The 69,777-nt window shown below is 45.7% G+C and overlaps 3 protein-coding genes and 3 non-coding genes across 6 annotated transcripts; 3 read left to right on the forward strand and 3 right to left on the reverse strand.

Moving 5' to 3' along the window:
* Positions 1-3,713: 3,713 nt before the first annotated feature.
* Positions 3,714-3,815, reverse strand: LOC130682055 (U6 spliceosomal RNA). The gene has a single exon (XR_008995377.1). It is a non-coding gene; the product is annotated as a U6 spliceosomal RNA (small nuclear RNA).
* Positions 3,816-9,597: 5,782 nt separating this feature from the next.
* LOC130681822 (zinc finger protein 449-like) lies at positions 9,598-17,412 on the forward strand. The gene is made up of 4 exons (XM_057495394.1): positions 9,598-10,120; positions 11,769-11,973; positions 16,426-16,542; positions 16,820-17,412. The coding sequence occupies exons 1-4, from the start codon at positions 9,770-9,772 to the stop codon at positions 17,410-17,412; spliced, it is 1,266 nt and encodes a 421-aa protein (XP_057351377.1). The 5' UTR covers positions 9,598-9,769.
* A 7,922-nt stretch (positions 17,413-25,334) lies between these two features.
* Positions 25,335-25,436, reverse strand: LOC130682063 (U6 spliceosomal RNA). Its single transcript, XR_008995385.1, has one exon. It is a non-coding gene; the product is annotated as a U6 spliceosomal RNA (small nuclear RNA).
* Positions 25,437-31,198: 5,762 nt separating this feature from the next.
* On the forward strand, positions 31,199-39,033 carry LOC130681823 (zinc finger protein 449-like). Its single transcript, XM_057495395.1, has 4 exons — positions 31,199-31,721; positions 33,370-33,574; positions 38,047-38,225; positions 38,383-39,033. Exons 1-4 carry the CDS (start codon positions 31,371-31,373, stop codon positions 39,031-39,033), a joined length of 1,386 nt encoding a protein of 461 aa, XP_057351378.1. The 5' UTR covers positions 31,199-31,370.
* Positions 39,034-46,899: 7,866 nt separating this feature from the next.
* Positions 46,900-47,001, reverse strand: LOC130682054 (U6 spliceosomal RNA). The gene has a single exon (XR_008995376.1). It is a non-coding gene; the product is annotated as a U6 spliceosomal RNA (small nuclear RNA).
* Positions 47,002-52,763: 5,762 nt separating this feature from the next.
* On the forward strand, positions 52,764-60,604 carry LOC130681824 (zinc finger protein 449-like). Its single transcript, XM_057495396.1, has 4 exons — positions 52,764-53,286; positions 54,935-55,139; positions 59,618-59,734; positions 60,012-60,604. The coding sequence occupies exons 1-4, from the start codon at positions 52,936-52,938 to the stop codon at positions 60,602-60,604; spliced, it is 1,266 nt and encodes a 421-aa protein (XP_057351379.1). The 5' UTR covers positions 52,764-52,935.
* Positions 60,605-69,777: the final 9,173 nt, after the last annotated feature.

A 69,777-nucleotide genomic window follows, 5' to 3' on the forward strand; every position in this document is an offset into this window, starting at 1 on the left:
CGCACACACTCACCTTTCCCTTTTTTTGCAAGTCTCATCAGGGAGGGGACAAAGCTGTGAAACTTCTGTTTGATGCCTGTTTCTTCACAACGTATAAAATAGGAAGAAAAACAAAAAAAACATTTTCTTTTGCAAGGGCTGCAGTTTAGGAGGTATGATGGTAAATTTTATGTGACAACTTGTCTGGATGATCAGGCGCCCAGACATTTGGACAAATATTCTTTTGGGTGTGTCTATGAGGACATTTTCGGATGATATTAACATTTAAATTGGTAGACTGACTAAAGCAGATTACTCTGCCCAATGTGGTTCGGCCTCATCTGATCAGTTGAAGACTTGAATAGAGCAAAAACAGTGAGCAAGAAGGCACTTGGACCTGACTCCTTAAGCTGGGACATCAGACTTCTCTTGCCTGTGGACTGGTACTTAACACCATCAGCTCTCTTGGGTCTCCAGCTTGCTTAGTACAGATCTTAGTACTTCTCAGCCTTCATAATCATGTGAGCTATTTCAGAAAGAAGGAAAAGAAGGAAGGAAGGAAGGAAGGAGGGAGGGAGGGAGGGAGGAAGGGAGGGAGAAAGAAAGGAAAGAAACAGAGAGAAAGAAAGAAAAAGAAAGAAAGAAAGAAAAGAAAAGAAAGAAAGAAAGAAGAAAGGAAACTAGGAAGGGAAGAAGGGAGGGAGGGAGGGAGAAAGAGAAAGAAAGAGAGAGAGAGGGAGAATGAATTAAGTAGATATATATATATTTTTATCTTATGTATATATCTTCTATTGATTCTGTTTTTGTAGACAACCCTAATACAAGACGCAAGTCACATCCTATGTAAACACCATATATAATACTGTATTCCAGTAGACACTGAAACAGCATTCCTATTTAAAAAGGAAAATTAAAAGAAAACATGTGAAAGCGGTTGAGATTGGAAGAAGCAAAACAGATCTGCAAGTGCCCACAGCCAGGAATTCCAGTGTGTGTATTTGTGGCTGTCTTATTGATGCCGGGGTTCTTGTTCACGAAGCCGAAGAATGAGCTTCACAAACAGTCAAGGTAGGAGAGCACGGTATAGGCTTTTATTTAGAGATACAGTGAAAGAACAGAGCTCCCGGCTTATGCCAGGAGGGGACAAGAGAGTCCGGGGTGGTGCGTTGTCTAGGGGATTTACAGGCAGTTGAGAGACTAAGAGCTAGGGATGTGGATCCACCAGTTGGTCTCTAAGTGTTTATTTTTAAAGAGACACTAAGTTTCTTATCGGTTTTTCAGACTATTTTGTGGAGTTAACATAATGAATTTACTGCTTTGATCCTTTCTCAGAATAGCAGTTTCTTGGTTTGGGAGCACATCAGTCAAGGCTGCTTGTCTTGCTTTCAAGGTGAGCTGAGTTACTGACTTGATTAGGGCTGGAGGAGGAAAAGCAGCATCTGGGTAAAGTTAAAGGTAAGCTGGGCCTCTCGGCAGGCTAAAGTAAATTTTACAATAGCCTCATTTAATTGACACAAACAAGACATGGGCTTGCTGAGGTATTTTTTTTTATCTAGGGGATGTTCAAACATTCCAGGCCAGGTTATTCCTGGCTTTTTAGTTTTACCTAATCTTCACTGAAGAATGCTTATATTCCTAGTTTGATATTTTACTTTAGAGAATTAATGTGACTCTGTCTTTGTTTAAATGTTTAATATGGAGTTTTGGTAGGGGTCTTTTTCCAGAGGCCCTCACCCTACTCTGACTACACCCACGGTCCCTGTCTCACTATGAGGGAAGGTAATGCAGGTCCTATAGTTCAATCACATTCTGACACAACTTGGAGTTAGTGTCAGATCCCCAAGTTAAGGGCTCAATCCTACAAGACTGCCCCCATTTCAGATACCAGTCCCTTATAAGTCCCAGGTTATAACCTCCATCTCTGACCAACTGGTTCTACATTGGGGTTCCCATGACCCCCTCTTGGGTTGAAGAATTTGCTAGAATGGCTTACGAAACTCATGGAAACCCTTATGTTTATGTGTTTATTATAAAGGATATAATAAAGGGTACAGATGAAGAGCCAAATGAAGAACTCCATAGTGTAAGGCTGGGGGCACTGATGGGAGGAGTAAGCACATCGGACACTGATGACGTGCTAAAGTCTCCGGCTGCTGCCCCCTCTCACATCGGACACTGATGACGTGCCAAAGTCCCTGGCTGTTGCCCCCTCTTAACTTGAAAAATGTGCTTTGGGCTAGCCGATCTTCGTGCCGCTGTAAATCTAAGCTCTGCCTCCCCCTACTTTCTTTAAAAACTCGTTGCGTGTCTACTTAAGTATGAATTCCCCAGCCTCCATTTCTATAGACTGGGGAAATCTCGCCCAGGTATTTGCATTCAAATAAACTACCTGGCTCTTTGCTGCCTCTCTTCTCCTGCTTATTTCGGTTAGAATTTATCTTACACATAGGGCGAGGTCTGGAGTAAGGGGACTGGAGCTTCCATGCCCTCTCTTGGCGCAACACTTCCCAGCACTTCCATGTGCTCACCAACCTGGAAGCTCTGTGAACCCCATACACCTTTGGGATTTTTATGGAGGCTTCATTACATAGGCATGACTGATCATTCACTCAATTTCCAGCACCCCTCTGCTCCCTGGAGGATGGAGGTGTGAAGTGGATTCAAGCAAGATTCTAATCATCACTTGGACTTCCTGGTGAAAAGCCCCCAACTCAAAGCTATTCAGGAGCCCACCAAAAGTGGCCTCATTAGAACAAAAGGCACTGCTACCACCCAGGAAATGCCAAGTAATTTATGAGCTCTGTGTCAGGATCCAGGGTCAAGGACCAAATATTACAACAAGATGCTCCTGGTGCTCTTATCACTTAGGATATTATAAGGGTTTCAGGAGCTCTGTGTCAGGAACTGGGGGCAGACATACATATATATATACATAAAAATTATATTTTACATTTGCTCTCTGCTTTAAATGTTTCACAGTAATGACAAGACAAAATTCAAATGACTTCAAAATTCAGCATTTATTCCCACTAAAAACAGGGTTACATACAGTTGAAATGATGACAGCTGACTATTTATATCCTTGAAACTCCTCTACCAATCCAACCTTTATTATCAGATCCAAGCTTTGGTAAAGAATTCTGATTCTGCTTTTGAAACAGACAAAACCTAAAGAGATTATAAATTGAATGTTACAAACCTGGCCAATTGTTTTTACATGTAATAGTGCAAACCAAATATCAACAAATTGTATGGTTCTATACCACACTTCCTCTAAAATATCATGAATCATATTATAGATCTGACTTTGAATGTTACATGAGGGGAGAAAAGGTCAATGCATATCGAGATGGCAATTTTTCAGAGGGGGAAAAATATCCTCCATCCCCACCAAAGTCCACGGCAATGACAGAGGAGTTAGATTTTGTAAAGAAGTAAAGGTATATCCGCACCTAAAAGTGAGGTAACTATCTCCATGGACCGATTGGGGATCCCGACTACAGAGGGAAAAAGGATTGGAAGCTACACACAGCCTCTTAAGCTTCAGAAACAAAAAAGTTAGTTGCTGAGGCCAGAAAGGCTTGGGCAGGGTCAGAAGGTAGGTTCACTCCCTGGGAGGAGCTCAGAGGCAGAAGCAGTAACAGTGTTTCTGTTATTTCCGCAGCTGCAGGCAGTCATGGGGGCAGTTGTTTTCCTGAGGCGTGGTTACCCCAGGTTCCGTACATTTTATTTTTTTTATTGTGGAGTGCTTCACAAATTTGTCAGTCATCCTTACCCAGGGGCCATGCTAATCTTCTATCATTCAATTTTAGTGTATGTGGTGCCGAGGCGATCACCCAGGTTCAGTACTAAGCCTCTTGTTTGTGGTTAAGCTTTTGTGAAATAGTGTAACATTTTGACTCCTGGCAGAGGATTCTTTTTTTTTCTTTCCCTCCCTCCTTTCCTCCACCCTGTTCCCTCCCTTGGCCCCCTCTTTCTCTTTTTTTTCCCCATAGCTTTATTGAGATATAATGGCCATCTGACATCGTGTAGGTTTACGATGTAAAACTTCATGATTTGATATGTGTATGTATTGCAAGATGATTATCACAACCCTGTTAGTTGACACCTCAGTCACCTCATATTACATTTTTCTTTATGGTGACATTTAAAATGTACTCTCTTTGCAGCTTCCAAGAATATAATACAGCACTGTTAACTATAGTCACCCTGCTGTATGTCAGACCCTCAGAAGTTATTCATCTTATAAGTGGAAGTTTGTACACTTAGATGAACATCTCCTCATTTCCTGGAACTCCAGCCCCAGGCGCACCTTTGTATTGTTTCTATGAGTTCGGCTTTTTTGGGTTCCAAATAAAAGTGAGATCATACAGTATTCTGTCGTGGCCATTACGTCTCTGAAGTGTGAGGTCTCCTGTCTCACAAGGTGCAAACGCCAAGTCAAAAACGGGAATTTCAGAGCAACAGTGGACCAGGCAGAATCCCCAGGAACTCTTATTAAAATGCCCTCATTGGCGCCCAAACTAAGAGCCAACGCCTCGGGACGTCGGGGTGCGGCCCAGAAATCTAAATTTCTCTCCCAAGAAATTCACCCCCACTGAGGGTATTGGATGTTGATAGCTTTTAGGATTTAACCCAAGTTCCCCACGTGCACCTGCGCCCTCGCGGCCGGAAGGGTCCGCCCGGCCGTAGCGGAGACGGTGAGGAGCTGGGGGCGCGGCCAGATCGGCTGTGGATCAGGCAGAAGCCGGGCGCGTCGGAAGCGCAGCCAGCCAGCCGCGGTCTCCGCGCGGGGAAGCTTCGAGCCCAGCGCGCGGAGGCGGTGAGTTCCCGAGCTTCGGACGCGCGGACCCCCACAGGGCTGGGAGCCAGGCTCCCCTAGGGGGCTGGGGCGGCGAGTTTTGGATACCCCGTGCCCAGGCAGAGCTTTCCAGGGAGTTTTCACGCCCAGGCCACCCCTTCGAGGCGGGGGGCGGCGGGCGCGAGGTGGAGCGGGGGCTGTGGCGTCCCCGTCCGGCACGGGTCCCCGCCATCGCTGCCTGCGACCCGGCCACGCCTTTCCGGTTATTGCGGGCTGGGAGCGCCCCTCCGGGAGGACATGTTCACCGGGGATCGCTCCGGGCCGCGCCCGCACCCGTGGCCTCGGATTTTAACCCTCCTCAGTCATTTCAGGCGCGCCTCCCCGTGGCCTTGGCCCAAGTGCGCTCTTTTCACTCCCCTAGATGTCCCGGGACCCTGGGAGCCCGCGACCGTTTGGGAGGCTTTGGGGAGTCGCCCCCAGCTCCAAGTTCAGGGACGTGCCCGCCCCTTCCCCGCGTCTAGGCCGGGAGAGGCGCACCGGGACGGTCAGTGCCCCGGAAGACAGACGTGCTGGGAGGTTGGGGGGAGTCAGCCCTGCGGGTCCCCAGCCCAAACCGGCCCAGGTACTGGCTGCCCTCCAGCGACGGGTAGGTGGGTGCCTGGGCTGGGGACAGAGAAGCTCCGTAGGGATGAGACCTCAGGAGCAATAGCCTTTCTCGAGCGCTTCTTCTGTGCCGGCACGCTGCTGTTCGCTTGCCTTTTTTTTTTTTTTTTTGGTGTCATTAATATACAATCTTACGAGCAACATTACGGTTACTAGATTCCCCCATTCTCGAGTCTCCCCACCACATACCCCCATTACAGTCACTGTCCATCAGCGTAGTAAGATGCTGTAGAGTCACTACTGGTCTTCTCTATGCTATGGTGCCTTGCCTGAGACCCCCACCCCCTACATATGCGTGCTAATCGTAATTCCCCCTTTTCCCCCTTATCTCTCCCTTCCCACCCACCCTCCGCAGTCCCTTTCCCTTTGGTAACTGTTACTCCATTCTTGGGTTCTGTGAGTCTGCTGTTGTTTGGTTCCTTCAGTTTTTTCTTTGTTCTTATACTCCACATATGAGTGAAATCATTTGATAATCATCTTTCTCCACCTGGCTTATTTCAACGAGCATAATACTCTCTAGCTGCATCCATGTTGTTGTAAATGGTAGGATTTGTTTCCTTCTTATGGCTGAATAATATTCCATTGTGTATATGTACCACTTCTTCTTTATCCATTCATCTACTGATGAACACTTAGGTTGCGTCCATTTCTTGGCTATTGTGAATAGTGCTGCCATAAACATAGGAGTGCATACGTTTTTTACAAACAGGGCAGCTGCATTCTTAGGGTAAATTCCTAGGAGTGGAATTCCTGGGTCAAATGTTATTTCTATTTTTAGTTTCTTGAGGAACCTCTATACTGCATTCTACAATGTTTGAACTAGTTTACATTCCCACTAGCAGTGTAGGAGGGTCCCCAATTCTCCATATCTGCACCCACATTTGTTGTTTGTCTTTTGAATGTTGGCCATCCTAACTGGTGTGAGGTGATATCTCATTGTGGTTTTAATTTGCATTTCTCTGATTAGAGATGTGGAGAATATTTTCATGTGCCTGTTTGCCATCTGAATTTCTTCTTTGGAGAAGTGTCTGTTCAGCTCCTCTGCCCATTTTTTAATTAGGTTATTTGCTTTTTGTTTATTGAGGTACGTGAGCTCTTTATATAATTTGGATGTCAACCCCTTATCAGATATGTCATTTATGAATATATTCTCCCATATTGTAGGATGTCTTTTTGTTCTACTGATGGTATCCTTTGCTCTACAGAAGCTTTTCAGTTTGATATAGTCCCACTTGTGCATTTTTGCTTTTGTTTCCCTTGCCAGGGGAGATATGTTCATGAAGAAGTTGCTCATGTTTATGTCCAAGAGATTTTTGCCTATATTTTTTTATAAGAGTTTTATGGTTTCATGACTTACATTCAGGTCTTTGATCCATTTTGAGTTTACTTTTGTGTATGGGGCTAGACAATAGTCCAGTTTCGTTCTCTTGCATGTAGCTGTCCAGTTTTGGCAACACCAATTGTTGAAGAGGCTGTCATTTCCCCATTGCATATCCATGGCTCCTTTATCATGTATTAATTGACCGTATATGGTTTGGTTTATATCTGGGCTCTCTAGTCTGTTCCACTGGTCTGTGGTTCTGTTCTTGTGCCAGTTCCAAATTATCTTGATTACTTTGGCTTTGTAGTAGAGCTTGAACTTGGGGAGCATTATCTTCCCTGCTTCATTCTTCCTTCTCAGGATTTCTTTGGCTATTTGGGGTCTTTTGTGATTCCATATGAATTTTAGAACTATTTGCTCTATTTCATTGAAGAATGCTGTAGGTATTTTGATAGGGATTGCCTTGAATCTGTTTATTACTTCAGACTGTGTGGCAATTTGGACAATATTAATCCATTCATTGGTATCTTTAATTTCTCTCATGAGTGTCATGTAGTTTTCAGGGTATAGGTCTTTCACTGTCTTGGTTAGGTTGATTCGTAGGGATTTTATTCTTTTTGATGCAATTGTGCATGGAATTATATTTCTGAATTCTCTTTCTACTAGTTCATCATTAGTGTATAGGAATGCAACATATTTCCGTGTATTAATTTTGTATCCTGCAACTTTTCTGAATTCAGACATTAGATCTAGTAGTTTTGGAGTGGTTCCTTACGGTTTTTTATGTACAATATCATGTCATCTGCCACAGGGACCGTTTAACTTCTTCCTTGCCAATCTGTATGCCTTTTATTTCTTTGTGTTGTCTGATTGCCGTGACTAGGACCTCCAGAAGTATGTTGAATAAAAGTGGACAGAGTGGTCATCCTTGTCTTGTTCCCGATCTTAAAGGAAAAGCTTTCAGCTTCTCGCTGTTAAGTATGATGTTGGCTGTGGGTTTGTCATATATGCCCTTTATTATGTTGAGGTGCTGGCCCTCTGTACCCATTTGTTAGAAGTTTTTCTCATGAATGAATGTTGAATTTTGTCCAATGCTTTTTCAGTATCCATGTAGATGATCATGTGGTTTTTGTCCTTCTTTTTGTTGATGTGGTGATTGGTGGATTTTAGAATGTTGTACCATCCTTGCATCCCTGGAATAAATCCTACTTGATCATGATGGATGATCTTTTTGATGTATTTTTGAATTTGGTTTGCTAATGTTTTGTTGAGTGTTTTTGCATCTGTGTTCATCAGGGATATTGGTCTGTAATTTTCTTTTCTTGTGGTGTCTTTGCCTGGTTTTCTTATTGGAGTGATGCTGGCCTCGTAGAATGAGTTTGGGAGTATTCCCTCCTCTTCTACCTTTTGGAAAACTTTAAGGAGGATGGGCATTAGGTCTCCTGCTGTTCGCTTTCTGGAGCCTGGATCCACAGCAGGAAATTTTATCTAGTAGATGCTATGGCTGTTCTCATGCTACAGGAGTACTGGGTGTCAGCGTCGCACAGCTGGCAGGTCAGCACACCTACATCTGCCTGGCACAAAAGTTCAGGCTACCCGACAGATGAAGGGTGGCATGGGGGAGTGTCCCAGTGGGATGACTGGGTGTGAAGAGTCCTGAGAATTTTTCCCTTGTCCCACTCCAGGCAAGAGAAGAGGTGCAGGAGGCATCTGGCAAATGCAGAGAGAGAGGACCCTGAGCACAAAGGCAGGTATGGCCTCCAGACCTATGGAGACTTGTAGGTGACCAGTTCTGTGACCACAGAGGTTGCGGTACGAACATTAGGATGTTCTCAGAAATGAGCATCGGAGGAGTCTATTGAGTCTAACCTCATCACCATTTATTTCCCTCTGGCATTTACTGTGTGACCTGGGACAAGTCATTCAGTCCTCCTAAGCCTCAAACCTCGGTGCCCTCGTGTGTACTCAGGGCATGATACTAGTACCACCGCCTGACTTTGGGTGAGGCCTAAATGGACTAAGGCAGGTACTAGCCTTTGGACAGCACCTGGCACACAGTGTGGTGAACGTGGTGAATGTCCTTCACCTCTAAACGCAGACGGGATTCCTGGTGGCTGTCCTGCTGCAGTGCATTTTCTCACTCGGCATGCTATCGGAGGGTGAGGGTCACAGGGATGTGGGCTCAACTGCACACCTCGAGTGGAGAAGAATGAGGGACTGAGGATTTGCTGCCTTTGCAAGGCGTGGCTCTGGCTAAGATGCCCATGGTTGCAGGTGACTTAGGGTGACTCAAAGCTGGATGGACTTGCACGGCTATTCATGGGGTGGGTTGTGAGTGTCGCTCCTCTGTTCTCTTCTGGCCCACCTATATTCAGAAAGGCAAGAAAATAGAAATTAGACTGGGAATGGGCTTAAAGGCCACAGATCTATGGAGGTTCATTTAGGGGAAGGGGTTCTTAACCTTGGGTCAGTGGAATTCTAGGGCAGTGGTGTCCAGCAGAACTCTCTGCACTGATGGCACTTGAAGTGTGGTAGGAGCTGAATTTTTAACTAATTTATACTTAAACTGCCCCGTGGATCTAATGACTGCTGTGCTGGACCACACGCTTCTAGAGGGTCTGTGGGTGGAGTTGGAATTGTTATTAAGCTTCTGAAAAGTGGGTGCAGAATTGGATGTGTGTGTGTGTGTGTTTGTGTGTGTGTGTGTGTGTGTGTGTGTGTGTGTGTGTGTGTGTGTGTGTGCATTTTTCAAGGAACTGAGACCATGGCTTTCATCAGATTCTCCAAGCCAAGCAAGAAGATGACCATCTGCTACCTTAGGGCTTTGGTGAGATGGACGCAGTTAAGGGAGCTTAGTAAGCCCTCGGGTAACCACTGTGGTTTCTCCTTTCTCACTTTGTCCCGTCCTCAGCTGTAGGTGCCTCCTTCCCCTGACGGCTACACAGAGAAACAAATTGGAATTGAGACTTCAGGCCCCAGCTAAATCGTCCGCCGTTGGAAGAGACATGGCTGTGCCCCTGGGTAGTGCGATGCAGACCTTGAATCAGGGCTCCGTGTTGGAAGAGTATGACACTGACCGTGAAGTCTTCCGCCAGCGCTTCAGACAGTTCCAGTATGAAGAAGCAGCTGGGCCACGTGATGCTTTCAAGAAACTCTCGGAACTTTGCCGTCAGTGGCTGAAGCCAAATTTAGGTTGTCTGGAAGAAATCTTGGAAGTGCTAGTGTTGGAGCAACTCATGCAGATTCTGCCCATAGAGATACAGAACTGCACCAGGCAGTTTAGCATGAAAAATAGAGAAGCTCTTTTTTCACTGATAGAATTCTTACAGACAAAAACTGACGTATCAGAGCAGCAGGTAAGAAAAGAGTTTGGCATCTTGGTAATTAGACCCAAAGAAGTAGCAGAGGCAGCTGGGACTGGATTAGACATTTTTTTCTGTCTTTTCTCAATCCCAAGATTTCACTGCCGTCATTTTAATTTTTCTTTTCTGCTGGAATCAGCATGTGGGTCAGTGGTTCTCAACCCATCGTACCCACTCCCCCACCTATAACAAATATTTTGTAATGACCTCTTAAATATTCTTAAATTCATAGATAGAATGACCTACCTACCTTCATCCATCAAAAATATCAATATTGTGCTAGAGTCTGAGGCCTCGTCCTGCCATTGCCTCTTTTGTATGCCCTTTTACCTAATGGCGTTTTTTCCCTTTTTACAAGATAAAGGGTTATTTTAAAAAAGAGGATAGATAATGAGTGGCAGGTCGGAAATGACCCAAAATACCTTAAATGTTTCCTGTCTGGCTCTGTACAAAAAGTTTGCCAGCCTGAGTCAGGTGGAGTCAGGAAGGAATACAGCGGAACAGTAAGGTAGTTCATTATAAACTATCAGCATGGCCACCTGCCCGCGTTTGGGCTTGAGTGCATCAGAAGCCCTCATGAAGCTGTCAGACGCTTACATCCGTGCATCGATTCCCTGTGAGGGCGACAGCCCCATGTTCAGAGTGATACCCCCCAAACACTGAGCAGGGTTGCTGCTGCTCATGGGGTTTCCAAAGTGGCAAACAAGTCCTGGTAAATCCAAACAGTCAGTCGTATAGAATTCCTTTGATTTTCACAGGACTGCAGTTCCTACAATTTCAAGTTATCTAAAACTATTCAAAACCAACCAGTTGTACTTATATTACCAACAGGATGAAGTTCTTAACAGGCTCTTTTCACCTACATGAATGCTTGAAGGGGACATTCCACAGTTGTTTGGGAGGTGGAGTAATTGTGCACTATGAGTTCTGTGTAACTCATCTCTGGCCTGTGCAGTTCCAATAGCCACCAGCAGCCATCATATCCATGGGGACACCCCATGGGGATGGTGGGCTGCCCCTGTCAAAACGACCAGGTAAAACCTGTCTGGGTTGTGCCATAGCTGAGCACAGGGCAGAATCTGTGAGAAGGGAGAAAGTGCTTCCAGCTGGGCAGCTGGGGCCCTCCAGTCTTGTGTGTCGCCGGGCTCAGCAGAAGCCTGCCTGCACAGGAGCCTTCCTAAGATTCCTGCCCTCCTAGGATGGATTGAGTGTATCGTCCTTCCTCTCTGTGTCCTTGGTTCGGCTCACCATGCAAGAGTCTCTCTCCTGTGGTCTTGTCGTGCACTGCCAGTGTGGTGGCCCCCAGCCACGTGTGCCTCTAGAGCACCTGGAACGGGGCTAGTCCAAACTGAGATGTGCTGTAAGTGTAAAATGCGCAGCACATCCAGAGGGCTAACTATGAAATATAGCAGGTGAACTGTCTGGTTAATACTTGTTTATAGCGATTACATGTTGAAATCCTGATAGCTGCGGTGTGTTGGATTAAAGAAGACATATGATTAAGAATGACCTGTCCTCTTTCTTTCCACTCATTTTCACCTGCCGCTGGAGAATGTAAAATGACATGGGTGGCTCACATTATGTTGCTGCTGGGCAGGGCTCGTCTAGACCTTACAATGACAGGTTGTGGCGTTTTCCCCAGGTGGATAGGCAGGAAGTGCTCTTGGAAGCACTGGCACCGGTGGGAACGGCGCACATACCACCAGACATCCACCTGGAGTCACCCCCAGTCCAAGTGATGGGACCTGCCCCGGAGGCCCCAGTGGCAGAGGCGTGCATCCCACAGGGAGGGCCGCAGGAGCTGAGCTATGGTGCTGCTGGGGAATGCCAGCCCTTTCTGGACCCAGGTAAGGCAAGGGCTTTATTTCCTTTCCTTGGTTTGTGTTTGAGAGCTCCAGAGCTCTGCAAGGTTGGTCTGGTTAAGGAACACCACCTATGTGATGGAAATGGACCCACTCTGTTAAAGAGAAGGAGGGGATGTCTGTCCTGGAATAGCTGGGCAAAATGCATAAAGAAGGTTAGATAAAATGGGATTAAAAACCCCTTAAACTAATCATCCTCTGCAGGAGGCTCTTGACCAAGAAATTTACCCAGGAAGACTGGGATTTGGGATTCTCTGGATAAGGACCGAATCCCTGCAAATGTCATCACTAGGACCTGTAATGTGGCTCCAAGGGCCTCCGTGCTTTTACGGAAAAGAGCCTTATTCTCACTTGATACTTTCTTAATATACTCAAGGGCTTCAGGTCCCCTATGAGGATTTAATCCTCCACCACAGTATAAACCAAATACCTATGTCATTTGAACAAAATCTACATGTTTTTTTCTGGTGTAGAAAGCAGACTATCCCTAGCAGGCTCACCCGGAGTGCATTTTTGTTAATTCAAGTATCATTTTTAATCAGGTTATTTTTTGTGTGTTGAGGCATGTGAGCTCTTTATATATTTTGGATGTTAACGCCTTATCAGACAAGTCATTTACATCATATTCTCCCATATTGTAGGACGCCTTTTTTTTCTGCTGATGGTGTCCTCTGCTGTACAGAAGCTTTTTAGTTTGATGTAGACCCACTTGTTCATTTTGCTTTTGTTTCCCTTGCCCGAGGAGACGTGTTCAGGAAAAAGTTACTCATGTTTATATTCAAGAGTTTTTTGCGTATGTTTTCTCGCATTCAGGTCTTTGATCCATTCTGAGTAAGGTTTTGTGTATGAGGTTAGACTATAATCCAGTTTCATTCTCTTGCCTGTAGCTGTCCAGTTTTGCCAACGCCAGTTGTTGAAAGAGGCTGTCATTTCTGCATTGTATATCCATGGCTCCTTTGTCATATATTGGCCATATATGTGTGGGTTTATATCTGGGCTCTCTATTCTGTTCCATAGATCCATAGGTCTTCTCTTGTGCCCGTAACAAATTGTTTTGATTTCTGTGGCTTTGTAGTAGAGCTTGAAGTTGGGGAGCATAATCCCCTCAGATTTGTTTTTTCTTGTCAGGATTTCTTTGGCTATTTGGCGTCTTTTGTGGTTCCATATCAATTTTAGAGCTATTTGTTCTAGTTCATTGAAGAATGCCATTGGTATTTTGATAGGGAGTGCACTGAATCTGTAGATTGCCTAAGTCTGGATGGCCATTTTAACAATATGAATTCTTCCTATCCATGAGCACAGGATATAGTTTCATTTATTGTGTCTTCTTTGATTTCTCCCATGAATGTCTTGAGGCACCTCCTTGGTTAAGTTTACTCCTAGGTATTTTGTTCTTTTTGATGTGCTTGTAAATGAAGTTGCTTTCCTGATTTCTCTTTCTGATAATTTGTTGTTGGTATACAGGAATGCAACAGATTTCTGTGTATTAATTTTGTATCCTGCAACTCAGCTGGATTCACTTATTCTGATCATTTTTTGGTGGAGTCTGTAGGGTTTTCTTTGTATGACATCACGTCGCTTGCAAACAGTAACAGTTTTAACTTCTTCCTTACCAATTTGGATTTTATTTCTTTTATTTCCTTGTATTGTCTGATTGCTGTGGCTAGGTCGTCCACTACCATGTTGAGTAAAAGTGGTGAGAATGGGCATCCTTGTTGTACCCAATCTTAGAGGAAAAGCTTTCAGCTTTTTGCTATGAAGTATTAATGTTGGCTGTGGGTATGTGTATGGCTTTTATGATGTTGAGATCCTTGCCCTCTATGCCCATTTTGTTGAGAGATTTTATCATGAATGCAGGTTGAATTTTGTCAAATGCCTTTTCAGTGTCTATTGAGGTGATCATGTGATTTGTCCTTCTTTTTGTAGATGTGGTGTATGATAGCGATTGATTTTTGAATATTGTTCCATCCTTGCATCCCTACAATAAAGCCCACTTGGTCATGATGGATGACTTTTTTGATGTATGTTTTGAATTTGGTTTGCTAATATTTTGCTGAGGATTTTTGCGTCTATGTTCATCACGTACATTGGTCTGTAATTTTCTTTTCTTGTGGTGTCTTTGCCTGGTTTTGGTATTAGAGTGGTGTTGGCCTCATAGAATGAGTTTAGAAGTACTCGCTCCTCTTCTGCTTTTTGGAAAACTTTAAGGAGGATGGGTATTAGCTCCTCTTTAAATGTTTGATGAAATTCGTCCTTGAAGCCATCTGGCCCAGAAGTTTTTGTTCTTAGTTTGTTTTTTGACTACCAGTTTGATTTCTGTGCTGGTACTTGGTCTGTTCAGATTTTCTGTTTCTTCCTGGGTCAGTCTTGAAAGGTTGAATTTTTCTAGAAAGTTGTCCATTTCTTGTAATCTGTCCAATTTGTTGGCATATAATTTTTCATAGTATTCTCTAAAGATTCTTTGTATTTCCATCGTGTCCACTGTGACTTTTCCTTTTTCATTTCTGATTCTGTTTGTGTGTGTATGCTTTCTTTTTTTCTTGATAGGTCTGGCTCAGGGTTTATCTATTTTGTTTATTTTCTCAAAGAACCAGCTCCTGGTTTCATCGATTCATTCTACTGTCTTACTCTTCTCAATTATTTTTATTGCTGCTCTGATCTTTATCATGTCCCTCCTTCTAGTGACTTTGAGCCTTATTTGTTCTTCATTTTCTAGTTTCATTAGTTGTGAGTTTAGACTATTCATTTGGGATTGTTGTATCCTGAGGTAAGGCTGTATTGGTAAATACTTTCCTCTTAGAATTGTCTTTGGTGCATCCCACAAGCTTTTGGCTGTAGAGTATTGTTGTTTTCATTTGTCTGCATATACTGCTTGATCTCTGTTTTAACTTGGTCATTGATCCATTGATTATTTAGAAGCATGTGGTGAAGCCTGCATGTGTTTGTTGGCTTTTTTGTTTCCTTTGCATAATTTATTTCTAGTTTCATACCTTTGTGGTCTGAGAAGCTGGTTGGCACAATTTCAATCTTTTTTAATTTATCGAGGCTCGTTTTATGGCCTAGTATGTGACCTATTCTGGAAAATGTTCCATGTGCACTTAAGAAGAATGTGTGTCCTCCTGCTTTTGGGTGGAGTGTTCTTCAGATGTCTGTTAGGGCCATCTGTTGTATTGTGTTGGTCAATGCCTCTGTCTCCTTATTTCCTGTCTGGTTGATTTTTCTTTTGGTGTGAGTATTGTGTTGAAGTCTCCTAAAATGAATGCATTGCAGCAAGTGGCAGAACCATTTCAGTCATGTTTAGTTATGAATCTCTATGTGTGTGCATTTCCAGTCCCCATGCTAATTCGCCCCTCTTAGCAACAGTGGCAGGTCCAAGGCTCACGTATTGTGTCGGGGAGCAATACTGCTCTTGACTGTAATACTTTAGTCTCTAAAGCACAAGACAGTCCCGTGTCCTGAACCAGACAGAGAGAATGAATTAAAGAAGAAACATACAGCAATGAGGAGGAAAGGAAACTACCCCTTTCTCATTACTGTTTTAAATGATATTATATACTTTGTCCTACTGACTGGGATGTCCCCCCCGTATCTCCCTCCTGGTCACCCAAATCCCATCTCCTCACCAGGTGTCCAGGGTCTGAGGATCTGGGACTGAGCAAGGAAGAGTCATGCCCAGCAGGGGGCAGTAGCGCACACAGCTTGTTTGGCATCTGTGAGGTTTGCCTGTGGGGGAGTCAGAAGTCAGAAGGCGAGGAGGACAAGGGAAGTTCCCAGGGACTGAGGGCTCACTGAAGGGAATTACTAGTCTGGTTGATGTCACACATAGCCCAGCAGCATCCCAGGGAGTCTATGGGTCAGAGAATTCTGAAGGGCAGCAGTGGCCTGGGAGTCCTCCCGTAAGCACAAGGATCCCTCTTTTTGACAGCTAGCAGATTTGGGGGTGTGGTTTTCTGGGATATGCAAAGCAGGCAGGCTCTAAATGGAGAAAAGTCTGCTTCTGGGGGCTAATTTTTAAATTGGATGTGTGAGAATTCGAGTTTGGTGCCAGCTGCCTCATGAGCTAAGGAGTCTCAGGCTGCAATGGAGAAATGAACCGGTGAGGGGCCAATGCAAAGAGGGCTCGTTTACACCCTTAGGCCCACTTCTAGAACAGCTTCTCTGGTGGTTACTGTGGGAACACCGGCTGGCTGGTATCATGGGTACAGAGAAGAGCCCTGCCAACAGAAGTAGGCATAGAGGCATGACTCTGATGGCATTCACTGTTCACCAAAATACCCTGGAACCATAATACCCTATAAAACACAGCAGGCAGCCTTGCATGGGCATGTGTCAAATTTGGACAAATTTCTCGAATAAGATGTCCAGGAAAGCAGCTCAGACGATGGAGAAACCCGTGGTGACTCAACCTACCCTTCCTCCCCATCCCTCCTCTGGCAGGATGCTCATGGCCAATCCGGGACCTGAGGCTCCCCAAAGGGCATCAAGAAGAGCCGTGGGAGAAGGAATTCCACGACCCCAAGGAAGGGATGGCAGGACTCCACGGCTCTGTGATAGGTAGGTGCAGGCTCACTGAAGCTTGGGAGGAAGGAAAAGGGCAACTGAGCCCCCGTCCCAGGGTAACGACATTCGGGATGCCACTTGGGACTTTGTGTCTTCCCACTAGCCATTGAGGATGACTCCTCTTGGTCCCCATCTCTCCATCCTCCTTGGAGCACAGTGGCTCCTGCAATGTCTATTCCTTCTCGCAAGCCTTGATATGGGGAGAGAAAATAGAGAAATATGTCCAGGCAGAAAAAACTGGAAACTGTGTATCCATTTTCTGTTTCTTTAGATGGAAATGGGCCCAATTCACCCAAACACTCAGAAGAGCTGAAAAGTCCGTTGGGAACTCCCGCAGAGCAGCTGCCGTGGGATGGCCCAGTGCCTGTCCATGACGAGAGCCCGTCTCTAGGAGAGGCAGCTGAGAGCTCCAGCAGGGAAGGGCCCCTCAGCCCCAGACCCCAGAAGCAGGAAAGTCCCGGAGACCTCATAAGGCATCATCCGGGTCACACAGAGGAGATGCCTTTTGAATGCGCTGTGTGTAAGAGGCGATTCAGGCAACGGTCATCCCTTGTATTGCACCTTAAAACTTATTCTGGACAAGAAACATACCAATGTCATGAGTGTAGCATGATTTTCTGTAGTAGAGTAAGTTTTATAAGACACCTGAGAATCCACACAGATGGAAAACCCCATATATGTCAAAGTTGTGGGAAATGTTTTCGTCGACGCCGAGATCTTACTGTACACCAGGTAACGCACACTGATGAGAGACCATTCCTGTGCGAGTATTGTGGGAAAATGTATAGGCAGAAATCAAGCCTTAGTTTTCATTTGAAAAAACCACACAGGGTAGAAGCCATAGAAGTGTATCCATGGCTGTAGAAGCTTCATAAGGAAAGCAGGTTTTATGTGCACCAACTTTCAAGAAGAATCCTCTGAGCATTTGTTGAGGGAAGCATCTCCTACACAAACGAACACTAATTCACAAAAGTCTTAGCCGACACTAGGTTGTCTTGGCAGAACAGTTTTGTTTGAGCTTATTCATAAGGATAGTTTTGTGTTTTCTTATGTTTAAAACCCACCTTCCAAAGCATATAAATTCTAGAGTATTCACCAACTCTTGCCACTGTCCTAGTTTTGATATTTTTGTCTTGGAAAAAAATGATTTGTTTGATGGCTGTGATGAAATTGTCATCCTAAGCCAACCACAGCATAGGAGTTAAGTAAGGAGCATAGGAGTGTCAGAATCCCATGAGATCCGGGGTCGGTATCCCAGTAAAAGAGATGTGCCCAAGCCATCTGTGTCTGTGGACCATTTTCCTCATGTGGAAATGTACGTGCCCCTCCTGTTTCGTTCCCACTAACTAGTTCTTGGAGCAACGTGCATATGCTTCCCTAAGGTGGCAACGAACAGCTCCCCTGACTCCTGCTTACACCCTGTGTCAGAACCACTTGCTCCTGTGCAGCCACACTGGTGTGTTTACATATGGTTTGAGACTTTAACACAGCCCACTTTTGAAATGTCGAGCATTTCATAAGGATAGGTTCAAGGGAAAATGTCCAACTGAGAAAGGGCCGTGAAAGGCAGGTAACGGTACCACCCAATTACGAGGAAGAGCCAATGGGATATGTTAATGGGGAGGCCCTACCCAGAGCGAACTTCCAATAAATACTGTATTTTCTTTCTTTGTTCTTTAAAATGGTGAAAGAATGGATGGCTGTGAATTTTAAGTCTGGATTTGGTCACAGTCCACAAGTGTTATCCAATGTTCTTGCCTCTGACTTTGCAGTTGTTTGTTATTGCCATTTTCATGGTATTTCCTCTCTGTGCCAAGAGTTGGACACTGTTGATAACCTTCTGTTGATTTTTGGTTATAATGCCCATTCATTAATAAAGGAGGTTCATTCTGTTTTCGCTTTGATTTCATTTCGATTTTCTTGGAGACTCATGTCCTATGACCATAGAAAATAAAGGTTCCATTTGTATGACGCACCCTGGGAGTTAATGGTTGGGTCACAGTGTTTATTTACATCTCTTCACCTTCTCTCAATACTGCTAAAATGTAGTACAAATACCTTCTCCCGTCCCTGGCCAGTGGTCTTACTCACTCACTGGTGTCTTTTGATGGTATAATGGTTTCCCATTATAACATAGTCCAGTTACCATTTTTCCGGGGTAGACAGGCCTGTCCCCGGGGGGCCTGGGGCTGTGTGAGGTCAGTGCCGGAGCAGGAGGTACAGGCGGGTGAGTGGGGGCTCAGGACTCTCGCAGGAGTCTGGCAGCAGCAGGGCAGCGCCCGGGGATTGGCTGCATACAGGCCAAGGAGTATAGCGAGAGCCAGGTTTCTCACTGCTGGAGAAGGGAGGCGCAGGGATGGCCAGGGTAAGGCGAGAGAGGACTCTGGAGTCTCGCACTGGAACTGGACGTGGTGGCTTGACTATTTCGGGGGTTGTATTCGTTTTCAAGCCCTGCTGTAAGGCAAGGTCACAAACTGGGTGGCTTCCACCAACAGAAATTTATCCTCTTACATGTCTGGAGGCCAGAAGTCGGAAATCAAGGTGTCAGCAGGGTCATGCTCCCTCTGCTTGCTCTAGGGAAGAATCCTTCCTTGACTCTTCCTAGCTTCTCAGTGGCACTTGGGAGTCCTACGCATTCCTTAGCTTATAGCTGCATAAGGCCAGTCTCTGCCTCTGTCCTCACATGGCTTCTTTCCCTGCTCTCTCCTCTTCTTATAATGACACCAGTTATTGGACTTACAGCCCATACCGTGCTAACCTGGTATGATCTCATCTCAATCCTTAACTACTCACAAACTCAAAGGCTGCTTCCAAATAAAGTCACATTCTGCGGTTCTCAGTGGGCATGAGCTTTGGGGGGATACTATTTCATCATACATACACACAGATAGGTAAATATCATCGACATAGAGATATATATATATATATATATATGTGCAAGAAGTCTGTATGTATGTGTGAGCACACACATTTAGACTTACACATATCCTAGCACTGCCCACCGAGAAAAACTGCGGTAATTTCCGTGCCATCATGCCTTGGGAGAGCAACTTGCCTTCCTTTCCTGGGGCGCAGGTTTGGCCCCATCATTCATGTCTGGAGTTGGGCTGCATCTCGCCAACAAAGTAGTTCTCTAACCTCTTTGAGGCTCACGGGCACCAGATCTGGAGATGTTTGGGATAAAAAAAACCAGCTGAGGTCTTCCTGGGTTATGTGACAATTTTATTCCTAGAGAATGAGTGAGGAATTAACCACAACTAAAGATCATTGCTGACCAGATCACTCGTTCATGGAATTTCATAATATTTAATGTGTGGTCGGTATGTGCCGGACACTCTTCTAAGTGCTTGGGGATGCATTAGTGGGAGAACAGACCAAAAATGGCCTGTCCTTGTGGAGTATACCTTCTGGCAGGGGGAAAAAGAGACAGAGGTAAAGAATAAATCTAACTGCTTAGCAAACTGGGCAGGAGATGGGAGGTGATAAATGGTGTAGAGAGTAGAAACAGAACAGGCAGGGAAAGGGGACTCAATTGTAAGTTTAAATCAAGCCCATTAACCTGCTGGCCCTGCTGCTTCTGAGGGTCAGTTAAGGGCCACACCAGGCCTCTGCCATCACAGAATCCACCTTTGGCAATGGAAAAATAGAAGAACTTGGTTTCAGTGTCATTTCTAAGCACTGCTGTCTAATATAAGTAGAAAAGCATGCCTAACTGATAGGGCACTTATTCCCAATGGGTACATAGTCCAAAGTAAAATCGCCAGTATCTTAACGGGTTACCAGAGAAGTCCTACTTAAAATATTGTTTAGGCTTGCTGTGCTAATTTTTTAAAATAGCTGTGCCTTGTACTGGCCAAAGAAAAACTGCGAGGAGAATAAAATGTTTCCTTTTGATAAACCTGCGGCATGGTTGTGGAAATTGCTCTTTAATACCACAGGCCAGGAGGCTCTCCACTCTGACCGTGTTGACAACATCAGATGTTCGAGGTACGTATCCATTAGGAAGTATCAGAGAATCCAAGGTGTAAATGATACTATCACCTATCAGCCCATTCCTTCACGAAGGCTGGCAATACAGACCCATAGTCACAAATAAAGGACATGTTCATGTAAAAGCATCCTAGGTGGTAACAGGGTCTGCACCTCCTCGGTCTGGCTCTGAGCTGGAGGTCACTCCAGCTTGTGAGTCCCAACCGGGCTGGCACATTGAAACGCCAGAAGCCCGTGGTAGGACTAGCGACACCCAGACCCGACTGCACATAAACTGAGTCATCTCTGCTGACGGGGCCCTGCACGCAGAAGAGAAACCCTGCCAGGTAGAGAAGCTGCACGGAGATCTTGGCAGCACCAGGAATGCGGGATCCCTGCTGAGAGAATAACGCCGACCAAGGAAGAGTCTCTTCCAAACCACCATCCTGAGCACGCTGTGAATTTACTCCTGTGGAAGGAAGTACCTCAGGGGCGGGGAAAGCAGAGGTCAGGAAGTGGCTGCTGGGCCTCCTGGTCCGGGTGGCACTAGGTCTGGGTGACACTAGCTATGCGCACTCTCTTCCTGGTTGTGACTCCCTGACTTGGCGGGAAAATGGGCCTGACATACTACCGTTTCTCCCATCTCCCATGAGAGCTTTCTGAGCATTATGTGAGGTGAATGTGTTAAGGCCCTGAGCCCAGTGCTTGGCTCAGACAAGTCCTGGGCACACATTAGACCAATGCAGTTCAGAGCAGGGAAGCCGTCCGCCCCAGCAAAGCTGCTCAGTTTGAACGGACTCCCACCAACCAAATGACGGCTTCACCAATGTCCCCTGAGTCATCCCCTCCGTGCCAGACTCCAGGACCCATTTTCAGGATGCAAAGGTAAGAAGTTAAAGGAAGCCCCTGCCCTCTTATGGATGGGATCTAAGGCTCAAGGTGTAAAGCCGCAGTCAAATGCACCCTCAAATCAGGGAGCTGCACTGTGCTGTAAATATGGGGAGAAATCTGCTGCCCGAGCCTCTGGGGAATGCAGGGAGGGGAGCACCCACAGCCTTCTCTGCTGCCACCTTTGCCACTTTGGACAGACAGGGCACGCTGGGGCTTAGGTGGAAGCAGGCGTGGCCCTTGGGGACCTGGGGACACTCCCCAGTGCACACAAGAATGAGCCACCCCTGCAGCTGGGAGCCAGGGTTGGGAGCGCTCCTCTGGGGACAAAGGGACTGGGAGGTTGCAAATGTGGGGTCCCTAGCAAAATGAGCTGGAGTCTGAGCACTGTGTATGCTTCAGGGGGATGAGGGGCTACTGTGTGAGGGCCCTGGGAAGATGGGAACCTGGCATGGAAGGTGTGGCCCAATCCTGCCCCAGGTGGGCAAACAGAAAATCCAGTGCTCAGCAGCATTCATGGTGCTTTACATAAAGCTCGACAACCCAATAGGTGGTCAGTAGTTACCCCAGGTATAGATCAGCTGTGGGGTGTGTGTGTGTGTGTGTGTGTGTGTGTGTGTGTGTGTGTGTGTGAGAGAGAGAGAGAGAGAGAGAGAGAGAGAGAGAGAGAGAGAGAGAGAGAGACAAAGAGGCCGTGTGAGTATGTGACATTTAGGGATGTCTTTTACACTCTGGCTCCCTTGATGGGGCCCAATGGGAATTTATCCTAGGACTCTTTGATCACCATTGCTACCACTTATTCATTGTTCACTCGACTGTGTCAGTTACTCTGCTATACTATACCACTGCCTTTATTCATTCATTTAATAAATGTCTCTTGAGTACTGATCATGAGCTAGACAATGTTCTGGGCACTTGGAATTAAACAATGAACAAAAGCAGCAACAATCATGGCCCTGTGGATGAAATTTTCTCATACGAGGAAGGAAAAGGAGACTGTAATCATAATAAGTAATAAAACACACGAATATGATGGAAGACAATAAATGCTATGGAATAACACAGCAAGGCCAGGGGGTTCCCGAGTGCTGGGGCAGGGGTTGGATTGCATTTTAGAACAGGGTGGTCTGAGTTGGCTTTGTTGGAAAGCAATAGTTGAGCAAAGTCTTGAAGGAGGTGATGGAGTCACCAGGCAGCTATTTGGGGGAGGAGCTCTCCAGAGGGAGCAGCCAGTGCAAAGTTTCCTAGGCAAGAGTGTGCCTGATGTGTTCAAGGAGAAGCCCAGGGGCCGGAGCAGAGCATGTGAGCCAGACTAGCAGGAACTGAGCTCAGAAAGGGGACACTCTCAGAAGGAAGGGTTCAAACTGCATAGGGCCTTGTGGGCCACTCTACACTCCTTGGCTTTTACACTACCTGACGTGGAAAGTCACTGAAGAGTTTGAAGCCAAGAAGGACTACGAATTGTGTCTCATGTGGTAGACAGATCCGTGTGGCTGCTTGGTTTGAGCAGGCTGTGGTGGGCGAGAAGGGAAGCAGGGAGCCCAGTTAGGAGGACATTGCCTAGTCATCCCGGAGAGAGGCAGTGGGCACCGTGGACCAGACCTGTGTGCCCTTCGTGTCCTGCAGGGAGGAGAGTGGCTGCCGAGGAGCCTCTGAGGGAGGAGGCAGGAAGGGGGGCCCAACAGGCAGGTGAGGGAGTGCTGGGTGACAAAGGACATCTACAGGGAGTGGGGGACATGGGTGTCCAGTGCCGTGGGCTCCGAGTGTCCCCTGGACGAGGCAATCACTGGGGTTTGTGGGGTGGATTTGGGCAGCAATGGGTCACAGAGGGAGCGTACAGAGAAATGCCTGTCCTTTCAGCCAGCATCAGCTTTAAAGCTGAGAAAGGTAAAGAAAAAGGAGGGCAGGCTTTTTCCTCAAGGCAGAGTCACACTAAGACTGAGAGTGTGTGTCCTCCGTGCTAGAGGAGCGGTCATGCTAAGGCTGAGAGTGTGTTCTCTGCCGAGTTCCTTGAAGTTGTGGATGACGACCCTGAGCAAAAGGAAGCAGGACAACTGGCCTGAGGGAGCCAAGCCAGGGAGAAATGGGCTGTGGGCCTGAGCAGCCTGGCTCCATCATCTGTGCCATGAGCACAGGCTCACGCTCAGCAGCCATGCCTGGGGACCTGCTGGGTGGAGACCCGCATCCTTCTACTCCTTCCTCCCTTCATTTCAAAAACATTCCCCGAGACAGATGTGAAGACCCCGGACAGATGGCTTGGGTGACAGATGAGGCCAGGTCTGCCTTGTATGTGCGGCTCCAGGAGCTAGTACTCTTCTTGGGCTCTGCCTCTTGTAAGCTGTGGTTCTCCATATTTACCTCTTGCTCCACCTCTTGGGGCATTGGTTAGCGCTGTGACATCATTTCCCTGGTATGTTTGAGAAGAGTCGTTGATTTTCAGTTTGTTCATGTTTTTTCTTGTTATGAGGATGAGAGTAATGAGTTCCACGCTCCTTACTTGTTGGGCAGGAAAATTTATTTATCTAATCGATTGTTTGTGTTAAGATGTCATTTATATACACTCTTATGAATGTTTCACAGGAAAACCTGGTGGTTCCTGATGCCGGGGTTCTTGTTCACAGAGTCCAAGAATGAACTTCACAAACAGTCGAGGTAGGAGAGCAAGGCAGAGGCTTTTATTTAGAGAGAAAGCGAGAGGACACAGCTCCTGGCTCATGCCAGGAGGGGACAAGAGAGCCCCAGGGTGGTGTGTTGTCTAGGGGTTTCATAGGCGGTTGAGGGACAAAGGGTGAGGCATGTACACCTGCTAACTGGGCCCCAAATGTTTACCTTTGAAGAAACACTGGTTCTTATTAGTCTTCCTGGTTATTTACAAGAATTTTACTACTCTGGTTTCCTCCCAGGATAGCAGCTTCCTGGGCTGGGAGGAGCATATCAATCAAGACTGCCTGCTTTGCTCCCAATGTGGGCTGAGTTATTGTCTGTTTGTTAAGAAACTTGCTTTTTATCTAATTGGATGCAATCTTATTTTCAAGGTGGAATCCTTCCTGTTTTTACTACGTAGTAATCTTAACTTTATATATATATATATATATATATATATATATATATATATATGTATGTATATAAATTCTATTTTACATTTGCTCTCTGGTTTATATATTTGATAGTAGTGACAAGACAATCAAAATTCTAATGACTTCAAAATTTAGTGTTTATTCCCACTAAAAACGGGGTTGCATACAGTTGACGTGATGACAGCTGACTATTTATATCCTTGAAACTCCTCTACCAATCCAACCTTTATTATCAGATCCATGCTTTGGTAAAGAATTCTGATTCTGCTTTTGAAACAGACAAAACCTAAAGAGATTATAAATTGAATGTTACAAACCTGGCCAATTGTTTTTACATGTAATAGTGCAAACCAAATATCAACAAATTGTACGGTTCTATACCACACTTCCTCTAAAATATCATCAATCATATTATAGATCTGACTTTGAATGTTACATGAGGGGAGAAAAGGTCAATGCATATCGAGATGGCAATTTTTCAGAGGGGGAAAAATATCCTCCATCCCCACCAAAGTCCACGGCAATGACAGAGGAGTTAGATTTTGTAAAGAAGTAAAGATATATCCGCACCTAAAAGTGAGGTAACTATCTCCATGGACCGATTGGGGATCCCGACTACAGAGGGAAAAAGGATTGGAAGCTACACACAGCCTCTTAAGCTTCAGAAACAAAAAAGTTAGTTGCTGAGGCCAGAAAGGCTTGGGCAGGGTCAGAAGGTAGGTTCACTCCCTGGGAGGAGCTGAGAGGCAGAAGCAGTAACAGTGTTTCTGTTATTTCTGCAGCTGCAGGCAGTCATGGGGGCAGTTGTTTTCCTGAGGCGTGGTTACCCCAGGTTCCGTACATTTTATTTTTTTTATTGTGGAGTGCTTCACAAATTTGTCAGTCATCCTTACCCAGGGGCCATGCTAATCTTCTATCATTCAATTTTAGTATATGTGGTGCCGAGGCGATCACCCAGGTTCAGTACTAAGCCTCTTGTTTGTGGTTAAGCTTTTGTGAAATAGTGTAACATTTTGACTCCTGGCAGAGGATTCTTTTTTTTTCTTTCCCTCCCTCCTTTCCTCCACCCTGTTCCCTCCCTTGGCCCCCTCTTTCTCTTTTTTTTCCCCATAGCTTTATTGAGATATAATGGCCATCTGACATCGTGTAGGTTTACGATGTAAAACTTCATGATTTGATATGTGTATGTATTGCAAGATGATTATCACAACCCTGTTAGTTGACACCTCAGTCACCTCATATTACATTTTTCTTTATGGTGACATTTAAAATGTACTCTCTTTGCAGCTTCCAAGAATATAATACAGCACTGTTAACTATAGTCACCCTGCTGTATGTCAGACCCTCAGAAGTTATTCATCTTATAAGTGGAAGTTTGTACACTTAGATGAACATCTCCTCATTTCCTGGAACTCCAGCCCCAGGCGCACCTTTGTATTGTTTCTATGAGTTCGGCTTTTTTGGGTTCCAAATAAAAGTGAGATCATACAGTATTCTGTCGTGGCCATTACGTCTCTGAAGTGTGAGGTCTCCTGTCTCACAAGGTGCAAACGCCAAGTCAAAAACGGGAATTTCAGAGCAACAGTGGACCAGGCAGAATCCCCAGGAACTCTTATTAAAATGCCCTCATTGGCGCCCAAACTAAGAGCCAACGCCTTGGGACGTCGGGGTGCGGCCCAGAAATCTAAATTTCTCTCCCAAGAAATTCACCCCCACTGAGGGTATTGGATGTTGATAGCTTTTAGGATTTAACCCAAGTTCCCCACGTGCACCTGCGCCCTCGCGGCCGGAAGGGTCCGCCCGGCCGTAGCGGAGACGGTGAGGAGCTGGGGGCGCGGCCAGATCGGCTGTGGATCAGGCAGAAGCCGGGCGCGTCGGAAGCGCAGCCAGCCAGCCGCGGTCTCCGCGCGGGGAAGCTTCGAGCCCAGCGCGCGGAGGCGGTGAGTTCCCGAGCTTCGGACGCGCGGACCCCCACAGGGCTGGGAGCCAGGCTCCCCTAGGGGGCTGGGGCGGCGAGTTTTGGATACCGCGTGCCCAGGCAGAGCTTTCCAGGGAGTTTTCACGCCCAGGCCACCCCTTCGAGGCGGGGGGTGGCGGGCGCGAGGTGGAGCGGGGGCTGTGGCGTCCCCGTCCGGCACGGGTCCCCGCCATCGCTGCCTGCGACCCGGCCACGCCTTCCCGGGTATTACGGGCTGGGAGCGCCCCTCCGGGAGGACATGTTCACCGGGGATCGCTCCGGGCCGCGCCCGCACCCGTGGCCTCGGATTTTAACCCTCCTCAGTCATTTCAGGCGCGCCTCCCCGTGGCCTTGGCCCAAGTGCGCTCTTTTCACTCCCCTAGATGTCCCGGGACCCTGGGAGCCCGCGACCGTTTGGGAGGCTTTGGGGAGTCGCCCCCAGCTCCAAGTTCAGGGACGTGCCCGCCCCTTCCCCGCGTCTAGGCCGGGAGAGGCGCACCGGGACGGTCAGTGCCCCGGAAGACAGACGTGCTGGGAGGTTGGGGGGAGTCAGCCCTGCGGGTCACCAGCCCAAACCGGCCCGGGTACTGGCTGCCCTCCAGCGACGGGTAGGTGGGTGCCTGGGCTGGGGACAGAGAAGCTCCGTAGGGATGAGACCTCAGGAGCAATAGCCTTTCTCGAGCGCTTCTTCTGTGCCGGCACGCTGCTGTTCGCTTGCCTTTTTTTTTTTTTTTTTGGTGTCATTAATATACAATGTTATGAGCAACATTACGGTTACTAGATTCCCCCATTCTCGAGTCTCCCCACCACATACCCCCATTACAGTCACTGTCCATCAGCGTAGTAAGATGCTGTAGAGTCACTACTGGTCTTCTCTATGCTATGGTGCCTTGCCTGAGACCCCCACCCCCTACATATGCGTGCTAATCGTAATTCCCCCTTTTCCCCCTTATCTCTCCCTTCCCACCCACCCTCCGCAGTCCCTTTCCCTTTGGTAACTGTTACTCCATTCTTGGGTTCTGTGAGTCTGCTGTTGTTTGGTTCCTTCAGTTTTTTCTTTGTTCTTATACTCCACATATGAGTGAAATCATTTGATAATCATCTTTCTCCACCTGGCTTATTTCAACGAGCATAATACTCTCTAGCTGCATCCATGTTGTTGTAAATGGTAGGATTTGTTTCCTTCTTATGGCTGAATAATATTCCATTGTGTATATGTACCACTTCTTCTTTATCCATTCATCTACTGATGAACACTTAGGTTGCGTCCATTTCTTGGCTATTGTGAATAGTGCTGCCATAAACATAGGAGTGCATACGTTTTTTACAAACAGGGCAGCTGCATTCTTAGGGTAAATTCCTAGGAGTGGAATTCCTGGGTCAAATGTTATTTCTATTTTTAGTTTCTTGAGGAACCTCTATACTGCATTCTACAATGTTTGAACTAGTTTACATTCCCACTAGCAGTGTAGGAGGGTCCCCAATTCTCCACATCTGCACCCACATTTGTTGTTTGTCTTTTGAATGTTGGCCATCCTAACTGGTGTGAGGTGATATCTCATTGTGGTTTTAATTTGCATTTCTCTGATTAGAGATGTGGAGAATATTTTCATGTGCCTGTTTGCCATCTGAATTTCTTCTTTGGAGAAGTGTCTGTTCAGCTCCTCTGCCCATTTTTTAATTAGGTTATTTGCTTTTTGTTTATTGAGGTACGTGAGCTCTTTATATAATTTGGATGTCAACCCCTTATCAGATATGTCATTTATGAATATATTCTCCCATATTGTAGGATGTCTTTTTGTTCTACTGATGGTATCCTTTGCTCTACAGAAGCTTTTCAGTTTGATATAGTCCCACTTGTGCATTTTTGCTTTTGTTTCCCTTGCCAGGGGAGATATGTTCATGAAGAAGTTGCTCATGTTTATGTCCAAGAGATTTTTGCCTATATTTTTTTATAAGAGTTTTATGGTTTCATGACTTACATTCAGGTCTTTGATCCATTTTGAGTTTACTTTTGTGTATGGGGCTAGACAATAGTCCAGTTTCGTTCTCTTGCATGTAGCTGTCCAGTTTTGGCAACACCAATTGTTGAAGAGGCTGTCATTTCCCCATTGCATATCCATGGCTCCTTTATCATGTATTAATTGACCGTATATGGTTTGGTTTATATCTGGGCTCTCTAGTCTGTTCCACTGGTCTGTGGTTCTGTTCTTGTGCCAGTTCCAAATTATCTTGATTACTTTGGCTTTGTAGTAGAGCTTGAACTTGGGGAGCATTATCTTCCCTGCTTCATTCTTCCTTCTCAGGATTTCTTTGGCTATTTGGGGTCTTTTGTGATTCCATATGAATTTTAGAACTATTTGCTCTATTTCATTGAAGAATGCTGTAGGTATTTTGATAGGGATTGCCTTGAATCTGTTTATTACTTCAGACTGTGTGGCAATTTGGACAATATTAATCCATTCATTGGTATCTTCAATTTCTCTCATGAGTGTCATGTAGTTTTCAGGGTATAGGTCTTTCACTGTCTTGGTTAGGTTGATTCGTAGGGATTTTATTCTTTTTGATGCAATTGTGCATGGAATTATATTTCTGAATTCTCTTTCTACTAGTTCATCATTAGTGTATAGGAATGCAACATATTTCCGTGTATTAATTTTGTATCCTGCAACTTTTCTGAATTCAGACATTAGATCTAGTAGTTTTGGAGTGGTTCCTTACGGTTTTTTATGTACAATATCATGTCATCTGCCACAGGGACCGTTTAACTTCTTCCTTGCCAATCTGTATGCCTTTTATTTCTTTGTGTTGTCTGATTGCCGTGACTAGGACCTCCAGAAGTATGTTGAATAAAAGTGGACAGAGTGGTCATCCTTGTCTTGTTCCCGATCTTAAAGGAAAAGCTTTCAGCTTCTCGCTGTTAAGTATGATGTTGGCTGTGGGTTTGTCATATATGCCCTTTATTATGTTGAGGTGCTGGCCCTCTGTACCCATTTGTTAGAAGTTTTTCTCATGAATGAATGTTGAATTTTGTCCAATGCTTTTTCAGTATCCATGTAGATGATCATGTGGTTTTTGTCCTTCTTTTTGTTGATGTGGTGATTGGTGGATTTTAGAATGTTGTACCATCCTTGCATCCCTGGAATAAATCCTACTTGATCATGATGGATGATCTTTTTGATGTATTTTTGAATTTGGTTTGCTAATGTTTTGTTGAGTGTTTTTGCATCTGTGTTCATCAGGGATATTGGTCTGTAATTTTCTTTTCTTGTGGTGTCTTTGCCTGGTTTTCTTATTGGAGTGATGCTGGCCTCGTAGAATGAGTTTGGGAGTATTCCCTCCTCTTCTACCTTTTGGAAAACTTTAAGGAGGATGGGCATTAGGTCTTCTGCTGTTCGCTTTCTGGAGCCTGGATCCACAGCAGGAAATTTTATCTAGTAGATGCTATGGCTGTTCTCATGCTACAGGAGTACTGGGTGTCAGCGTCGCACAGCTGGCAGGTCAGCACACCTACATCTGCCTGGCACAAAAGTTCAGGCTACCCGACAGATGAAGGGTGGCATGGGGGAGTGTCCCAGTGGGATGACTGGGTGTGAAGAGTCCTGAGAATTTTTCCCTTGTCCCACTCCAGGCAAGAGAAGAGGTGCAGGAGGCATCTGGCAAATGCAGAGAGAGAGGACCCTGAGCACAAAGGCAGGTATGGCCTCCAGACCTATGGAGACTTGTAGGTGACCAGTTCTGTGACCACAGAGGTTGCGGTACGAACATTAGGATGTTCTCAGAAATGAGCATCGGAGGAGTCTATTGAGTCTAACCTTATCACCATTTATTTCCCTCTGGCATTTACTGTGTGACCTGGGACAAGTCATTCAGTCCTCCTAAGCCTCAAAACTCGGTGCCCTCGTGTGTACTCAGGGCATGATACTAGTACCACCGCCTGACTTTGGGTGAGGCCTAAATGGACTAAGGCAGGTACTAGCCTTTGGACAGCACCTGGCACACAGTGTGGTGAACGTGGTGAATGTCCTTCACCTCTAAACGCAGACGGGATTCCTGGTGGCTGTCCTGCTGCAGTGCATTTTCTCACTCGGCATGCTATCGGAGGGTGAGGGTCACAGGGATGTGGGCTCAACTGCACACCTCGAGTGGAGAAGAATGAGGGACTGAGGATTTGCTGCCTTTGCAAGGTGTGGCTCTGGCTAAGATGCCCATGGTTGCAGGTGACTTAGGGTGACTCAAAGCTGGATGGACTTGCACGGCTATTCATGGGGTGGGTTGTGAGTGTCGCTCCTCTGTTCTCTTCTGGCCCACCTATATTCAGAAAGGCAAGAAAATAGAAATTAGACTGGGAATGGGCTTAAAGGCCACAGATCTATGGAGGTTCATTTAGGGGAAGGGGTTCTTAACCTTGGGTCAGTGGAATTCTAGGGCAGTGGTGTCCAGCAGAACTCTCTGCACTGATGGCACTTGAAGTGTGGTAGGAGCTGAATTTTTAACTAATTTATACTTAAACTGCCCCGTGGATCTAATGACTGCTGTGCTGGACCACACGCTTCTAGAGGGTCTGTGGGTGGAGTTGGAATTGTTATTAAGCTTCTGAAAAGTGGGTGCAGAATTGGATGTGTGTGTGTGTGTGTTTGTGTGTGTGTGTGTGTGTGTGTGTGTGTGCATTTTTCAAGGAACTGAGACCATGGCTTTCATCAGATTCTCCAAGCCAAGCAAGAAGATGACCATCTGCTACCTTAGGGCTTTGGTGAGATGGACGCAGTTAAGGGAGCTTAGTAAGCCCTCGGGTAACCACTGTGGTTTCTCCTTTCTCACTTTGTCCCGTCCTCAGCTGTAGGTGCCTCCTTCCCCTGACGGCTACACAGAGAAACAAATTGGAATTGAGACTTCAGGCCCCAGCTAAATCGTCCGCCGTTGGAAGAGACATGGCTGTGCCCCTGGGTAGTGCGATGCAGACCTTGAATCAGGGCTCCGTGTTGGAAGAGTATGACACTGACCGTGAAGTCTTCCGCCAGCGCTTCAGACAGTTCCAGTATGAAGAAGCAGCTGGGCCACGTGATGCTTTCAAGAAACTCTCGGAACTTTGCCGTCAGTGGCTGAAGCCAAATTTAGGTTGTCTGGAAGAAATCTTGGAAGTGCTAGTGTTGGAGCAACTCATGCAGATTCTGCCCATAGAGATACAGAACTGCACCAGGCAGTTTAGCATGAAAAATAGAGAAGCTCTTTTTTCACTGATAGAATTCTTACAGACAAAAACTGACGTATCAGAGCAGCAGGTAAGAAAAGAGTTTGGCATCTTGGTAATTAGACCCAAAGAAGTAGCAGAGGCAGCTGGGACTGGATTAGACATTTTTTTCTGTCTTTTCTCAATCCCAAGATTTCACTGCCGTCATTTTCATTTTTCTTTTCTGCTGGAATCAGCATGTGGGTCAGTGGTTCTCAACCCATCGTACCCACTCCCCCACCTATAACAAATATTTTGTAATGACCTCTTAAATATTCTTAAATTCATAGATAGAATGACCTACCTACCTTCATCCATCAAAAATATCAATATTGTGCTAGAGTCTGAGGCCTCGTCCTGCCATTGCCTCTTTTGTATGCCCTTTTACCTAATGGCGTTTTTTCCCTTTTTACAAGATAAAGGGTTATTTTAAAAAAGAGGATAGATAATGAGTGGCAGGTCGGAAATGACCCAAAATACCTTAAATGTTTCCTGTCTGGCTCTGTACAAAAAGTTTGCCAGCCTGAGTCAGGTGGAGTCAGGAAGGAATACAGCGGAACAGTAAGGTAGTTCATTATAAACTATCAGCATGGCCACCTGCCCGCGTTTGGGCTTGAGTGCATCAGAAGCCCTCATGAAGCTGTCAGACGCTTACATCCGTGCATCGATTCCCTGTGAGGGCGACAGCCCCATGTTCAGAGTGATACCCCCCAAACACTGAGCAGGGTTGCTGCTGCTCATGGGGTTTCCAAAGTGGCAAACAAGTCCTGGTAAATCCAAACAGTCAGTCGTATAGAATTCCTTTGATTTTCACAGGACTGCAGTTCCTACAATTTCAAGTTATCTAAAACTATTCAAAACCAACCAGTTGTACTTATATTACCAACAGGATGAAGTTCTTAACAGGCTCTTTTCACCTACATGAATGCTTGAAGGGGACATTCCACAGTTGTTTGGGAGGTGGAGTAATTGTGCACTATGAGTTCTGTGTAACTCATCTCTGGCCTGTGCAGTTCCAATAGCCACCAGCAGCCATCATATCCATGGGGACACCCCATGGGGATGGTGGGCTGCCCCTGTCAAAACGACCAGGTAAAACCTGTCTGGGTTGTGCCATAGCTGAGCACAGGGCAGAATCTGTGAGAAGGGAGAAAGTGCTTCCAGCTGGGCAGCTGGGGCCCTCCAGTCTTGTGTGTCGCCGGGCTCAGCAGAAGCCTGCCTGCACAGGAGCCTTCCTAAGATTCCTGCCCTCCTAGGATGGATTGAGTGTATCGTCCTTCCTCTCTGTGTCCTTGGTTCGGCTCACCATGCAAGAGTCTCTCTCCTGTGGTCTTGTCGTGCACTGCCAGTGTGGTGGCCCCCAGCCACATGTGCCTCTAGAGCACCTGGAACGGGGCTAGTCCAAACTGAGATGTGCTGTAAGTGTAAAATGCGCAGCACATCCAGAGGGCTAACTATGAAATATAGTAGGTGAACTGTCTGGTTAATACTTGTTTATAGCGATTACATGTTGAAATCCTGATAGCTGCGGTGTGTTGGATTAAAGAAGACATATGATTAAGAATGACCTGTCCTCTTTCTTTCCACTCATTTTCACCTGCCGCTGGAGAATGTAAAATGACATGGGTGGCTCACATTATGTTGCTGCTGGGCAGGGCTCGTCTAGACCTTACAATGACAGGTTGTGGCGTTTTCCCCAGGTGGATAGGCAGGAAGTGCTCTTGGAAGCACTGGCACCGGTGGGAACGGCGCACATACCACCAGACATCCACCTGGAGTCACCCCCAGTCCAAGTGATGGGACCTGCCCCGGAGGCCCCAGTGGCAGAGGCGTGCATCCCACAGGGAGGGCCGCAGGAGCTGAGCTATGGTGCTGCTGGGGAATGCCAGCCCTTTCTGGACCCAGGTAAGGCAAGGGCTTTATTTCCTTTCCTTGGTTTGTGTTTGAGAGCTCCAGAGCTCTGCAAGGTTGGTCTGGTTAAGGAACACCACCTATGTGATGGAAATGGACCCACTCTGTTAAAGAGAAGGAGGGGATGTCTGTCCTGGAATAGCTGGGCAAAATGCATAAAGAAGGTTAGATAAAATGGGATTAAAAACCCCTTAAACTAATCATCCTCTGCAGGAGGCTCTTGACCAAGAAATTTACCCAGGAAGACTGGGATTTGGGATTCTCTGGATAAGGACCGAATCCCTGCAAATGTCATCACTAGGACCTGTAATGTGGCTCCAAGGGCCTCCGTGCTTTTACGGAAAAGAGCCTTATTCTCACTTGATACTTTCTTAATATACTCAAGGGCTTCAGGTCCCCTATGAGGATTTAATCCTCCACCACAGTATAAACCAAATACCTATGTCATTTGAACAAAATCTACATGTTTTTTTCTGGTGTAGAAAGCAGACTATCCCTAGCAGGCTCACCCGGAGTGCATTTTTGTTAATTCAAGTATCATTTTTAATCAGGTTATTTTTTGTGTGTTGAGGCATGTGAGCTCTTTATATATTTTGGATGTTAACGCCTTATCAGACAAGTCATTTACATCATATTCTCCCATATTGTAGGACGCCTTTTTTTTCTGCTGATGGTGTCCTCTGCTGTACAGAAGCTTTTTAGTTTGATGTAGACCCACTTGTTCATTTTGCTTTTGTTTCCCTTGCCCGAGGAGACGTGTTCAGGAAAAAGTTACTCATGTTTATACTCAAGAGTTTTTTGCGTATGTTTTCTTCTATGAGTTTTATGATTTCATGACTCGCATTCAGGTCTTTGATCCATTCTGAGTAAGGTTTTGTGTATGAGGTTAGACTATAATCCAGTTTCATTCTCTTGCCTGTAGCTGTCCAGTTTTGCCAACGCCAGTTGTTGAAAGAGGCTGTCATTTCTGCATTGTATATCCATGGCTCCTTTGTCATATATTGGCCATATATGTGTGGGTTTATATCTGGGCTCTCTATTCTGTTCCATAGATCCATAGGTCTTCTCTTGTGCCCGTAACAAATTGTTTTGATTTCTGTGGCTTTGTAGTAGAGCTTGAAGTTGGGGAGCATAATCCCCCCAGATTTGTTCTTCCTTGTCAGGATTTCTTTGGCTATTGGGCATCTTTTGTGGTTCCGTATCAATTTTAGAGCTATTTGTTCTATTTAGAGCTATTAGCTAGCTATTTGATAGGGAGTGCACTGAATCTGTAGATTGCCTAAGTCTGGATGGCCATTTTAACAATATGAATTCTTCCTATCCATGAGCACAGGATATAGTTTCATTTATTGTGTCTTCTTTGATTTCTCCCATGAATGTCTTGAGGCACCTCCTTGGTTAAGTTTACTCCTAGGTATTTTGTTCTTTTTGATGTGCTTGTAAATGAAGTTGCTTTCCTGATTTCTCTTTCTGATAATTTGTTGTTGGTATACAGGAATGCAACAGATTTCTGTGTATTAATTTTGTATCCTGCAACTCAGCTGGATTCACTTATTCTGATCATTTTTTGGTGGAGTCTGTAGGGTTTTCTTTGTATGACATCACGTCGCTTGCAAACAGTAACAGTTTTAACTTCTTCCTTACCAATTTGGATTTTATTTCTTTTATTTCCTTGTATTGTCTGATTGCTGTGGCTAGGTCGTCCACTACCATGTTGAGTAAAAGTGGTGAGAATGGGCATCCTTGTTGTACCCAATCTTAGAGGAAAAGCTTTCAGCTTTTTGCTATGAAGTATTAATGTTGGCTGTGGGTATGTGTATGGCTTTTATGATGTTGAGATCCTTGCCCTCTATGCCCATTTTGTTGAGAGATTTTATCATGAATGCAGGTTGAATTTTGTCAAATGCCTTTTCAGTGTCTATTGAGGTGATCATGTGATTTGTCCTTCTTTTTGTAGATGTGGTGTATGATAGCGATTGATTTTTGAATATTGTTCCATCCTTGCATCCCTACAATAAAGCCCACTTGGTCATGATGGATGACTTTTTTGATGTATGTTTTGAATTTGGTTTGCTAATATTTTGCTGAGGATTTTTGCGTCTATGTTCATCACGGACATTGGTCTGTAATTTTCTTTTCTTGTGGTGTCTGCCTGGTTTTGGTATTAGAGTGGTGTTGGCCTCATAGAATGAGTTTAGAAGTACTCGCTCCTCTTCTGCTTTTTGGAAAACTTTAAGGAGGATGGGTATTAGCTCCTCTTTAAATGTTTGATGAAATTCGTCCTTGAAGCCATCTGGCCCAGAAGTTTTTGTTCTTAGTTTGTTTTTTGACTACCAGTTTGATTTCTGTGCTGGTACTTGGTCTGTTCAGATTTTCTGTTTCTTCCTGGGTCAGTCTTGAAAGGTTGAATTTTTCTAGAAAGTTGTCCATTTCTTGTAATCTGTCCAATTTGTTGGCATATAATTTTTCATAGTATTCTCTAAAGATTCTTTGTATTTCCATCGTGTCCACTGTGACTTTTCCTTTTTCATTTCTGATTCTGTTTGTGTGTGTATGCTTTCTTTTTTTCTTGATAGGTCTGGCTCAGGGTTTATCTATTTTGTTTATTTTCTCAAAGAACCAGCTCCTGGTTTCATCGATTCATTCTACTGTCTTACTCTTCTCAATTATTTTTATTGCTGCTCTGATCTTTATCATGTCCCTCCTTCTAGTGACTTTGAGCCTTATTTGTTCTTCATTTTCTAGTTTCATTAGTTGTGAGTTTAGACTATTCATTTGGGATTGTTGTATCCTGAGGTAAGGCTGTATTGGTAAATACTTTCCTCTTAGAATTGTCTTTGGTGCATCCCACAAGCTTTTGGCTGTAGAGTATTGTTGTTTTCATTTGTCTGCATATACTGCTTGATCTCTGTTTTAACTTGGTCATTGATCCATTGATTATTTAGAAGCATGTGGTGAAGCCTGCATGTGTTTGTTGGCTTTTTTGTTTCCTTTGCATAATTTATTTCTAGTTTCATACCTTTGTGGTCTGAGAAGCTGGTTGGCACAATTTCAATCTTTTTTAATTTATCGAGGCTCGTTTTATGGCCTAGTATGTGACCTATTCTGGAAAATGTTCCATGTGCACTTAAGAAGAATGTGTGTCCTCCTGCTTTTGGGTGGAGTGTTCTTCAGATGTCTGTTAGGGCCATCTGTTGTATTGTGTTGGTCAATGCCTCTGTCTCCTTATTTCCTGTCTGGTTGATTTTTCTTTTGGTGTGAGTATTGTGTTGAAGTCTCCTAAAATGAATGCATTGCAGCAAGTGGCAGAACCATTTCAGTCATGTTTAGTTATGAATCTCTATGTGTGTGCATTTCCAGTCCCCATGCTAATTCGCCCCTCTTAGCAATAGTGGCAGGTCCAAGGCTCACGTATTGTGTCGGGGAGCAATACTGCTCTTGACTGTAATACTTTAGTCTCTAAAGCACAAGACAGTCCCGTGTCCTGAACCAGACAGAGAGAATGAATTAAAGAAGAAACATACAGCAATGAGGAGGAAAGGAAACTACCCCTTTCTCATTACTGTTTTAAATGATATTATATACTTTGTCCTACTGTCTGGGATGTCCCCCCCGTATCTCCCTCCTGGTCACCCAAATCCCATCTCCTCACCAGGTGTCCAGGGTCTGAGGATCTGGGACTGAGCAAGGAAGAGTCATGCCCAGCAGGGGGCAGTAGCGCACACAGCTTGTTTGGCATCTGTGAGGTTTGCCTGTGGGGGAGTCAGAAGTCAGAAGGCGAGGAGGACAAGGGAAGTTCCCAGGGACTGAGGGCTCACCGAAGGGAATTACTAGTCTGGTTGATGTCACACATAGCCCAGCAGCATCCCAGGGAGTCTATGGGTCAGAGAATTCTGAAGGGCAGCAGTGGCCTGGGAGTCCTCCCGTAAGCACAAGGATCCCTCTTTTTGACAGCTAGCAGATTTGGGGGTGTGGTTTTCTGGGATATGCAAAGCAGGCAGGCTCTAAATGGATAAAAGTCTGCTTCTGGGGGCTAATTTTTAAATTGGATGTGTGAGAATTCGAGTTTGGTGCCAGCTGCCTCATGAGCTAAGGAGTCTCAGGCTGCAATGGAGAAATGAACCGGTGAGGGGCCAATGCAAAGAGGGCTCGTTTACACCCTTAGGCCCACTTCTAGAACAGCTTCTCTGGTGGTTACTGTGGGAACACCGGCTGGCTGGTATCATGGGTACAGAGAAGAGCCCTGCCAACAGAAGTAGGCATAGAGGCATGACTCTGATGGCATTCACTGTTCACCAAAATACCCTGGAACCATAATACCCTATAAAACACAGCAGGCAGCCTTGCATGGGCATGTGTCAAATTTGGACAAATTTCTCGAATAAGATGTCCAGGAAAGCAGCTCAGACGATGGAGAAACCTGTGGTGACTCAACCTACCCTTCCTCCCCATCCCTCCTCTGGCAGGATGCTCATGGCCAATCCGGGACCTGAGGCTCCCCAAAGGGCATCAAGAAGAGCCGTGGGAGAAGGAATTCCACGACCCCAAGGAAGGGATGGCAGGACTCCACGGCTCTGTGATAGGTAGGTGCAGGCTCACTGAAGCTTGGGAGGAAGGAAAAGGGCAACTGAGCCCCCGTCCCAGGGTAACGACATTCGGGATGCCACTTGGGACTTTGTGTCTTCCCACTAGCCATTGAGGATGACTCCTCTTGGTCCCCATCTCTCCATCCTCCTTGGAGCACAGTGGCTCCTGCAATGTCTATTCCTTCTCGCAAGCCTTGATATGGGGAGAGAAAATAGAGAAATATGTCCAGGCAGAAAAAACTGGAAACTGTGTATCCATTTTCTGTTTCTTTAGATGGAAATGGGCCCAATTCACCCAAACACTCAGAAGAGCTGAAAAGTCCGTTGGGAACTCCCGCAGAGCAGCTGCCGTGGGATGGCCCAGTGCCTGTCCATGACGAGAGCCCGTCTCTAGGAGAGGCAGCTGAGAGCTCCAGCAGGGAAGGGCCCCTCAGCCCCAGACCCCAGAAGCAGGAAAGTCCCGGAGACCTCATAAGGCATCATCCGGGTCACACAGAGGAGATGCCTTTTGAATGCGCTGTGTGTAAGAGGCGATTCAGGCAACGGTCATCCCTTGTATTGCACCTTAAAACTTATTCTGGACAAGAAACATACCAATGTCATGAGTGTAGCATGATTTTCTGTAGTAGAGTAAGTTTTATAAGACACCTGAGAATCCACACAGATGGAAAACCCCATATATGTCAAAGTTGTGGGAAATGTTTTCGTCGACGCCGAGATCTTACTGTACACCAGGTAACGCACACTGATGAGAGACCATTCCTGTGCGAGTATTGTGGGAAAATGTATAGGCAGAAATCAAGCCTTAGTTTTCATTTGAAAAAACCACACAGGGTAGAAGCCATAGAAGTGTATCCATGGCTGTAGAAGCTTCATAAGGAAAGCAGGTTTTATGTGCACCAACTTTCAAGAAGAATCCTCTGAGCATTTGTTGAGGGAAGCATCTCCTACACAAACGAACACTAATTCACAAAAGTCTTAGCCGACACTAGGTTGTCTTGGCAGAACAGTTTTGTTTGAGCTTATTCATAAGGATAGTTTTGTGTTTTCTTATGTTTAAAACCCACCTTCCAAAGCATATAAATTCTAGAGTATTCACCAACTCTTGCCACTGTCCTAGTTTTGATATTTTTGTCTTGGAAAAAAATGATTTGTTTGATGGCTGTGATGAAATTGTCATCCTAAGCCAACCACAGCATAGGAGTTAAGTAAGGAGCATAGGAGTGTCAGAATCCCATGAGATCCGGGGTCGGTATCCCAGTAAAAGAGATGTGCCCAAGCCATCTGTGTCTGTGGACCATTTTCCTCATGTGGAAATGTACGTGCCCCTCCTGTTTCGTTCCCACTAACTAGTTCTTGGAGCAACGTGCATATGCTTCCCTAAGGTGGCAACGAACAGCTCCCCTGACTCCTGCTTACACCCTGTGTCAGAACCACTTGCTCCTGTGCAGCCACACTGGTGTGTTTACATATGGTTTGAGACTTTAACACAGCCCACTTTTGAAATGTCGAGCATTTCATAAGGATAGGTTCAAGGGAAAATGTCCAACTGAGAAAGGGCCGTGAAAGGCAGGTAACGGTACCACCCAATTACGAGGAAGAGCCAATGGGATATGTTAATGGGGAGGCCCTACCCAGAGCGAACTTCCAATAAATACTGTATTTTCTTTCTTTGTTCTTTAAAATGGTGAAAGAATGGATGGCTGTGAATTTTAAGTCTGGATTTGGTCACAGTCCACAAGTGTTATCCAATGTTCTTGCCTCTGACTTTGCAGTTGTTTGTTATTGCCATTTTCATGGTATTTCCTCTCTGTGCCAAGAGTTGGACACTGTTGATAACCTTCTGTTGATTTTTGGTTATAATGCCCATTCATTAATAAAGGAGGTTCATTCTGTTTTCGCTTTGATTTCATTTCGATTTTCTTGGAGACTCATGTCCTATGACCATAGAAAATAAAGGTTCCATTTGTATGACGCACCCTGGGAGTTAATGGTTGGGTCACAGTGTTTATTTACATCTCTTCACCTTCTCTCAATACTGCTAAAATGTAGTACAAATACCTTCTCCCGTCCCTGGCCAGTGGTCTTACTCACTCACTGGTGTCTTTTGATGGTATAATGGTTTCCCATTATAACATAGTCCAGTTACCATTTTTCCGGGGTAGACAGGCCTGTCCCCGGGGGGCCTGGGGCTGTGTGAGGTCAGTGCCGGAGCAGGAGGTACAGGCGGGTGAGTGGGGGCTCAGGACTCTCGCAGGAGTCTGGCAGCAGCAGGGCAGCGCCCGGGGATTGGCTGCATACAGGCCAAGGAGTATAGCGAGAGCCAGGTTTCTCACTGCTGGAGAAGGGAGGCGCAGGGATGGCCAGGGTAAGGCGAGAGAGGACTCTGGAGTCTCGCACTGGAACTGGACGTGGTGGCTTGACTATTTCGGGGGTTGTATTCGTTTTCAAGCCCTGCTGTAAGGCAAGGTCACAAACTGGGTGGCTTCCACCAACAGAAATTTATCCTCTTACATGTCTGGAGGCCAGAAGTCGGAAATCAAGGTGTCAGCAGGGTCATGCTCCCTCTGCTTGCTCTAGGGAAGAATCCTTCCTTGACTCTTCCTAGCTTCTCAGTGGCACTTGGGAGTCCTTAGCTTATAGCTGCATAAGGCCAATCTCTGCCTCTGTCCTCACATGGCTTCTTTCTCTGCTCTCTCCTCTTCTTATAATGACACCAGTTATTGGACTTACAGCCCATACCGTGCTAACCTGGTATGATCTCATCTCAATCCTTAACTACTCACAAACTCAAAGGCTGCTTCCAAATAAAGTCACATTCTGCGGTTCTCAGTGGGCATGAGCTTTGGGGGGATACTATTTCATCATACATACACACAGATAGGTAAATATCATCGACATAGAGGTATATATATATGTGCAAGAAGTCTGTATGTATGTGTGAGCACACACATTTAGACTTACACATATCCTAGCACTGCCCACCGAGAAAAACTGCGGTAATTTCCGTGCCATCATGCCTTGGGAGAGCAACTTGCCTTCCTTTCCTGGGGCGCAGGTTTGGCCCCATCATTCATGTCTGGAGTTGGGCTGCATCTCGCCAACAAAGTAGTTCTCTAACCTCTTTGAGGCTCACGGGCACCAGATCTGGAGATGTTTGGGATAAAAAAAACCAGCTGAGGTCTTCCTGGGTTATGTGACAATTTTATTCCTAGAGAATGAGTGAGGAATTAACCACAACTAAAGATCATTGCTGACCAGATCACTCGTTCATGGAATTTCATAATATTTAATGTGTGGTCGGTATGTGCCGGACACTCTTCTAAGTGCTTGGGGATGCATTAGTGGGAGAACAGACCAAAAATGGCCTGTCCTTGTGGAGTATACCTTCTGGCAGGGGGAAAAAGAGACAGAGGTAAAGAATAAATCTAACTGCTTAGCAAACTGGGCAGGAGATGGGAGGTGATAAATGGTGTAGAGAGTAGAAACAGAACAGGCAGGGAAAGGGGACTCAATTGTAAGTTTAAATCAAGCCCATTAACCTGCTGGCCCTGCTGCTTCTGAGGGTCAGTTAAGGGCCACACCAGGCCTCTGCCATCACAGAATCCACCTTTGGCAATGGAAAAATAGAAGAACTTGGTTTCAGTGTCATTTCTAAGCACTGCTGTCTAATATAAGTAGAAAAGCATGCCTAACTGATAGGGCACTTATTCCCAATGGGTACATAGTCCAAAGTAAAATCGCCAGTATCTTAACGGGTTACCAGAGAAGTCCTACTTAAAATATTGTTTAGGCTTGCTGTGCTAATTTTTTAAAATAGCTGTGCCTTGTACTGGCCAAAGAAAAACTGCGAGGAGAATAAAATGTTTCCTTTTGATAAACCTGCGGCATGGTTGTGGAAATTGCTCTTTAATACCACAGGCCAGGAGGCTCTCCACTCTGACCGTGTTGACAACATCAGATGTTCGAGGTACGTATCCATTAGGAAGTATCAGAGAATCCAAGGTGTAAATGATACTATCACCTATCAGCCCATTCCTTCACGAAGGCTGGCAATACAGACCCATAGTCACAAATAAAGGACATGTTCATGTAAAAGCATCCTAGGTGGTAACAGGGTCTGCACCTCCTCGGTCTGGCTCTGAGCTGGAGGTCACTCCAGCTTGTGAGTCCCAACCGGGCTGGCACATTGAAACGCCAGAAGCCCGTGGTAGGACTAGCGACACCCAGACCCGACTGCACATAAACTGAGTCATCTCTGCTGACGGGGCCCTGCACGCAGAAGAGAAACCCTGCCAGGTAGAGAAGCTGCACGGAGATCTTGGCAGCACCAGGAATGCGGGATCCCTGCTGAGAGAATAACGCCGACCAAGGAAGAGTCTCTTCCAAACCACCATCCTGAGCACGCTGTGAATTTACTCCTGTGGAAGGAAGTACCTCAGGGGCGGGGAAAGCAGAGGTCAGGAAGTGGCTGCTGGGCCTCCTGGTCCGGGTGGCACTAGGTCTGGGTGACACTAGCTATGCGCACTCTCTTCCTGGTTGTGACTCCCTGACTTGGCGGGAAAATGGGCCTGACATACTACCGTTTCTCCCATCTCCCATGAGAGCTTTCTGAGCATTATGTGAGGTGAATGTGTTAAGGCCCTGAGCCCAGTGCTTGGCTCAGACAAGTCCTGGGCACACATTAGACCAATGCAGTTCAGAGCAGGGAAGCCGTCCGCCCCAGCAAAGCTGCTCAGTTTGAACGGACTCCCACCAACCAAATGACGGCTTCACCAATGTCCCCTGAGTCATCCCCTCCGTGCCAGACTCCAGGACCCATTTTCAGGATGCAAAGGTAAGAAGTTAAAGGAAGCCCCTGCCCTCTTATGGATGGGATCTAAGGCTCAAGGTGTAAAGCCGCAGTCAAATGCACCCTCAAATCAGGGAGCTGCACTGTGCTGTAAATATGGGGAGAAATCTGCTGCCCGAGCCTCTGGGGAATGCAGGGAGGGGAGCACCCACAGCCTTCTCTGCTGCCACCTTTGCCACTTTGGACAGACAGGGCACGCTGGGGCTTAGGTGGAAGCAGGCGTGGCCCTTGGGGACCTGGGGACACTCCCCAGTGCACACAAGAATGAGCCACCCCTGCAGCTGGGAGCCAGGGTTGGGAGCGCTCCTCTGGGGACAAAGGGACTGGGAGGTTGCAAATGTGGGGTCCCTAGCAAAATGAGCTGGAGTCTGAGCACTGTGTATGCTTCAGGGGGATGAGGGGCTACTGTGTGAGGGCCCTGGGAAGATGGGAACCTGGCATGGAAGGTGTGGCCCAATCCTGCCCCAGGTGGGCAAACAGAAAATCCAGTGCTCAGCAGCATTCATGGTGCTTTACATAAAGCTCGACAACCCAATAGGTGGTCAGTAGTTACCCCAGGTATAGATCAGCTGTGGGGTGTGTGTGTGTGTGTGTGTGTGTGTGAGAGAGAGAGAGAGAGAGAGAGAGAGAGAGAGAGACAAAGAGGCCGTGTGAGTATGTGACATTTAGGGATGTCTTTTACACTCTGGCTCCCTTGATGGGGCCCAATGGGAATTTATCCTAGGACTCTTTGATCACCATTGCTACCACTTATTCATTGTTCACTCGACTGTGTCAGTTACTCTGCTATACTATACCACTGCCTTTATTCATTCATTTAATAAATGTCTCTTGAGTACTGATCATGAGCTAGACAATGTTCTGGGCACTTGGAATTAAACAATGAACAAAAGCAGCAACAATCATGGCCCTGTGGATGAAATTTTCTCATACGAGGAAGGAAAAGGAGACTGTAATCATAATAAGTAATAAAACACACGAATATGATGGAAGACAATAAATGCTATGGAATAACACAGCAAGGCCAGGGGGTTCCCGAGTGCTGGGGCAGGGGTTGGATTGCATTTTAGAACAGGGTGGTCTGAGTTGGCTTTGTTGGAAAGCAATAGTTGAGCAAAGTCTTGAAGGAGGTGATGGAGTCACCAGGCAGCTATTTGGGGGAGGAGCTCTCCAGAGGGAGCAGCCAGTGCAAAGTTTCCTAGGCAAGAGTGTGCCTGATGTGTTCAAGGAGAAGCCCAGGGGCCGGAGCAGAGCATGTGAGCCAGACTAGCAGGAACTGAGCTCAGAAAGGGGACACTCTCAGAAGGAAGGGTTCAAACTGCATAGGGCCTTGTGGGCCACTCTACACTCCTTGGCTTTTACACTACCTGACGTGGAAAGTCACTGAAGAGTTTGAAGCCAAGAAGGACTACGAATTGTGTCTCATGTGGTAGACAGATCCGTGTGGCTGCTTGGTTTGAGCAGGCTGTGGTGGGCGAGAAGGGAAGCAGGGAGCCCAGTTAGGAGGACATTGCCTAGTCATCCCGGAGAGAGGCAGTGGGCACCGTGGACCAGACCTGTGTGCCCTTCGTGTCCTGCAGGGAGGAGAGTGGCTGCCGAGGAGCCTCTGAGGGAGGAGGCAGGAAGGGGGGCCCAACAGGCAGGTGAGGGAGTGCTGGGTGACAAAGGACATCTACAGGGAGTGGGGGACATGGGTGTCCAGTGCCGTGGGCTCCGAGTGTCCCCTGGACGAGGCAATCACTGGGGTTTGTGGGGTGGATTTGGGCAGCAATGGGTCACAGAGGGAGCGTACAGAGAAATGCCTGTCCTTTCAGCCAGCATCAGCTTTAAAGCTGAGAAAGGTAAAGAAAAAGGAGGGCAGGCTTTTTCCTCAAGGCAGAGTCACACTAAGACTGAGAGTGTGTGTCCTCCGTGCTAGAGGAGCGGTCATGCTAAGGCTGAGAGTGTGTTCTCTGCCGAGTTCCTTGAAGTTGTAGATGACGACCCTGAGCAAAAGGAAGCAGAACAACTGGCCTGAGGGAGCCAAGCCAGGGAGAAATGGGCTGTGGGCCTGAGCAGCCTGGCTCCATCATCTGTGCCATGAGCACAGGCTCACGCTCAGCAGCCATGCCTGGGGACCTGCTGGGTGGAGACCCGCATCCTTCTACTCCTTCCTCCCTTCATTTCAAAAACATTCCCCGAGACAGATGTGAAGACCCCGGACAGATGGCTTGGGTGACAGATGAGGCCAGGTCTGCCTTGTATGTGCGGCTCCAGGAGCTAGTACTCTTCTTGGGCTCTGCCTCTTGTAAGCTGTGGTTCTCCATATTTACCTCTTGCTCCACCTCTTGGGGCATTGGTTAGCGCTGTGACATCATTTCCCTGGTATGTTTGAGAAGAGTCGTTGATTTTCAGTTTGTTCATGTTTTTTCTTGTTATGAGGATGAGAGTAATGAGTTCCACGCTCCTTACATGTTGGGCAGGAAAATTTATTTATCTAATCGATTGTTTGTGTTAAGATGTCATTTATATACACTCTTATGAATGTTTCACAGGAAAACCTGGTGGTTCCTGATGCCGGGGTTCTTGTTCACAGAGTCCAAGAATGAACTTCACAAACAGTCGAGGTAGGAGAGCAAGGCAGAGGCTTTTATTTAGAGAGAAAGCGAGAGGACACAGCTCCTGGCTCATGCCAGGAGGGGACAAGAGAGCCCCAGGGTGGTGTGTTGTCTAGGGGTTTCATAGGCGGTTGAGGGACAAAGGGTGAGGCATGTACACCTGCTAACTGGGCCCCAAATGTTTACCTTTGAAGAAACACTGGTTCTTATTAGTCTTCCTGGTTATTTACAAGAATTTTACTACTCTGGTTTCCTCCCAGGATAGCAGCTTCCTGGGCTGGGAGGAGCATATCAATCAAGACTGCCTGCTTTGCTCCCAATGTGGGCTGAGTTATTGTCTGTTTGTTAAGAAACTTGCTTTTTATCTAATTGGATGCAATCTTATTTTCAAGGTGGAATCCTTCCTGTTTTTACTACGTAGTAATCTTAACTTTATATATATATATATATATATATATATATATATATATATGTATGTATATAAATTCTATTTTACATTTGCTCTCTGGTTTATATATTTGATAGTAGTGACAAGACAATCAAAATTCTAATGACTTCAAAATTTAGTGTTTATTCCCACTAAAAACGGGGTTGCATACAGTTGACGTGATGACAGCTGACTATTTATATCCTTGAAACTCCTCTACCAATCCAACCTTTATTATCAGATCCATGCTTTGGTAAAGAATTCTGATTCTGCTTTTGAAACAGACAAAACCTAAAGAGATTATAAATTGAATGTTACAAACCTGGCCAATTGTTTTTACATGTAATAGTGCAAACCAAATATCAACAAATTGTACGGTTCTATACCACACTTCCTCTAAAATATCATCAATCATATTATAGATCTGACTTTGAATGTTACATGAGGGGAGAAAAGGTCAATGCATATCGAGATGGCAATTTTTCAGAGGGGGAAAAATATCCTCCATCCCCACCAAAGTCCACGGCAATGACAGAGGAGTTAGATTTTGTAAAGAAGTAAAGATATATCTGCACCTAAAAGTGAGGTAACTATCTCCATGGACCGATTGGGGATCCCGACTACAGAGGGAAAAAGGATTGGAAGCTACACACAGCCTCTTAAGCTTCAGAAACAAAAAAGTTAGTTGCTGAGGCCAGAAAGGCTTGGGCAGGGTCAGAAGGTAGGTTCACTCCCTGGGAGGAGCTGAGAGGCAGAAGCAGTAACAGTGTTTCTGTTATTTCTGCAGCTGCAGGCAGTCATGGGGGCAGTTGTTTTCCTGAGGCGTGGTTACCCCAGGTTCCGTACATTTTATTTTTTTTATTGTGGAGTGCTTCACAAATTTGTCAGTCATCCTTACCCAGGGGCCATGCTAATCTTCTATCATTCAATTTTAGTATATGTGGTGCCGAGGCGATCACCCAGGTTCAGTACTAAGCCTCTTGTTTGTGGTTAAGCTTTTGTGAAATAGTGTAACATTTTGACTCCTGGCAGAGGATTCTTTTTTTTTCTTTCCCTCCCTCCTTTCCTCCACCCTGTTCCCTCCCTTGGCCCCCTCTTTCTCTTTTTTTTCCCCATAGCTTTATTGAGATATAATGGCCATCTGACATCGTGTAGGTTTACGATGTAAAACTTCATGATTTGATATGTGTATGTATTGCAAGATGATTATCACAACCCTGTTAGTTGACACCTCAGTCACCTCATATTACATTTTTCTTTATGGTGACATTTAAAATGTACTCTCTTTGCAGCTTCCAAGAATATAATACAGCACTGTTAACTATAGTCACCCTGCTGTATGTCAGACCCTCAGAAGTTATTCATCTTATAAGTGGAAGTTTGTACACTTAGATGAACATCTCCTCATTTCCTGGAACTCCAGCCCCAGGCGCACCTTTGTATTGTTTCTATGAGTTCGGCTTTTTTGGGTTCCAAATAAAAGTGAGATCATACAGTATTCTGTCGTGGCCATTACGTCTCTGAAGTGTGAGGTCTCCTGTCTCACAAGGTGCAAACGCCAAGTCAAAAACGGGAATTTCAGAGCAACAGTGGACCAGGCAGAATCCCCAGGAACTCTTATTAAAATGCCCTCATTGGCGCCCAAACTAAGAGCCAACGCCTCGGGACGTCGGGGTGCGGCCCAGAAATCTAAATTTCTCTCCCAAGAAATTCACCCCCACTGAGGGTATTGGATGTTGATAGCTTTTAGGATTTAACCCAAGTTCCCCACGTGCACCTGCGCCCTCGCGGCCGGAAGGGTCCGCCCGGCCGTAGCGGAGACGGTGAGGAGCTGGGGGCGCGGCCAGATCGGCTGTGGATCAGGCAGAAGCCGGGCGCGTCGGAAGCGCAGCCAGCCAGCCGCGGTCTCCGCGCGGGGAAGCTTCGAGCCCAGCGCGCGGAGGCGGTGAGTTCCCGAGCTTCGGACGCGCGGACCCCCACAGGGCTGGGAGCCAGGCTCCCCTAGGGGGCTGGGGCGGCGAGTTTTGGATACCCCGTGCCCAGGCAGAGCTTTCCAGGGAGTTTTCACGCCCAGGCCACCCCTTCGAGGCGGGGGGCGGCGGGCGCGAGGTGGAGCGGGGGCTGTGGCGTCCCCGTCCGGCACGGGTCCCCGCCATCGCTGCCTGCGACCCGGCTACGCCTTTCCGGTTATTGCGGGCTGGGAGCGCCCCTCCGGGAGGACATGTTCACCGGGGATCGCTCCGGGCCGCGCCCGCACCCGTGGCCTCGGATTTTAACCCTCCTCAGTCATTTCAGGCGCGCCTCCCCGTGGCCTTGGCCCAAGTGCGCTCTTTTCACTCCCCTAGATGTCCCGGGACCCTGGGAGCCCGCGACCGTTTGGGAGGCTTTGGGGAGTCGCCCCCAGCTCCAAGTTCAGGGACGTGCCCGCCCCTTCCCCGCGTCTAGGCCGGGAGAGGCGCACCGGGACGGTCAGTGCCCCGGAAGACAGACGTGCTGGGAGGTTGGGGGGAGTCAGCCCTGCGGGTCACCAGCCCAAACCGGCCCGGGTACTGGCTGCCCTCCAGCGACGGGTAGGTGGGTGCCTGGGCTGGGGACAGAGAAGCTCCGTAGGGATGAGACCTCAGGAGCAATAGCCTTTCTCGAGCGCTTCTTCTGTGCCGGCACGCTGCTGTTCGCTTGCCTTTTTTTTTTTTTTTTGGTGTCATTAATATACAATCTTACGAGCAACATTACGGTTACTAGATTCCCCCATTCTCGAGTCTCCCCACCACATACCCCCATTACAGTCACTGTCCATCAGCGTAGTAAGATGCTGTAGAGTCACTACTGGTCTTCTCTATGCTATGGTGCCTTGCCTGAGACCCCCACCCCCTACATATGCGTGCTAATCGTAATTCCCCCTTTTCCCCCTTATCTCTCCCTTCCCACCCACCCTCCGCAGTCCCTTTCCCTTTGGTAACTGTTACTCCATTCTTGGGTTCTGTGAGTCTGCTGTTGTTTGGTTCCTTCAGTTTTTTCTTTGTTGTTATACTCCACATATGAGTGAAATCATTTGATAATCATCTTTCTCCACCTGGCTTATTTCAACGAGCATAATACTCTCTAGCTGCATCCATGTTGTTGTAAATGGTAGGATTTGTTTCCTTCTTATGGCTGAATAATATTCCATTGTGTATATGTACCACTTCTTCTTTATCCATTCATCTACTGATGAACACTTAGGTTGCGTCCATTTCTTGGCTATTGTGAATAGTGCTGCCATAAACATAGGAGTGCATACGTTTTTTACAAACAGGGCAGCTGCATTCTTAGGGTAAATTCCTAGGAGTGGAATTCCTGGGTCAAATGTTATTTCTATTTTTAGTTTCTTGAGGAACCTCTATACTGCATTCTACAATGTTTGAACTAGTTTACATTCCCACTAGCAGTGTAGGAGGGTCCCCAATTCTCCACATCTGCACCCACATTTGTTGTTTGTCTTTTGAATGTTGGCCATCCTAACTGGTGTGAGGTGATATCTCATTGTGGTTTTAATTTGCATTTCTCTGATTAGAGATGTGGAGAATATTTTCATGTGCCTGTTTGCCATCTGAATTTCTTCTTTGGAGAAGTGTCTGTTCAGCTCCTCTGCCCATTTTTTAATTAGGTTATTTGCTTTTTGTTTATTGAGGTACGTGAGCTCTTTATATAATTTGGATGTCAACCCCTTATCAGATATGTCATTTATGAATATATTCTCCCATATTGTAGGATGTCTTTTTGTTCTACTGATGGTATCCTTTGCTCTACAGAAGCTTTTCAGTTTGATATAGTCCCACTTGTGCATTTTTGCTTTTGTTTCCCTTGCCAGGGGAGATATGTTCATGAAGAAGTTGCTCATGTTTATGTCCAAGAGATTTTTGCCTATATTTTTTTATAAGAGTTTTATGGTTTCATGACTTACATTCAGGTCTTTGATCCATTTTGAGTTTACTTTTGTGTATGGGGCTAGACAATAGTCCAGTTTCGTTCTCTTGCATGTAGCTGTCCAGTTTTGGCAACACCAATTGTTGAAGAGGCTGTCATTTCCCCATTGCATATCCATGGCTCCTTTATCATGTATTAATTGACCGTATATGGTTTGGTTTATATCTGGGCTCTCTAGTCTGTTCCACTGGTCTGTGGTTCTGTTCTTGTGCCAGTTCCAAATTATCTTGATTACTTTGGCTTTGTAGTAGAGCTTGAACTTGGGGAGCATTATCTTCCCTGCTTCATTCTTCCTTCTCAGGATTTCTTTGGCTATTTGGGGTCTTTTGTGATTCCATATGAATTTTAGAACTATTTGCTCTATTTCATTGAAGAATGCTGTAGGTATTTTGATAGGGATTGCCTTGAATCTGTTTATTACTTCAGACTGTGTGGCAATTTGGACAATATTAATCCATTCATTGGTATCTTTAATTTCTCTCATGAGTGTCATGTAGTTTTCAGGGTATAGGTCTTTCACTGTCTTGGTTAGGTTGATTCGTAGGGATTTTATTCTTTTTGATGCAATTGTGCATGGAATTATATTTCTGAATTCTCTTTCTACTAGTTCATCATTAGTGTATAGGAATGCAACATATTTCCGTGTATTAATTTTGTATCCTGCAACTTTTCTGAATTCAGACATTAGATCTAGTAGTTTTGGAGTGGTTCCTTACGGTTTTTTATGTACAATATCATGTCATCTGCCACAGGGACCGTTTAACTTCTTCCTTGCCAATCTGTATGCCTTTTATTTCTTTGTGTTGTCTGATTGCCGTGACTAGGACCTCCAGAAGTATGTTGAATAAAAGTGGACAGAGTGGTCATCCTTGTCTTGTTCCCGATCTTAAAGGAAAAGCTTTCAGCTTCTCGCTGTTAAGTATGATGTTGGCTGTGGGTTTGTCATATATGCCCTTTATTATGTTGAGGTGCTGGCCCTCTGTACCCATTTGTTAGAAGTTTTTCTCATGAATGAATGTTGAATTTTGTCCAATGCTTTTTCAGTATCCATGTAGATGATCATGTGGTTTTTGTCCTTCTTTTTGTTGATGTGGTGATTGGTGGATTTTAGAATGTTGTACCATCCTTGCATCCCTGGAATAAATCCTACTTGATCATGATGGATGATCTTTTTGATGTATTTTTGAATTTGGTTTGCTAATGTTTTGTTGAGTGTTTTTGCATCTGTGTTCATCAGGGATATTGGTCTGTAATTTTCTTTTCTTGTGGTGTCTTTGCCTGGTTTTCTTATTGGAGTGATGCTGGCCTCGTAGAATGAGTTTGGGAGTATTCCCTCCTCTTCTACCTTTTGGAAAACTTTAAGGAGGATGGGCATTAGGTCTCCTGCTGTTCGCTTTCTGGAGCCTGGATCCACAGCAGGAAATTTTATCTAGTAGATGCTATGGCTGTTCTCATGCTACAGGAGTACTGGGTGTCAGCGTCGCACAGCTGGCAGGTCAGCACACCTACATCTGCCTGGCACAAAAGTCCAGGCTACCCGACAGATGAAGGGTGGCATGGGGGAGTGTCCCAGTGGGATGACTGGGTGTGAAGAGTCCTGAGAATTTTTCCCTTGTCCCACTCCAGGCAAGAGAAGAGGTGCAGGAGGCATCTGGCAAATGCAGAGAGAGAGGGACCCTGAGCACAAAGGCAGGTATGGCCTCCAGACCTATGGAGACTTGTAGGTGACCAGTTCTGTGACCACAGAGGTTGCGGTACGAACATTAGGATGTTCTCAGAAATGAGCATCGGAGGAGTCTATTGAGTCTAACCTTATCACCATTTATTTCCCTCTGGCATTTACTGTGTGACCTGGGACAAGTCATTCAGTCCTCCTAAGCCTCAAACCTCGGTGCCCTCGTGTGTACTCAGGGCATGATACTAGTACCACCGCCTGACTTTGGGTGAGGCCTAAATGGACTAAGGCAGGTACTAGCCTTTGGACAGCACCTGGCACACAGTGTGGTGAACGTGGTGAATGTCCTTCACCTCTAAACGCAGACGGGATTCCTGGTGGCTGTCCTGCTGCAGTGCATTTTCTCACTCGGCATGCTATCGGAGGGTGAGGGTCACAGGGATGTGGGCTCAACTGCACACCTCGAGTGGAGAAGAATGAGGGACTGAGGATTTGCTGCCTTTGCAAGGCGTGGCTCTGGCTAAGATGCCCATGGTTGCAGGTGACTTAGGGTGACTCAAAGCTGGATGGACTTGCACGGCTATTCATGGGGTGGGTTGTGAGTGTCGCTCCTCTGTTCTCTTCTGGCCCACCTATATTCAGAAAGGCAAGAAAATAGAAATTAGACTGGGAATGGGCTTAAAGGCCACAGATCTATGGAGGTTCATTTAGGGGAAGGGGTTCTTAACCTTGGGTCAGTGGAATTCTAGGGCAGTGGTGTCCAGCAGAACTCTCTGCACTGATGGCACTTGAAGTGTGGTAGGAGCTGAATTTTTAACTAATTTATACTTAAACTGCCCCGTGGATCTAATGACTGCTGTGCTGGACCACACGCTTCTAGAGGGTCTGTGGGTGGAGTTGGAATTGTTATTAAGCTTCTGAAAAGTGGGTGCAGAATTGGATGTGTGTGTGTGTGTGTTTGTGTGTGTGTGTGTGTGTGTGTGTGTGTGCATTTTTCAAGGAACTGAGACCATGGCTTTCATCAGATTCTCCAAGCCAAGCAAGAAGATGACCATCTGCTACCTTAGGGCTTTGGTGAGATGGACGCAGTTAAGGGAGCTTAGTAAGCCCTCGGGTAACCACTGTGGTTTCTCCTTTCTCACTTTGTCCCGTCCTCAGCTGTAGGTGCCTCCTTCCCCTGACGGCTACACAGAGAAACAAATTGGAATTGAGACTTCAGGCCCCAGCTAAATCGTCCGCCGTTGGAAGAGACATGGCTGTGCCCCTGGGTAGTGCGATGCAGACCTTGAATCAGGGCTCCGTGTTGGAAGAGTATGACACTGACCGTGAAGTCTTCCGCCAGCGCTTCAGACAGTTCCAGTATGAAGAAGCAGCTGGGCCACGTGATGCTTTCAAGAAACTCTCGGAACTTTGCCGTCAGTGGCTGAAGCCAAATTTAGGTTGTCTGGAAGAAATCTTGGAAGTGCTAGTGTTGGAGCAACTCATGCAGATTCTGCCCATAGAGATACAGAACTGCACCAGGCAGTTTAGCATGAAAAATAGAGAAGCTCTTTTTTCACTGATAGAATTCTTACAGACAAAAACTGACGTATCAGAGCAGCAGGTAAGAAAAGAGTTTGGCATCTTGGTAATTAGACCCAAAGAAGTAGCAGAGGCAGCTGGGACTGGATTAGACATTTTTTTCTGTCTTTTCTCAATCCCAAGATTTCACTGCCGTCATTTTCATTTTTCTTTTCTGCTGGAATCAGCATGTGGGTCAGTGGTTCTCAACCCATCGTACCCACTCCCCCACCTATAACAAATATTTTGTAATGACCTCTTAAATATTCTTAAATTCATAGATAGAATGACCTACCTACCTTCATCCATCAAAAATATCAATATTGTGCTAGAGTCTGAGGCCTCGTCCTGCCATTGCCTCTTTTGTATGCCCTTTTACCTAATGGCGTTTTTTCCCTTTTTACAAGATAAAGGGTTATTTTAAAAAAGAGGATAGATAATGAGTGGCAGGTCGGAAATGACCCAAAATACCTTAAATGTTTCCTGTCTGGCTCTGTACAAAAAGTTTGCCAGCCTGAGTCAGGTGGAGTCAGGAAGGAATACAGCGGAACAGTAAGGTAGTTCATTATAAACTATCAGCATGGCCACCTGCCCGCGTTTGGGCTTGAGTGCATCAGAAGCCCTCATGAAGCTGTCAGACGCTTACATCCGTGCATCGATTCCCTGTGAGGGCGACAGCCCCATGTTCAGAGTGATACCCCCCAAACACTGAGCAGGGTTGCTGCTGCTCATGGGGTTTCCAAAGTGGCAAACAAGTCCTGGTAAATCCAAACAGTCAGTCGTATAGAATTCCTTTGATTTTCACAGGACTGCAGTTCCTACAATTTCAAGTTATCTAAAACTATTCAAAACCAACCAGTTGTACTTATATTACCAACAGGATGAAGTTCTTAACAGGCTCTTTTCACCTACATGAATGCTTGAAGGGGACATTCCACAGTTGTTTGGGAGGTGGAGTAATTGTGCACTATGAGTTCTGTGTAACTCATCTCTGGCCTGTGCAGTTCCAATAGCCACCAGCAGCCATCATATCCATGGGGACACCCCATGGGGATGGTGGGCTGCCCCTGTCAAAACGACCAGGTAAAACCTGTCTGGGTTGTGCCATAGCTGAGCACAGGGCAGAATCTGTGAGAAGGGAGAAAGTGCTTCCAGCTGGGCAGCTGGGGCCCTCCAGTCTTGTGTGTCGCCGGGCTCAGCAGAAGCCTGCCTGCACAGGAGCCTTCCTAAGATTCCTGCCCTCCTAGGATGGATTGAGTGTATCGTCCTTCCTCTCTGTGTCCTTGGTTCGGCTCACCATGCAAGAGTCTCTCTCCTGTGGTCTTGTCGTGCACTGCCAGTGTGGTGGCCCCCAGCCACGTGTGCCTCTAGAGCACCTGGAACGGGGCTAGTCCAAACTGAGATGTGCTGTAAGTGTAAAATGCGCAGCACATCCAGAGGGCTAACTATGAAATATAGCAGGTGAACTGTCTGGTTAATACTTGTTTATAGCGATTACATGTTGAAATCCTGATAGCTGCGGTGTGTTGGATTAAAGAAGACATATGATTAAGAATGACCTGTCCTCTTTCTTTCCACTCATTTTCACCTGCCGCTGGAGAATGTAAAATGACATGGGTGGCTCACATTATGTTGCTGCTGGGCAGGGCTCGTCTAGACCTTACAATGACAGGTTGTGGCGTTTTCCCCAGGTGGATAGGCAGGAAGTGCTCTTGGAAGCACTGGCACCGGTGGGAACGGCGCACATACCACCAGACATCCACCTGGAGTCACCCCCAGTCCAAGTGATGGGACCTGCCCCGGAGGCCCCAGTGGCAGAGGCGTGCATCCCACAGGGAGGGCCGCAGGAGCTGAGCTATGGTGCTGCTGGGGAATGCCAGCCCTTTCTGGACCCAGGTAAGGCAAGGGCTTTATTTCCTTTCCTTGGTTTGTGTTTGAGAGCTCCAGAGCTCTGCAAGGTTGGTCTGGTTAAGGAACACCACCTATGTGATGGAAATGGACCCACTCTGTTAAAGAGAAGGAGGGGATGTCTGTCCTGGAATAGCTGGGCAAAATGCATAAAGAAGGTTAGATAAAATGGGATTAAAAACCCCTTAAACTAATCATCCTCTGCAGGAGGCTCTTGACCAAGAAATTTACCCAGGAAGACTGGGATTTGGGATTCTCTGGATAAGGACCGAATCCCTGCAAATGTCATCACTAGGACCTGTAATGTGGCTCCAAGGGCCTCCGTGCTTTTACGGAAAAGAGCCTTATTCTCACTTGATACTTTCTTAATATACTCAAGGGCTTCAGGTCCCCTATGAGGATTTAATCCTCCACCACAGTATAAACCAAATACCTATGTCATTTGAACAAAATCTACATGTTTTTTTCTGGTGTAGAAAGCAGACTATCCCTAGCAGGCTCACCCGGAGTGCATTTTTGTTAATTCAAGTATCATTTTTAATCAGGTTATTTTTTGTGTGTTGAGGCATGTGAGCTCTTTATATATTTTGGATGTTAACGCCTTATCAGACAAGTCATTTACATCATATTCTCCCATATTGTAGGACGCCTTTTTTTTCTGCTGATGGTGTCCTCTGCTGTACAGAAGCTTTTTAGTTTGATGTAGACCCACTTGTTCATTTTGCTTTTGTTTCCCTTGCCCGAGGAGACGTGTTCAGGAAAAAGTTACTCATGTTTATATTCAAGAGTTTTTTGCGTATGTTTTCTTCTATGAGTTTTATGATTTCATGACTCGCATTCAGGTCTTTGATCCATTCTGAGTAAGGTTTTGTGTATGAGGTTAGACTATAATCCAGTTTCATTCTCTTGCCTGTAGCTGTCCAGTTTTGCCAACGCCAGTTGTTGAAAGAGGCTGTCATTTCTGCATTGTATATCCATGGCTCCTTTGTCATATATTGGCCATATATGTGTGGGTTTATGTCTGGGCTCTCTATTCTGTTCCATAGATCCATAGGTCTTCTCTTGTGCCCGTAACAAATTGTTTTGATTTCTGTGGCTTTGTAGTAGAGCTTGAAGTTGGGGAGCATAATCCCCCCAGATTTGTTCTTCCTTGTCAGGATTTCTTTGGCTATTGGGCGTCTTTTGTGGTTCCGTATCAATTTTAGAGCTATTTGTTCTAGTTCATTGAAGAATGCCATTGGTATTTTGATAGGGAGTGCACTGAATCTGTAGATTGCCTAAGTCTGGATGGCCATTTTAACAATATGAATTCTTCCTATCCATGAGCACAGGATATAGTTTCATTTATTGTGTCTTCTTTGATTTCTCCCATGAATGTCTTGAGGCACCTCCTTGGTTAAGTTTACTCCTAGGTATTTTGTTCTTTTTGATGTGCTTGTAAATGAAGTTGCTTTCCTGATTTCTCTTTCTGATAATTTGTTGTTGGTATACAGGAATGCAACAGATTTCTGTGTATTAATTTTGTATCCTGCAACTCAGCTGGATTCACTTATTCTGATCATTTTTTGGTGGAGTCTGTAGGGTTTTCTTTGTATGACATCACGTCGCTTGCAAACAGTAACAGTTTTAACTTCTTCCTTACCAATTTGGATTTTATTTCTTTTATTTCCTTGTATTGTCTGATTGCTGTGGCTAGGTCGTCCACTACCATGTTGAGTAAAAGTGGTGAGAATGGGCATCCTTGTTGTACCCAATCTTAGAGGAAAAGCTTTCAGCTTTTTGCTATGAAGTATTAATGTTGGCTGTGGGTATGTGTATGGCTTTTATGATGTTGAGATCCTTGCCCTCTATGCCCATTTTGTTGAGAGATTTTATCATGAATGCAGGTTGAATTTTGTCAAATGCCTTTTCAGTGTCTATTGAGGTGATCATGTGATTTGTCCTTCTTTTTGTAGATGTGGTGTATGATAGCGATTGATTTTTGAATATTGTTCCATCCTTGCATCCCTACAATAAAGCCCACTTGGTCATGATGGATGACTTTTTTGATGTATGTTTTGAATTTGGTTTGCTAATATTTTGCTGAGGATTTTTGCGTCTATGTTCATCACGGACATTGGTCTGTAATTTTCTTTTCTTGTGGTGTCTTTGCCTGGTTTTGGTATTAGAGTGGTGTTGGCCTCATAGAATGAGTTTAGAAGTACTCGCTCCTCTTCTGCTTTTTGGAAAACTTTAAGGAGGATGGGTATTAGCTCCTCTTTAAATGTTTGATGAAATTCGTCCTTGAAGCCATCTGGCCCAGAAGTTTTTGTTCTTAGTTTGTTTTTTGACTACCAGTTTGATTTCTGTGCTGGTACTTGGTCTGTTCAGATTTTCTGTTTCTTCCTGGGTCAGTCTTGAAAGGTTGAATTTTTCTAGAAAGTTGTCCATTTCTTGTAATCTGTCCAATTTGTTGGCATATAATTTTTCATAGTATTCTCTAAAGATTCTTTGTATTTCCATCGTGTCCACTGTGACTTTTCCTTTTTCATTTCTGATTCTGTTTGTGTGTGTATGCTTTCTTTTTTTCTTGATAGGTCTGGCTCAGGGTTTATCTATTTTGTTTATTTTCTCAAAGAACCAGCTCCTGGTTTCATCGATTCATTCTACTGTCTTACTCTTCTCAATTATTTTTATTGCTGCTCTGATCTTTATCATGTCCCTCCTTCTAGTGACTTTGAGCCTTATTTGTTCTTCATTTTCTAGTTTCATTAGTTGTGAGTTTAGACTATTCATTTGGGATTGTTGTATCCTGAGGTAAGGCTGTATTGGTAAATACTTTCCTCTTAGAATTGTCTTTGGTGCATCCCACAAGCTTTTGGCTGTAGAGTATTGTTGTTTTCATTTGTCTGCATATACTGCTTGATCTCTGTTTTAACTTGGTCATTGATCCATTGATTATTTAGAAGCATGTGGTGAAGCCTGCATGTGTTTGTTGGCTTTTTTGTTTCCTTTGCATAATTTATTTCTAGTTTCATACCTTTGTGGTCTGAGAAGCTGGTTGGCACAATTTCAATCTTTTTAAATTTATCGAGGCTCGTTTTATGGCCTAGTATGTGACCTATTCTGGAAAATGTTCCATGTGCACTTAAGAAGAATGTGTGTCCTCCTGCTTTTGGGTGGAGTGTTCTTCAGATGTCTGTTAGGGCCATCTGTTGTATTGTGTTGGTCAATGCCTCTGTCTCCTTATTTCCTGTCTGGTTGATTTTTCTTTTGGTGTGAGTATTGTGTTGAAGTCTCCTAAAATGAATGCATTGCAGCAAGTGGCAGAACCATTTCAGTCATGTTTAGTTATGAATCTCTATGTGTGTGCATTTCCAGTCCCCATGCTAATTCGCCCCTCTTAGCAACAGTGGCAGGTCCAAGGCTCACGTATTGTGTCGGGGAGCAATACTGCTCTTGACTGTAATACTTTAGTCTCTAAAGCACAAGACAGTCCCGTGTCCTGAACCAGACAGAGAGAATGAATTAAAGAAGAAACATACAGCAATGAGGAGGAAAGGAAACTACCCCTTTCTCATTACTGTTTTAAATGATATTATATACTTTGTCCTACTGACTGGGATGTCCCCCCCGTATCTCCCTCCTGGTCACCCAAATCCCATCTCCTCACCAGGTGTCCAGGGTCTGAGGATCTGGGACTGAGCAAGGAAGAGTCATGCCCAGCAGGGGGCAGTAGCGCACACAGCTTGTTTGGCATCTGTGAGGTTTGCCTGTGGGGGAGTCAGAAGTCAGAAGGCGAGGAGGACAAGGGAAGTTCCCAGGGACTGAGGGCTCACCGAAGGGAATTACTAGTCTGGTTGATGTCACACATAGCCCAGCAGCATCCCAGGGAGTCTATGGGTCAGAGAATTCTGAAGGGCAGCAGTGGCCTGGGAGTCCTCCCGTAAGCACAAGGATCCCTCTTTTTGACAGCTAGCAGATTTGGGGGTGTGGTTTTCTGGGATATGCAAAGCAGGCAGGCTCTAAATGGAGAAAAGTCTGCTTCTGGGGGCTAATTTTTAAATTGGATGTGTGAGAATTCGAGTTTGGTGCCAGCTGCCTCATGAGCTAAGGAGTCTCAGGCTGCAATGGAGAAATGAACCGGTGAGGGGCCAATGCAAAGAGGGCTCGTTTACACCCTTAGGCCCACTTCTAGAACAGCTTCTCTGGTGGTTACTGTGGGAACACCGGCTGGCTGGTATCATGGGTACAGAGAAGAGCCCTGCCAACAGAAGTAGGCATAGAGGCATGACTCTGATGGCATTCACTGTTCACCAAAATACCCTGGAACCATAATACCCTATAAAACACAGCAGGCAGCCTTGCATGGGCATGTGTCAAATTTGGACAAATTTCTCGAATAAGATGTCCAGGAAAGCAGCTCAGACGATGGAGAAACCCGTGGTGACTCAACCTACCCTTCCTCCCCATCCCTCCTCTGGCAGGATGCTCATGGCCAATCCGGGACCTGAGGCTCCCCAAAGGGCATCAAGAAGAGCCGTGGGAGAAGGAATTCCACGACCCCAAGGAAGGGATGGCAGGACTCCACGGCTCTGTGATAGGTAGGTGCAGGCTCACTGAAGCTTGGGAGGAAGGAAAAGGGCAACTGAGCCCCCGTCCCAGGGTAACGACATTCGGGATGCCACTTGGGACTTTGTGTCTTCCCACTAGCCATTGAGGATGACTCCTCTTGGTCCCCATCTCTCCATCCTCCTTGGAGCACAGTGGCTCCTGCAATGTCTATTCCTTCTCGCAAGCCTTGATATGGGGAGAGAAAATAGAGAAATATGTCCAGGCAGAAAAAACTGGAAACTGTGTATCCATTTTCTGTTTCTTTAGATGGAAATGGGCCCAATTCACCCAAACACTCAGAAGAGCTGAAAAGTCCGTTGGGAACTCCCGCAGAGCAGCTGCCGTGGGATGGCCCAGTGCCTGTCCATGACGAGAGCCCGTCTCTAGGAGAGGCAGCTGAGAGCTCCAGCAGGGAAGGGCCCCTCAGCCCCAGACCCCAGAAGCAGGAAAGTCCCGGAGACCTCATAAGGCATCATCCGGGTCACACAGAGGAGATGCCTTTTGAATGCGCTGTGTGTAAGAGGCGATTCAGGCAACGGTCATCCCTTGTATTGCACCTTAAAACTTATTCTGGACAAGAAACATACCAATGTCATGAGTGTAGCATGATTTTCTGTAGTAGAGTAAGTTTTATAAGACACCTGAGAATCCACACAGATGGAAAACCCCATATATGTCAAAGTTGTGGGAAATGTTTTCGTCGACGCCGAGATCTTACTGTACACCAGGTAACGCACACTGATGAGAGACCATTCCTGTGCGAGTATTGTGGGAAAATGTATAGGCAGAAATCAAGCCTTAGTTTTCATTTGAAAAAACCACACAGGGTAGAAGCCATAGAAGTGTATCCATGGCTGTAGAAGCTTCATAAGGAAAGCAGGTTTTATGTGCACCAACTTTCAAGAAGAATCCTCTGAGCATTTGTTGAGGGAAGCATCTCCTACACAAACGAACACTAATTCACAAAAGTCTTAGCCGACACTAGGTTGTCTTGGCAGAACAGTTTTGTTTGAGCTTATTCATAAGGATAGTTTTGTGTTTTCTTATGTTTAAAACCCACCTTCCAAAGCATATAAATTCTAGAGTATTCACCAACTCTTGCCACTGTCCTAGTTTTGATATTTTTGTCTTGGAAAAAAATGATTTGTTTGATGGCTGTGATGAAATTGTCATCCTAAGCCAACCACAGCATAGGAGTTAAGTAAGGAGCATAGGAGTGTCAGAATCCCATGAGATCCGGGGTCGGTATCCCAGTAAAAGAGATGTGCCCAAGCCATCTGTGTCTGTGGACCATTTTCCTCATGTGGAAATGTACGTGCCCCTCCTGTTTCGTTCCCACTAACTAGTTCTTGGAGCAACGTGCATATGCTTCCCTAAGGTGGCAACGAACAGCTCCCCTGACTCCTGCTTACACCCTGTGTCAGAACCACTTGCTCCTGTGCAGCCACACTGGTGTGTTTACATATGGTTTGAGACTTTAACACAGCCCACTTTTGAAATGTCGAGCATTTCATAAGGATAGGTTCAAGGGAAAATGTCCAACTGAGAAAGGGCCGTGAAAGGCAGGTAACGGTACCACCCAATTACGAGGAAGAGCCAATGGGATATGTTAATGGGGAGGCCCTACCCAGAGCGAACTTCCAATAAATACTGTATTTTCTTTCTTTGTTCTTTAAAATGGTGAAAGAATGGATGGCTGTGAATTTTAAGTCTGGATTTGGTCACAGTCCACAAGTGTTATCCAATGTTCTTGCCTCTGACTTTGCAGTTGTTTGTTATTGCCATTTTCATGGTATTTCCTCTCTGTGCCAAGAGTTGGACACTGTTGATAACCTTCTGTTGATTTTTGGTTATAATGCCCATTCATTAATAAAGGAGGTTCATTCTGTTTTCGCTTTGATTTCATTTCGATTTTCTTGGAGACTCATGTCCTATGACCATAGAAAATAAAGGTTCCATTTGTATGACGCACCCTGGGAGTTAATGGTTGGGTCACAGTGTTTATTTACATCTCTTCACCTTCTCTCAATACTGCTAAAATGTAGTACAAATACCTTCTCCCGTCCCTGGCCAGTGGTCTTACTCACTCACTGGTGTCTTTTGATGGTATAATGGTTTCCCATTATAACATAGTCCAGTTACCATTTTTCCGGGGTAGACAGGCCTGTCCCCGGGGGGCCTGGGGCTGTGTGAGGTCAGTGCCGGAGCAGGAGGTACAGGCGGGTGAGTGGGGGCTCAGGACTCTCGCAGGAGTCTGGCAGCAGCAGGGCAGCGCCCGGGGATTGGCTGCATACAGGCCAAGGAGTATAGCGAGAGCCAGGTTTCTCACTGCTGGAGAAGGGAGGCGCAGGGATGGCCAGGGTAAGGCGAGAGAGGACTCTGGAGTCTCGCACTGGAACTGGACGTGGTGGCTTGACTATTTCGGGGGTTGTATTCGTTTTCAAGCCCTGCTGTAAGGCAAGGTCACAAACTGGGTGGCTTCCACCAACAGAAATTTATCCTCTTACATGTCTGGAGGCCAGAAGTCGGAAATCAAGGTGTCAGCAGGGTCATGCTCCCTCTGCTTGCTCTAGGGAAGAATCCTTCCTTGACTCTTCCTAGCTTCTCAGTGGCACTTGGGAGTCCTTAGCTTATAGCTGCATAAGGCCAATCTCTGCCTCTGTCCTCACATGGCTTCTTTCTCTGCTCTCTCCTCTTCTTATAATGACACCAGTTATTGGACTTACAGCCCATACCGTGCTAACCTGGTATGATCTCATCTCAATCCTTAACTACTCACAAACTCAAAGGCTGCTTCCAAATAAAGTCACATTCTGCGGTTCTCAGTGGGCATGAGCTTTGGGGGGATACTATTTCATCATACATACACACAGATAGGTAAATATCATCGACATAGAGAGATATATATATATATATGTGCAAGAAGTCTGTATGTATGTGTGAGCACACACATTTAGACTTACACATATCCTAGCACTGCCCACCGAGAAAAACTGCGGTAATTTCCGTGCCATCATGCCTTGGGAGAGCAACTTGCCTTCCTTTCCTGGGGCGCAGGTTTGGCCCCATCATTCATGTCTGGAGTTGGGCTGCATCTCGCCAACAAAGTAGTTCTCTAACCTCTTTGAGGCTCACGGGCACCAGATCTGGAGATGTTTGGGATAAAAAAACAAGCTGAGGTCTTCCTGGGTTATGTGACAATTTTATTCCTAGAGAATGAGTGAGGAATTAACCACAACTAAAGATCATTGCTGACCAGATCACTCGTTCATGGAATTTCATATTTAATGTGTGGTCGGTATGTGCCGGACACTCTTCTAAGTGCTTGGGGATGCATTAGTGGGAAAACAGACCAAAAATGGCCTGTCCTTGTGGAGTATACCTTCTGGCAGGGGGAAAAAGAGACAGAGGTAAAGAATAAATCTAACTGCTTAGCAAACTGGGCAGGAGATGGGAGGTGATAAATGGTGTAGAGAGTAGAAACAGAACAGGCAGGGAAAGGGGACTCAACTGTAAGTTTAAATCAAGCCCATTAACCTGCTGGCCCTGCTGCTTCTGAGGGTCAGTTAAGGGCCACACCAGGCCTCTGCCATCACAGAATCCACCTTTGGCAATGGAAAAATAAAAGAATTTCGTTTCAGTGTCATTTCTAAGCACTGCTGTCTAATAAAAGTAGAAAACCATGCCTAACTGATAGGGCACTTATTCCCAATGGGTACATAGTCCAAAGTAAAATCGCCAGTATCTTCGGGACCCATTTTCACGATGCAAAAAGTAAGAAGTTAAAGGAAGCCCCTGCCCTCTTATGGATGGGATCTATGGCTCAAGGTGTGAAGCCGCAGGCAAGTGCACCCTCAAGTCAGGGAGCTGCACTGTGCTGGAAATATGGGGAGGAATCTGCTGCCCGAGCCTCTGGGGAATGCAGGGGAGGGGAGCACCCACAGCCTTCTCTGCTGCCACCTTTGCCACTTTGGACAGACAGGGAAGTTTGGGGCTTACGTGGAAGCAGGCGTAGCCCTCGGGGACCTGGGGACACTCCCCAGTGCACACAAGAATGAGCCACCCCTGCAGCCAGGAGCCGGGGTCGGGGGTGCTCCTCTGGGGACAAAGTGATTGGGAGAGTCCCTGACGGGCCCCTCCTGCCCCCGAGCTATTCAGGCCAACCTCCCTCCACGGAGTCGTCCTTCTCCAGAAGAAGCCACAGACCAGGTTAGATGCCTGAGCATGGGTCTGTCCTTGTCGTCACCTGGAAGTGTGCCACAGGAGTCCTGCCACTTTAACAGTTGCTGCCTCGCGGATGCCCTCGGGGCACAGAGACCTCTCAGGGCACAGGCCTCTTGCTTCAATTCCTCAGCCTTTGTGCCCCACAAGAGACTCTGCCTCCACCCCAGCTCGCTCATGAATTCACCTCTTGCAGGGAATGGGGTGCAGCGGACAGCTCCTGTGGCCACTAAAGGCAGGGACATTCTGACTCCTCCCATCACTGATGGGGATGCAAATGTGGGGGCCCTAGCAAAATGGGGTGGAGTCCAGGCACTCTGTGCTTCGGGGCTCAAGGGGCTGCTCTGTGAGGTCCCTGGAAGGCTGGGAGCCTGGTATGGAAGGGGTGGCTTGTTGAGAATGGCTGCAGTCCTTTAAGAGGCTGGCGGCTCCACACCCACAACACGGAATTCATTTTTTCTGCCTCTGTGAACTGAAAGTGGAGAGACTAGGCAAGGTCTGGTTCAAAAACTCTAGAGATAAATACAACGACCAAGAGGGATTTATCCCAGGAATGCAAAGTCTGTTTAACATCCAAAAATGAATGAATGTTATATCCCATATTAATAGAACAAGGGGGGAAACATGAGCATTGTAGTAGATGCAGGAAACAGATTTGACAAAATCCAACACCCATTCATGGTAAAAAAAACAAAAACAAAACTCAACAGCTTTGGAAGAGAAGGGAATTTCCTCAACCCAATAAAAAGTGTCTACACAAACTCACAGTGTACATAACACTTAATGGTGCAAGAGTGAATGGTTTTCCTAATACCAGCAACAATGCAGGATGCCCACTTTTGCCACTTGTATTCAACATTGTACTGAAGGTTCTAGCCAGTGGAATAACCCCCGACCCACCAAAATAAAACCATTCTGATTGGAAAGGAGAAAATAAATCTGTCTTTATTCACAGATGATTCTGTATGGAGAAAATTCCAAGAAATGCACAGATAAAAAAGCTACTAGGCCTCTGAAGTTATGGAAGCAACAAGTGTCAGTAGATAATAGATAAAGAAATTGTGGTACTTATACACAATGGAATATTATTCAGCCATAAAAATAAAAGAAATACTGCCATTTACAACAACATGGAAGGATCTAGAGGGTATTATGTTCAGTGAATAAGCCAGGCAGAGAAAGACAAATACCATATAATTTCACTTATTTGTGGTATTAAAACAAAGCAAAACAGAAGGAACAAAATGGCAGTAGACTCATAGACACCAAGAAGGGACTAGTGGTTACCAAAGGGGAGGGAGAAGGGGATTAAGGGGCAGTATAATTCACAATCACAATATGAGTAGGTCACGGGAAAAGCAGTACAGCACGGAGAAGACAATTAATGACCCTATGGCATCTTACTACGCTGATAGGCAGTGACCTCAATAGAGGGGGTGAGGACTTGATAATATCGGTGAATGTGCAAACCACTGTGGTGTTTATGAGAATCTATCATAGGACTGGATATCAATGATACTTTAATACATTTAAAAAAAGCTAGTAGGCACATGAACAAATTTAGCAAGGCCACGGGGCACAAGATCAATATTAAAATATCAATTGTATGCCTATATACTAGCAACAAAAATTCCAAAAATGAAATTAAGTAAATAACTTGATTCACAATAGCTTTAAAAAGAATAAAGCACTTAAGGATAAATCAGATAAAATATGTACAAGACCCACACACTAAAAATTACAAAACATTGCTGGGAAGATTCAAAGAAATGTTTCTTTAAATAAGTAGAGACATTTCATGGATTGGAAAACTCAATACTGTCAAGATGGCAATCTTCCCCCAAATATCTGTAGACTGAACACTCTTCTGTAAACATGGACAAGATGGCCCTACAATGTATTACCTTCTATAGCGAAAACATTTTGAAAAAGAAAAAACTGAAGGACTTACCAAACATATTTCAAAACTTATTAAAAAGCCACAATAATTAAGGCAGAGTAGTACTGGTGTAAAGATAAGTGTAAATAACGAGACAGATTGAGAGACTATAAACGAATCCTTACATTTACGATCAATTGATTTTTTGTATTGTGGCATAACACATATAACATAACATTTATCATTTAAAAAATTTTAAAGTATCCAGTTCAGTGGCATGAAGTACGTTGTGGGAGCATCAGCACTATCTAGTACCAGAACACGTTCATTACCCAAATGGAAACGCCATACCCCTTAAGCAGTCACTTGCCATTTCTGCCCTACCCGATCCCTTGGCAGACACAAATATGCTTTCTGTCTGTGTGTATATGCTTGTTCTGAATTTTTCATAAAAGTAGAATCATATGATATGTGACCTCTTATGTCTGGTTTCTTCAACTTAGCATAGTGTTTTGGAGGTTCATCCACCCTGTTTCATGTACTAGTCCTTCATTCTTTTTCCTGGTTGAATAATATACCGTGTATGGCCATACCATGTTTTGTTCATCCATTCATATGTTAATGGACATTTGTGTGTCTCTACCTTTTGGCTGTGGCTACTATGAACATTCATGTACAAGTTTTGTTTGAACACCTGATTTCAGTTTTGGGGGTTCATATCTAGGAGTGGAATTACTGATCACATGGTAGTTTTATGTATTACTCACTCACTGAGGAACCACCAAACTTTTACTTAGAGGCTGCACCATTTTGCATTCCCACTAGTAATGTATGATGGTTCTAATTTTTCCACATCCTCTGCAAAACTTATTTTCCTTGTTAAAAATTATGGCTATTTTCATGGGTATGAAGTAGTATTTCATTTTAATTTTAGTTTGTGTTTCCCCAATGGCTAATGATGTTGAGCATCTTTTCATTTATTTATTTGCCATTTATACATCTTTGTAGAAATGTTACATACTTAGGAATAAATTTGACACAAGATATGCAAGACCTGTCCACTGAAAGCTACAAAAGAAACTAAAGAATACATACATAATTAAATGAACAGGTATACCATGTTCACAGACATACCATGCTCACGACTCAATGTTGGTAGATGTCAACTCTACCAAATTCATCTATAGATTCAATACATCCCCAATAAAGTCACAACAGGACTTTTCAAAGAAGCTGGCAAGGAGATTCCAACATTTGTATGGAAATGCAAAAGGTGTTAGGACAGCCAAACACTTCTGAAAAAGTACAAAGTTGCAGGACTCACACTATGTAGTTTCAAGACTTAATATAGAATGACAATAAACCAGGCAGTGTAGTACTGTATAAACATAGAGACAAATGGAACAGAGAGGAGAGTTCAGAATAGACTCACAACCGTATGGACAATGGACTTTTCACAGAGGTATCGAGGCAGACCAATAGAGAAAGGATTATATTTTCAACAAATAGTACTGGAAGCAATGGAGAAGCATCTCCTTAAAAACAAAACTGGACTCTTACCTCACATCATACAAAAATTATCTCAAAATTATGACGTACGTGTAAGAGACAAAACCATAACGTATGCCACCTGAGAGTTACAACTGTTCAAGTTTGCACTGCCAGGAACACTTTTCCCCGATGTCAAATTTAATACAAAGCCAGACCATATCACCCTGGTAATCACAGTGAAATGGCTAAAGCAGGGGCTCTGCAGCTTCATGTTGACACCCACTCCCCCCACTCCCTTCCTGTGCCCCCAAACCTCTTGTGCACTGGTGACTGTGCCTCTCGCTGAAAGGCCTTACCACCACCCAAGGGCTCTCTGATGTAGTTCAAGAATATCGTCAGTAGATGTCGCTGTTTCACTAGCAAACACCTCCGAAGCTCTCTGATGTAGTCCAAGGTTGTTGCCATTAGATGGCGCAGCTCCATTAACACAGACCAGACCAAGGCCAGAGGGAGAAGAATTTCACTCAGCTGAACAAACTTTCAGTAAATGAGTAAGGCATGAATTTGAGATACATAGGTTTTCCAGTTATACGAGGTGCAAGACCTTAAGCAAATAAGAACCTATGAGCTGATTATGTACTTCTTATTTCTATGCGCACCACAACAGTGATTTGCAGATACAGCCACGGAGCAGGGTGTCCCCTTAAGTCACCAGGGCCTTGTCAGAACACCGTTAATATTGGGAGATGGGCAGTTCCTTCTTTAACCTAGAAGCAATGCGGTTCTAGCAGGCTTGGGCAGGAACAGCAGCTAGGTTTGAACCCTGGCTCTTCAGGTTATGAGTGGGGTGACTGGCCAGGTCCCTCACTGTCTGAGCTTCACTTTTTCATCTGTAAAAAGATTTGTAATTCAGAGGTTCTCTGAGGAATTGGTGAAATCATGCATATGAAGCCATAAACACAGAGCATGGTGCCTGCTGTGTGAAAGCCTGTTAGTACATGAGGACTAGTCTCTGTTAGCTATTTTATTCATCATAGGAGCTGTTCAGTTTCAGTGACGTCAAAAGGCAGCTATATCAGTGTCAAGGGCACTGACTTTGTTGTTAGATGCAGCAGCAATATCAAGTAACAAGGACTGTGGGAATACTGGTCAGCCTCTCTGAGCCCAGCTTCACCACAGGTAAAATGGGCACATGCAGGCTGTGGTGGGGATGAAAGGCCACCGGGAAGGGCTCCACAGGTAGCAGCCACCGCAGCATCCTGCACAGCAGGAGCACCGCCACAGCACATCTGCCTGAGGAAACTCCTCCTTCCTTCTGCCTTGTCTGCACCTTGCGCATCTATTTCTCATCTGCTAGTGCTCAGCTGCACAGAGGGGGTAGCAGACATGAAAAAGGAGAAAAGGAAAACATTAAAAGAGGAAGCTCTATCCATCAACATTTTTCCAGCTTTGGAAAAGATAGGCAGTCTATGACTTCGATGCTTGTACTACGGCTTAAATCTGCAGTGAGCCTCCTTGAAGCTTGCAGCCTTACCCTGTTTGCTCCCAGCTTTGCTGGAAACTTCCCAAGTCCTAGTATGCCTGAACCCTTGGCCTCCCACAGCCGCAGGATCAAGCCTTTGGTGATGTCTCTCTTTGCCAGTGCCCCTGGGAGGAGAGCTGAAGCACATGAGCCCAGCCACATTCCTGCCCCTGCTTCTTCCTGTGAATTCACCTTTTCTCATGCCAGGGAGAAGTGGGACCTGTAAATGCTTTGGGCAGTTTCTGGTCCCTGCTTCTTAACAACTCTTCAGACCAGGCCCTCTTATTCCCCACTTGTCCGTTCAGCCCAGCCCATGAGGCTCTGGAGCCGGGCCTGTTTGCAGTGGAAAGCATTTTGAATCCCAGCATTTCCAAGTCCAAAGGTAATCTTTATGTTTCCTTGTTGCTGCTTTTCATTTGGTTTGATTTGGTTTCATTGTCATCTCTAATATTATTGGAGGTGGAACAAGGGCCTGGCCTAGGCACCTTGTAGTACTGGATTCCGCGATGTTCTTACAGATGATACAGCTGAAGCAGTGTGGCTCAAAACATAAAGCATTCAAGAAACAACTAAGTTTTTTGTTTTTCATCTTGAAAGCTTCTCCCCACACCCCCATCTTTCAAATCTGGCTTTAAGCACAGCAATAGAATAAACGCAATTAAAGTTAAGCCAGAAAGATGGTAACAAGGCATAGTTGGAGGGGAGGAACCAGGTTGAACGAGAGGCAATTTATAGCTCTTTCCTCAACCATTTCCCAAGTGCAGGCTGTTCTCATATCTTTCCTGCATGATGGCGAAAACCTCCTAACTGGAAGCCTTCCTGCTTCTACTCCTGCCCCTCCATTCTATATACAGCAGCAGGGCTGAGTTTTTAAGAGCATAAAGCACATTTCTTCCATGCCTGAAGCTCCATGATTCTGC

Source organism: Manis pentadactyla, chromosome X, assembly GCF_030020395.1.
Source record: "Manis pentadactyla isolate mManPen7 chromosome X, mManPen7.hap1, whole genome shotgun sequence".
Lineage (NCBI taxonomy): Eukaryota > Metazoa > Chordata > Mammalia > Pholidota > Manidae > Manis > Manis pentadactyla.

Excerpts from the sequence above, each read along its gene's own strand:
- LOC130681822 (XM_057495394.1), top strand. The coding sequence starts at position 9,770 with ATGGCTGTGCCCCTGGGTAGTGCGATGCAGACCTTGAATCAGGGCTCC. Across the intron at positions 10,121-11,768 it reads CTGACGTATCAGAGCAGCAG|GTGGATAGGCAGGAAGTGCT; the intron begins GTAAGAAAAGAG and ends CGTTTTCCCCAG. Across the intron at positions 11,974-16,425 it reads CCAGCCCTTTCTGGACCCAG|GATGCTCATGGCCAATCCGG; the intron begins GTAAGGCAAGGG and ends CTCCTCTGGCAG.
- LOC130681824 (XM_057495396.1), top strand. The coding sequence starts at position 52,936 with ATGGCTGTGCCCCTGGGTAGTGCGATGCAGACCTTGAATCAGGGCTCC. Across the intron at positions 53,287-54,934 it reads CTGACGTATCAGAGCAGCAG|GTGGATAGGCAGGAAGTGCT; the intron begins GTAAGAAAAGAG and ends CGTTTTCCCCAG. Across the intron at positions 55,140-59,617 it reads CCAGCCCTTTCTGGACCCAG|GATGCTCATGGCCAATCCGG; the intron begins GTAAGGCAAGGG and ends CTCCTCTGGCAG.
- LOC130681823 (XM_057495395.1), top strand. The coding sequence starts at position 31,371 with ATGGCTGTGCCCCTGGGTAGTGCGATGCAGACCTTGAATCAGGGCTCC. Across the intron at positions 31,722-33,369 it reads CTGACGTATCAGAGCAGCAG|GTGGATAGGCAGGAAGTGCT; the intron begins GTAAGAAAAGAG and ends CGTTTTCCCCAG. Across the intron at positions 33,575-38,046 it reads CCAGCCCTTTCTGGACCCAG|GATGCTCATGGCCAATCCGG; the intron begins GTAAGGCAAGGG and ends CTCCTCTGGCAG.